The sequence below is a fragment of the Silurus meridionalis genome, chromosome 2, assembly GCF_014805685.1.
Source record: "Silurus meridionalis isolate SWU-2019-XX chromosome 2, ASM1480568v1, whole genome shotgun sequence".
Classification (NCBI taxonomy): Eukaryota; Metazoa; Chordata; class Actinopteri; order Siluriformes; family Siluridae; genus Silurus; species Silurus meridionalis.
The window spans coordinates 31564728-31636647 of record NC_060885.1 but is presented as its reverse complement, the minus strand read 5'-3'; the positions used below and the strand labels follow the sequence as shown (position 1 = coordinate 31636647).

Here is a 71920-nt window from a genome sequence, read left to right as displayed (position 1 = left end):
TTTATTAGAGGGACAGCGCATGTAGGACCTTTTTGGGGACAAAGTGAGAGAAGCCAGATTGAGAGTTTGGACATGTGCAAAGGAGGGACATGGGGTAAGTTGGTTTGAAAGAGGCAGCGGTAGAGGACAGTAGTTTGGATACGGATGATCTGCTGTGGCGCCCCCTAATGGAAGCAGCAGAAAGAAGTAGAAGACTAATGTGTGAGCTTAACTAATAAAAGTTATATAGAATTAAATGAAAATTAATCAGAGTGCATACATAACATATTTAAACAGAAAATAATATGACCAGGTTAAAACTTTAGAGAAAAGTGTTCAAAACTTTGGAGCTGTTGCTTTCAGGTCCCGCGTTGATGTAATTACTGTGGTTTCCTTATGAGGGCCAGATAGAAGCGAATAATTATAATCTGGGCCTTGGACTGTGCTTAAATGTTTGCCTTCCAGAAAATATTACATTCAAACTGTGTGCCTTTCATTCGGAAGCTTTGCTCAAAGGATGGGAGCACCGGTGATTAGATTAGGACAGAGCTGAGCAAATCTAGTCCCTCAGGGCCAATTTAGCACATTGCCAATTCTACTGCGTCTGATTCAATTCAGTTTTTTTATGAAAGCCTGTAATTTTTTTCACAGGGGTAGAAAAGGGCTGGCCTTATAGGACTAGACCTTTTTTACATCCTCATTTAAATACGCTGAAGAAATCAAAGAATTATAGGAACACCATGAGAAGAAGCTGATATGATGATAGAACCTGAATAGGAAATCTGACAAGGTTGTTCTATAAACTTTACCAGTGGTGGACGAAGCACACAAAGCATGTAGTTGAGTACAATGTAGAGATACTGTAGGTATTTATGTGAAAAGACTCTTAACACACCAATCTATCAATAGAATGATACGAGTCAAACACTGAATTAATATCTAATACAAGGATCATGACTTCAAAAGAATTGCACAAATGAGGCCACGTGGTGTTCGATTCTGGAGTTTCTTCATTTATTCCTCTCAAAATGTTCTGCTTGCTGTTAAACCGACGCTGAACGGTATGTTCTTGCTATATAGATACCACCAACCAGCACTGGGGGTTCTATCTTGAATGACGCCCTGGGGGAACCACGCAATGAACCAACGCCACCCCTATTGATTAGTTTCAATCCGTGCTTGACCGGTTATGTTTTTATCCATTTATTAGTAAAAAGGGACGACTGATTTTTCTTCTACCATTCAATATTTATAGAAATGGCATTTCAATCTTTAGGTGCATTTATAGTTTGGATTATGGCTGGTGTAGAATTTTGATGAAACAAGCTACTTGTTGTTAACACTCAGGATATATCAGTTTCCTCACAGTCCTCTCGATTTTTATTGCCAAAAAATAGAGCCCTCAACCCTGAAGTTTTAAAACATGTCTTTACTGATGACTGTATAAGTGACACTTTAAAATAACTTACATAATCCGCACTCTTTTATTTAGTTACACAAAATGAACCACAATTCAGTCCTTTTTTTTTATAGGCAAGTGAACACACACTACTCTGAAGCTGGGCCCTAAAGCTTTAACATGATAACAGAAAACAAGAAAAGAAAAATTTGGGAATATCAACATTTAGATCTTTTTCTTAGCTGTTGTTGCTAGCTACTGAAAATATAGCACCACATCCAACATTTATCTTGTTATAGACATTTAAGTTGCATGTATTGTGAAGTCAAGTTGCCAATATACAGTAAATAATTTGAGTTCAATTGCTGGGAAAAAATCCAGCGTAGTCTACTTGATTTATTTCAAAGCTGACTGCCTGTTACTTTCTCAAAAATAATGGAAAAGACGAGCATTTTGGTAGCTGGGCTTTTATCTAATTTGTCACAAACATTTAAGGGCCTTGCTGAAGTGTCCAGCAGCGCATTTGGTGGTTGCGGTATTTCAACTCGCAACCTTCTGATCAGACTTTCATGTCTTAAAACCTTAAACGCATTTTTGTAGGTACAAAAATTTTTAGACATTTAATCAAAAACTAGACATACTTAATTTTCACACACTACCAAATAGGAACCAAATTCCTGAAAGGTCCTAAGAAATGCTCCCTTAACTTCCACCTAAAGTCCCTGTTAGAAAAACACACAAATTGTCAGCACTTCCAGCAGTGAGCGGGTGAAATTTTACCTTGATGTGTATATTCCTTTCATATCTAAAAGTTCAAATAAAGTGACCTGTATATCAAAAGCCAAACATATCCTGATGTTGAAACTTCTGAAGACCTGGTGAACAGTTTCTAAGATGTCTAAGATGTGTTAAGGCGATGTCCAAAGGCAGATTCAAGAAGTATATCATCTCTAAGAAATATTTTATATTACTACCCAAGTCTCTTCCATGTACCACCACACCAATCCCATTCACACCATGCTAGGCCCCTGAGCAAAGCTGTTAACCCCTATAGATGCTCCGTTGTGCCAAATGCCATCAATATATAATACAGTAGCTCACTGGATAAGACATTGGACTTTGGATCGGAATGTCACTAGTTCAATTCCCACCACCGGCCCTTGAGGAAGACCTTCAACCCTCACCTGTTCAGTTGTAAGTCGCTCTGGATAAAAGTGTGTCAAATCCTATAAATAATATTGATACCTTACAATAGCATTGATGCCTTTGATGCCTTTCCTTCACAGAAGAAGCTATAGCTAATAGGGGTCTAAGAATCAAACGATTGGGCTTGACACATCAATTTAACGTCAACTAGTAAAATAAATCCAAGCCATTAGAAATCTCAGCTTCTTAACACTTAATTGCCTTATTTTCATTATACATAGTAAATGATGTGCTTTTTAATGAATAACTATATAAATCCAGGATTAAGTGATGAAGTTGAATTGTTCCAATGTTGCTGTTCTTCTGTTGTATTCTTCTATTTATTGTGCTAATTCAATCATCCCTTCCAGTGCACTGCTCGTTTCCACTGACCCGTTTTCTGCTTTTCATTGCGTTCTGTTATTTCAGATGGATCCTCCAGTGATAAGGGTGAGCCGAGTAAGGAGTGAGAAGACAATCAGCCTCGTAGTTACACGCACCGGCAAACTGTGCGAAGGTGAACATAGACGAAAAAAAAAACGAAAAAAAAAAAAAACCCAGGGAGAGGATCTGTCCACCACCATCCTCCTTCTTCTTCCCTATCCTTTTTCTTCCTTTCCTTTCTTTTCCTTCTTCAGTTTGGGAATTTACTGCGACAAGAAATTTCGAGAGAGGCACACGTGAACATATCAGAATTTAAAAGGGTCATGGGGTGATGCTTTACCTATCGCATTGCTGCTTGATCATTTCCAGTCTCCAGATTCCTGGTGTTGGATCTGAACAGGTTAATAAATTATAAAAAAAAAAGAAATAAAGAAAAGTTAGTGCTCTGGGTTAGACTTGTTTTACATTTTTGCTTCTAAAAGACTATATTCTCATTGACTAATGCTTTGCACAAGGTCTGCTGTAACCCGGCGCCTTCACATCGATTTCGAGTCCGTTCGGATTTTTTCTAAAAGTGACGTGTCTGTACGAATGTCCGTGTCCGCATATGGCCATATGTATGAATATGCAAGCCGGTGTTGAACTGAAACACTTGGCACTAATGCAGAAGGTTCTTAGAGAAACAGGAAAATATCTGATGTATTTTAGTGCTTGGATTCCACATGCAATTCACATCAAAGAAATATATGAACTATAAATCAATTAAAAAAAAATAAATACAATGAATACATTTAGAAAGTACACAAAACGATATAGATTTTAAAAAGATATATTCTATATGTGGATAGTTTAGTTTGGATGTGGAAAGGAGGATTACAGGTTTTCCTGTTATATATATAAATATATAGATAAATACACACTTGCACAGTCCAACCAAGGTAGTTTAATCGAAAATAAACATACGGAGCATATTTTTGCGTTTCTTCTTTACTGTGTCATTAACGTTTTGGGATCATAGAGTAATGCAGCACTACACATCGTCTTTTAGAGAGGTCCACGTTTTCTGTTTTTTACTGCTTTGTGTTAAAAAAACAACACTAGAAAAACCTCTCTGACGTTCACGTTTCTTAAGAGTTCTTTCTTGCTCACTGATGCCTCACATCGATTTTTGTTAACATTTTCGCCGTTTTGACCCTAATGCATGCATTGTGGCTTTTTTCTTTCTTTCCATTTTCAATGATATTTTTTTTTATTTTGCAAATTTCTATTAAATATAAATCAAAATTAGCCTTATTTGGTAGAACAGATATTACATGATCACAAAAATGGTGGCAACATGTCAATCGGATGCTTGGAATAGCTATGAAATATATATATATTTTACGGATAGAAGCTGAGTGATTTAGTGATACTGAGTTTGCCGTTTTGTTTTTTTCTTCGGGTTTAAAGGTCAAAATTCAATCTATATTTCATTTGTTTTGTTGACTGGTTTGATCAGTTACTTAAAGTGGTGCCATAATTATATCAAAATGACTTAATGCCTTCATAAATCGATGTTTGCTTTGCTTTACACCTATGAAATAAAGCTTAAAAAGGTTCTTTCCATGACTGAGTAGTGTTTTTGTCTTGAATTTGGTGCATGCAGTCTTTTCCTATTGCCTGCTACTTCCGTTAAAAAAAAAAAAGACAATTTAAAAATTAAAAAAAAAACCACTTCTACTAACATTCACTTTGCAGAATAAATTTTGTCCGGTTCATTTTTAATTGTGATGCATTTTCCTCAGCCGAAGCCATTTTCACTGAGGGGAGAAAAAAAAAAAGGTTTCTAATGAGCAAGCTGACAACACGAGGACAAACGACGACAGACGGCACAAAAAAACAAAACCTTGAGAGTCAGGAAACCTTGTTAGCAGCCAAGATGTCATGTAACCTTAGCGAATATTTGTGTGTGAATTCTTTTTTTTGTGACATTTCCAAGTCAAAGAATAAGTGCAAAACCAAGTTCAGGTCAGAGGTTGTATAAGCTGGTGTACTGAATGTAATATTAGGAAAAGCATTTCCATTTTTTAAATGAGAAATGGCAAAACGTCTCACTGGGGATAAACAAAATGTGAATCCAGGAGACTAATTGGACGTTCCAGTGATTTGCATCTTCGTATTCATGAACAGACATGCTACAGATGTGAGACTGTGTGCTGCACGAATTGTTTTCAGCTTGCTGGTCAAACGCATTTTTCAATGCAGCAAAACACACACCTACGGTAATCAACCCCGTCATTAACATTCTGGCCAAATGTTATTTAAACTCATGTTTTATTGAGTTTAGACTTAATTTTGTTTAAAAAAATTGAAGTGGAATACACTATACACACAAGTCCTGGAACTTTTGACTTTTCCAGCCATATGTGGTGGTTCTCCAAACTGTTGTTTTACAGCTAGGTCATCAGAAGTGTCCTACCTGAATCAATCCTCCTCTTCATACCATTTGTATAATGACACAGCTATAGAAACCGTCAATATTATACAGAAACGGAGCACTGCATCACAGACAGGTCTCATACAGTACAAATTAATGCTTCTCCTTTGCATAAAACTCAACCCCCAAGCAGTTAAAGATTTTATCTTAATTCCTCAGAAAGACATCAAAAGCAAAAGTTTTAAGCTTTATACATTTACAGTGGGAATGGAATTCCCATTTTAATCTTATCAGCAAAAGATTTTACTAGATTTACACATTTACTGAGGTAAAAGTCTGGTGGTCTAGTGGTTAGGATGCGGCGCTCTCACCGCTGCGGCCCGGGTTCGATCCCCGGTCAGGTAACCAACCCCAGCCACTCTTAGTGCCGGTCCCAAGCCCGGATAAATGGGGAGGAATGCGTTAGGAAGGGCATCCAGCGTAAAAACATGTGCCAAATTAAACATGCGGATGGTCCGCTGTGGCGACCCCTAACGGAAGAAGCCAAAAGAGTTTTTTACTGAGGTAAAAGTCACTTTTAATTCGAAGATTTCTCATGGCAAACATGGGTCCAACAATCAAAACAGTGAAAAAACATAGGAACAAATTCTTTATGGTCCAACTACTGGAATATTTTCAAGCAAAATAGCTTATTTGCTTAGTTGCATGATTGTAAACTGAATGTTATAAACTCCCATAACAGAACTATGATGTAAAAAATGAAAAACCTTTGGCCTAGAACTTTATGGAGTTTTATAGAATTTTATATTATAGGGATATAATTTGGCCCAGTATATGGTTTTAAATCAATGGCCACATTTCTGTAGAGTAGCCTGTTGTGTGGGCCGTGTCGGGGGTTTGAAGCAGTTGATTAAAATTGTGCCGTAGTGACTCTTACTAAGGTCAAATAATTAGTATTCAGATATTCTCCTATTACAGATGAATTGCACAAAAACAGCACATTAAACTAATGATTTAAACAAATGGAGAACCAATCAAACCACTTCAATCAATTCAGGAAAATCCTGATTAGGCTTGAATAGCATATTTCAAGCACACAGTTTCAGGTCCTACAGCATGGAAGATATGAAGTGCAAGCCCCTGTCACCAACAGCTTCCTAAAACATCGAGATGATTTTCTTGCAGTAGAAAACGATCCAATTACATTAAAAAAAAGTAGCTTCAAATATACTTTGATAATAAACAGTGTAAAAACAGTCGCTGGCTGATGAGGTTTAAACTCATCCTTGTGATAAACAATTGATTTTTAAAAAAAATATGATGTAATTCATGATATAGCAGCTCACATATGTTAAGTTTTTCTAATCAATTTCTTTGACTACATCATTATTTTCTGCCATTTTGACAAGAAACGTACCAAATTGGTTGACTATATTGCCCCAAAACATGCTGTGTGACACCGAGCCACTTTCTGCGGCCTACAAGTTAATTTGGACAATTTCACGCTTTCTGAATCTCCTTTGTGCCGTGGTTACGTTGTTTAAATTGCTTCATTCGTAAACCCTGTCCCCTCTTTTTTTTTTTCCTTCTTCATAGTAATCTCTTTTCTTTTCCTTCCTAATGCACGCACAGTCTTAATAATAACTTGCTCACCTTCTCTTTCTTGTCTCATGACTATTAATTATACCTTTTAACTTTTCCATTGCACGTCTCTCTCTTTCTGTTTCAAATCTGTGGCCACCATTTATACACACCTTCACTTGCTTATTCACACTCAGGGTTAAGTTGAGTTGTTAAAGCACCTAGCATGCTTTTTTGGGGTTTTTTGGGAAGTGGGAGGAAAGCAGTGAATCTAGAGGGAACCCACACAGATTCAGGGAGAACGTGTGAAAATCCACACAGCCAGTAACTCGAACTCAGTGCTGAGGACAATGGAGCTGTGAGGCGGAAACCGTACGTGCCGTCTGGTTTATTGGAAACGATGTGTGTTATGTATAAAAATTAATTTTAAAAACCACTCCAGAGTGATTGGAAAAAATGATTAAACAAAATCTGTGATGAGCAATATTTTGGACTTGAGCAAATATCTTCTGTCTATTTGAAAGTCATACTGTTAAATTGTTGCGAAATTGAGCTAATCTTAGCTGCCTTGGTTTGTGTCATCATTTTATTCACTTAATGATTGCTAGATATAATATTATAAGCTAGCTTAGATATCAATATGAGCAACACACCGAATACTGTGAAGGACAGTGGTGGACCATGTACACAAAGTAGAGTGGTGGAATTTTACTCAAGTTAATATAAAAGTGCTCCCTTTTAACTTTAGTGAAAAAGTTACTGTTGCTAAAATCCAAAATACTATGAATTATTATGGCTATAATGTTCCTGTTATCATTTTTTATTTAAATACACTGAAGAACACCGAGATGATGATTATGATGGAACCTGAATTGGAAATCTGACAAGGTTGTTCTGTAATCTTTACACTTTACCAGTGGTGGATGAAGTACACAAAGCATGTAGTTGAGTAAAAAGTAGGTCCCTTAAACTTCACTTGATTTAAAGTTAAAAAATATTCGCCTTCAAATCTACTTAAGTATCCAAAGCACTATGAATTATTATGGCTATAATGTTCCTATTATCATTTTCATCACACACTCTTTAATCAACTCAAAAGTGAAACTCTAATGTGACTCAGCTCCACATGATATGAAATGAGTCAAACACTGATATCACTCAAATAAGGCCACGGGTGTTGTGGCGAATTTGAGTCGAGATTTTTTCATTTATTCCTCTCAAAATGTTCTGATTGCTGTTGAACAGACACTGAGCTGCATGTCGGTGATAAGTAGATACACCAAGCCGTGGAAAAAAAAACGGTCAAAACAGAGTGTGCCCTCGACCCCGATTGGTGACTCGCTGCGTGTTTGCCCAGTTACGCTTTTATCCAGTTAAATAAAAAAGGAACGACTGATTTTTACAAAAAAAGTTGAGTAAAAAGTAAAATTTGATTTATACAATGTAGTGAAGTAAAAAGTCTCCCCAAAGGGGAACAAATCCAAACAAGACCCGACTTCGCTTGGGTTTTTCGACGATCTGACTTGCATCAAACCAGAGTTTCAGCTCTGAGATACAAGCCCACGACGCTCTGAAGGAAATACAGGTGGTCACTACACTGCAGGTCTGGTGTGAAAATGTGAAGAAGCAGATACCAGCTGACCTTTTCTGTAGTATATTTCACACGTTTGCACGGGCCAAAACAAAAACGAAGGCGACAGGTCTAAAGATTGACACCTGCACGTTTTGATCATCTCAGTCCAAAAACAAAGACTCCAATGCATCAATGAATCCGTATCCTTCTGGATAAATAGCACAAGCTAAATCTTTTCAATTGAAATTGATTACACACGAGTTTTGTTATGGAGGTGGTTTAGAAAATTGGGCAACCACCAGAATTAAATCATTTGAAGTTTGGTTACTTAAAGTTGAACACAAAGTCGATAAGAATTAAAAAAGATAAGCTGTAAGATTTAAATGTACAGAAGCTGTTGCTGTAATTTTGTATTTTTTTGTTCATAACCATTTCCAGGAGTTCCAGAGCATGAGTGAATTTTAAAGCGATTAAACAGAATTTCTCATGCCATTTTTCTGTCACTTTTAGCAAGAGCTCGTGTGCAAGAGTGTGTGTGTGTGTGTGTGTGTGTGTGTAAGGGGGGGTGTTGGGGGCACTAGGAGAGGAATCGATTGCCTTCACACTCGAGTGCTCTCTCGCTCTCTTCATTTTTACTCGTTCGCTCAATCTCAAACCACTTCTTCCCTCTTTTCCAATCATCCCCGCTCCCCTCTTCAGCCTGTTCTGCTTCTCCATTTCCTCAGCTGGGCCTCTCTGCTCATCTGTATAGAATGAAAATGCTTTTGATGAAAAATGAAACAACGCTTTAGTGGATTAATGCAGGAAAAGGCCATAAATGCTTGGAGAAAAAAAAAAAAAGGCAAAATATCCTGAGCGTAAATTCGGTTACGTGCTGTTTTGCTAGCGTTTGTTTTTTATTTATACTGTCTTTTCAAGCAGGCAGATGTCTACAGGGCATGAGCACAATCCCATTTATATGAGCAAGGATGAGAGAAAGAGAGGGGGGTGAGGAGAGTTGGAGAAGGGGAAGAGAGAGAGTGCACTACTGCCCCCTTCTGAAATGACTTTGGTTCTGTATATAGTCAGAGACAAGTTTAAAATTTTTGATTTAAATTGGATTAAAGAAATGTGATTAAAAAATAATTACAAATTTAGATTTTTGTATAATAAAATGTACTCTTCATTTTTATCATGTTTATTCCTGAGCATAATTTAAGTTTTATCCTTAAAAATAAACTTATTTTCCCATTTTTTCATGCATTTGGATTTCTTTTAAAACCTGTTTAGTTTTTCTTTTTTTTTTTTTTCTTTTTTTATTTAATATTTAAGCTCCCTTTCAAATACAAAATGAAAACCAATTTTTTCCCTTTTTTCTACCCATCTATCCTGCACAGGTTATAACAGTACAACACTGCACTACTAAATAATACAAATTTCCATTCAGTGCATAGTACAGGTACACTGCAACAAAATGCAATTTAGCATCTACCTATTTATCCAAGTGCATATAGTATCAATTGTGCAAACGGACAAATGCAGATAATATGCAATGTACAGCATGTAACTTATCCATAACTGGATAAATATACAGCAAACAAAAATAAAGGCTGGTGCAGTGAAACTGTGCCAAAGCTGGTAAGCAAGTATGCTAAAAATAAATAAACATAAATAAACAAATGTTTGAGGTTATATTTAGTGCAGGATGTGTGTAAGACACTACGCAGAGAATGTGGGATATCAAATTTACAGTATGTACAATGTGTAAAACGAAACATTAAAATGTAATTCACTACTCGCTTTCATTTTTTGGCCACAGTTTCGAGCCTGTATGCAAAATGCAAAGCTACAGGAAAGCCTTTCCTCGTATGGAATGCTAATCAGTCATTGCTAATGAACACATCAGGCTGTAGTTGCTTGTTGCGTTACAGCATCTCACTTGATATCATAGAAGTGGTTTCCTCACTAGTCTTCCTTTTTTTCAATCACTAATGAGGTTAAAATGACGATGAAAATGCAGAAGGAATCAAGAACTGCTACACTGGAGACTCCTTTCATAATGATGGGAAGTGGTAGCACCGTGATTGTGAAGGTCATTAGTTTAAATCCCAGCCCCACCGTGCTGGGTCCTTGAGCAAGGCTCTTAACCCTCACATGCTCAGTTATATGAATGAGAAATCTAAGCTGCTTGGTATAGGAGCATCTGCCAAATGCCTTAAATGTTTAGATTTTGTGTTGCATAAACAGGTTTTTTTAAATCCATTTATTATCCATAAGTATTCTCAGCTGCTGTTTTGTAGAAAGGCAACATCAATGCTGAAAAATGTATCCAGGTTTTAGAGCAGCATATCCTCCCATCCAGACATTTTTTTTCCCCCAGACCTTTTAACAATTGAAAATATTTGGCGCATCTTGAAACGAGAAATACGCCAAAGACGACCCAGGACTGTTACTTCAGTTCCCAGATGTTTACAGGCTTTTGTTAAAAGAACACCTGATGCTACAGTGGTAAACATAGGCCCCATCCCAATTTCTTTTGAAGCAATTAAAAAAAATAATAAAATGAATAAAAAAAATTACCCATTTCTTTTTTTTTTTTTTTAAATGGTACATTTTCTCAGTTCAAACATTTGATATGTTTTTCATGTTCTACTGTAATATGCAAATCTCATAAACCCACATTTGTTTATCATTGCATTCTGTTTTTATTTACATTTTACCCAGCGTTCAACCTTTTTTGGAATTGGGGTTGTAATGACTGATCACCTTCTGACTAATTATACCCAAGGATTCAACAGTGCTGTCAAAAGCATAAATAATATGAGAAATTTAGATTTTATCACCCATCTCTAATAACATTCCTAATTGCTTTTCTACAGCATTTTTTCACCCTACTGATTTCTAAATAAAGGTGTTTTCTCTCTGTGCCATTATCTGCATCGACTGGTGTCTATTCATTAAACCGGTTACTGTATTCACCTGGCTAAGTTTGTGGTGGTACCAAAGGTTCGAAAAGAAGACCTCCAGGTTACATTCCAAAAACAGCAGGAACACTGGGGGCACCGTGCAAGGGGAATATTTTGGAGGTGATGGTGTGTAAACGCAGATAAATAAAAGTACTTTCATTCAAACAGAGCCAGTCTTGAAACTTTTTGATACCACCTCATACTAGTGACCATGTGCATGTAGATCACTTCAGTAAAGCAGTCATCACAGAAGACTTGCTCCATCATGTGGTCACTAATAAAATTTCAGAAAGGATGCTTCAAATTTCAGTGATGTGAGGTTAATGTTTTAGGCACCAGTCAAAAAATGCTGTATAAATGAGAACGCTTTTAAAAATAGAATGTTTATAATTTATTTTTAGTATTTACAAAATAAAAAGTGAAAAATCCCATTTAAAATCAATATTTGGTGTGACCACCATTTGCCTGCAAAACTTGCATCTGTTCTTCTAGGAACACCTGCACACCGTTTTTGAAAAATTTTGGCAAGTAAGAGGTTCCAAAACATCTTGCAAGGATTTGGTCAGCACTCCGTCTCTTCATGTAATCCCAGACAGGCTTAATTTAACTGGTTCCTCTGGGTTTCCACTAGTTCTGATGGCACTGCTGGACATCTTCCACTGTTGAAGAGAAGTTAGCATGCATTAAGTTTCCTTGGCAGACTGCTGCAGCTACGCTTCTCAGTGCTTCTTCAAAAGAGCTTTTTGCATCTTGAAACCCCAGTCTTTTTTGAGATCTTTGCCAGGGAGAGAGCTAATGCAGTAGAGCTCATTTGCATCTCGTTTCTGGACAAGACAAAACAGAGAAAAATATGCGTTTTCAAATGGGGGTATTAGACATTAAAAATAAACAAAAATAATAATATTAGTGTGGACATGGACTTTGACTGTTCACCATTTAGTTTGAAGCCTCCTGCACAGCTGTTTCTGTTTCAGTTAATGACTGGCATATAATTAACCAGGTGCTAATAATTAGCAATTTCATATGCAGGTTGAAACCCAGACACTGATTTTACAAAATCTGTGACTTTGCACAAGGGTATAAAATGTGCAAGAGTAAGAAGTAAAAGCCAAAGTGTGGTCACACCAAATATTGATTTGGATTTCTCTTTTGTTCATTAACTTTCCATTTGATTAATTGATCAATTATGAACATTTTCAAAAGCATTTTCACTACTGCCTAAAACTTTTGCACAGTACCACATATGTTGTATATCATTTTATCAGGACAGGATGCTCAACTTTTTTCCCCCATGTACCGTTTTATTTTATTTATTAAAAAAAAAAAAAAAAAAAAAAAAACTCTAAAGGCAACTGATGAACTGACATTTCAAGCATTCCTCCCCCACAAGCACCTCAATGTTAGCTGTGCCAGAGGTCCGAGATCTAGAACATGCCTGACATGAACAACATCTTGGACGTCATCGACGAGCCAAATCCGCACATACTCCGATCGCCTGAGCAGGTATGCTGTCCGACACAGCGCCCTTTGGTGTATGAACTCCATGTCCCTGTCGGTTCCGTCACCTCCCCAGTCATCATAGGTACGCAGACTTTTTTTCTCGGAGCTCATTGTTCGGTGCTATAAATATCATTGTGTATTTGGGAGAAAGTCATAGGATCAGATTGTTATAGATGTGATGGCCTAAAGTCATCATGTGTTTCCAAAAATCTAAATACAGCATACAGCTAAAGGTGAGCGAAATGCTTGTTCAATAATAGTTCATGATCTAAAGGAGTCCTGAGTACAATGTAAATGAATCAAGACAAACTTACAGCACTTAGACTAGGTTTGTTGCATTTGTTTATTCACATCTTATTTAATGCATTTTCTTAATGCAGTACTAAGTCTCCAACACAAAAGGAGCAGGAGCCTTACAGTCATACCGCTCTTTCATAGCCTCTTGGGAAGAATGCAGAGCAATACCTGCCTTTTCCCCTCGTTAACTTTAAACGTTCACAAACAAATCAAACATCCTTCAATAGTTTTTCCCAGAGGTGGGGACACTTTGCAAACCACTGTTCTTGCAGGGCTTTTAAGAGACCGCTCACAGTGTGACCGTCAAAAGATTGACTAAATCATCCAATTTTTTTTTATAGAGCATGTGTCAAACAGGGAACACCAGGCTGAGAAGTAATGCACAGGTTCTAGAACAACTTCAAGGAAGGAGAAGATTCTAGTTCTGGCCATGTCTTTCCTTAGAATGACATACCTGCAACCGGTAGCTCTGAGCACACAGCTACCTTCACTAGAGCTGAGAAATCCTCCATTTCCAAATTTACATTGAGTAATTGTACACAAACTAACCCATACAAATGCCTTGAATTTATACGTCTCTCCATGCATAAGAGGCTTTAGAGAACGGTACCGTACTTTAACACTGATGTCTGTGCTGAGCCAGTATCTGTCTCTTTATCCTGGTCAACACTTAAAGATGCAGAACCTGAAGACACAAACGATTTAAACACTGGCTCTATTAGACGCTGTGGGAGCTTTGCAAAACCACCGCTGCATTCACCTTTTTAATCGCAGCCTGCTATTTCATTTGCTTCCGCTTTAATACTAGGGCATTTTATTGCAAACTGCCTGTACCAAAATACCAATTTTAGTCACGGGCTAAGACCTTACCAGAAAATATAGCAGCTTTGGCCAGGGTGTCAATCTTCTGCTCATTTAAATGTACCACCAGCTGCTCAGGCAGATGACTTCAATTCTTCTAGCAATAACTTCTTTAAGCTGTTCAAAATCTCACGCCACTGGCGGAGCACCATTTATCATACAGGGTGGCTTTCTCAGGCGCAAACTCAACATGGGTCTGGTAAGCAGACTTCAGTGGTTCTATAGTTTTGCCGGGATGCTTCATGGCACGCACTCGTATGCACGGAGCGCCCGAGCCTTTACAGTCTCATCATTCAAACTCTGCTCAAGAGTGAGTGCTATAAACACTTCCCTTGCCTTACCAGACAGTTTACACTAATAATGTCCATACACTTTCTGCCAGGTTAACGTTGTCGTGATACCTTCAAAGTAAGCATCTTCATCTTTCCGGGATACTGGCACTAACCCAATGTGACGGCTATCAAAGGCAAGCAGACTTACTGTTGAGGACTCTGCTGGGACGGGAGGTGACCTGGAGATCTCAGCGGCAACGGGGACGTTGATGTTCCAGGACCTAAATATTAGTGGCAGTGGCACCGGCTTCCACCGCTGATCTACCAGGTCAAGTTTTTTCCTCTGAAATTTGAAAAAGACAGCAATAAGGAGCAGATCACCCTTCCTGCACCCATCAAATTCATCCAACAAAGAACACAGTGTAAATGTGACTAGATCAAATGCCATAATACCACCAAGACAGTATACCAAAACTCCAAACACGCCAAATATAAAGATATCCCAAACGAGCCCCCAAACCTGTTATGACCCAGTCTAGGTGTAGGCCACTCAGATTAACTAGAGAATGGGTATCTTTATAAAAACACAAACCAGACACACAAAGGTTTTCTACACAAGGTGTTAGTATATTGTTTACACAGGTGTATTCATTTACATATACACACAATGTACAATGGCTTGTCTCCAGGGGGACAAGGCCAAAATAAATAACAAAGAATGTCATCGTTAGAAAGCTTTCTCACCTGAAAGAAAAGAAACAAAAATAGCTTTCCAAATTCCCTTCCTCAAAAACAGAGGAAAAACAATCCCCACCCCCAAAGGAAATGGCAGCCCACCCATATACCATCCAAGTGAAGCCCACCCACCACCACCAACATCACAAGAAACAACCTTCCCAGGTTGTTTTCCCTTCATCTTCCTTAAATAGAAGTGTCAGTCATGATGTCATTAATTGGAGGCGGGATCAAGGCAGGCTAGGGCAGGCTGGAAACTCCGGTTGGGAATGAGACCTGCACACAACACAACAAAAAACAGACACGGAAAAGTACGAGTTGTAACAATATTAATACTATTCTACTACCCTCTGTACGTCTGCACGGTAGTTAGAACCAACAATCTCAAATATGAACTCGTCAGACTAAAAGACAATTTTCTACTGATCCAATTACCCTTGTGTTTCTTGGCCTCAGCAAGTCTCCTTTACTTGTTGCTCCTTTGCTCTACCAAAGTAATAGTTTCTTTGTCGTAATTTGACGGCCTTACTCAAGGAATTTCGTCTGAACAGTGAATGTTGAAATATTTCTGTCACTTTTTCACATAAATGCATATGAGGTTTCTAATGCTGGTAATTCTAATAAACTTATCCTCTGCAGCAGAGGTAGCTCTTCATTTTCTGAGATGGAACTCATTAGAGCCTGTTTCATCGTAGGTATTTGATAGTTTTGTAGACTGCACTAAGGGATACATGTAAAGTTCTTGAGCTTTTTTTTGGATTGACTGTTCTTTAATTCTTAATTTAATGAATGACTGTCTTTACCTAAATGAGTGTTTCTTGCTATAATATAGATTTATGACATCAGCATCCAAACAACGAACCCCAAAACCCAATAGTAAAATAAGTGCAGCAGAAATGCACAGCAAGATAAAAAGAAATTCATTGAGGGGTGGAATCTGCTTTTTGATTTCCTAAATTGATTTTGACTCATAAAAAAAAAAAATGAAATAAAAAAAACATACGGCAAGTCAGATCATTTAAATTTGGAAAAACACAAAAGTTTGTTTGAATCCTTTTTATTTGCTGTTGTGTTTTTGCTCTTTTGTTCCATTCACCGATTTGTGGTCAGCTAATGTGCTGTTGTGTTTGTGTGTTAATAGACTTTGTGGACGCTGTATGTTTTACTGTAGATCTTCATGGAACTTGTTTTGTGTAAAGGGGCATGGTTATACTGGAACAGGTTTGGGGTTTTTAGTTCAGGTGAAGAGAAATTGTAATGATCCAGTATGCAATGACTTCAGCACAGTTGTGTACTTCCACCTTTTGTGGCAACAGTTTGGGGAAGAACCACATATGGGTATTAAGGTCAGGTTTCCTCAAACACTTGAAAATTAGAAAGTGTATTACAGGAGTATTTAAAAATGATCGATAATAATAATGATTATTATTGTTTTTTTTTGTTTAATATATAACAGTTATAACAGATATATAAAAAATATATATAAATTTTATAAATAATTTCAACGTGCTCTTTGTATGACATTTTTTTGAACAAAATTATAGAGAAGCTCAGTGGTTAAGTTTCTGTGCTACTGATCGGAAGGTCGGGGGTTCAAGCAACGGTATCAGCTAGCTGCCACTCTTACGGGGCCCTTGAGTAAGGCCCCTAACCCTCAGTGCTAGATGGGCGCTGTATCATGGCTGACCCACCCTAACCTGCTCCTAACCCCGCTGGAATATGCAAAGAAAAGTTTTTACTGTGTTGTTAAGTACATGTGACAAGTATAAAGGTTTTTTCTTTTTATTTGTATTATATACAGTGCTGTGCAGGTTTTAGTAAAAAGAAAATGCAGTAAAGTAATAATTATTAAAAAAAAAAATTGGTTACTAATTTTATTTATAATAATTATACTAATACTAAATACTAATGTTACTAACACTCAAGTTTTTATAGTTTAATTAATAATAATAATAATAAAAATAATAATATGAATATGAATATGGATATGAATAATGCTACTAATAATTCTATTATAAATATTAATATTAGTGCATTAGTAGTCATAGTTGTAATAATAATATTAATATAAATTTCTATAATAGAATAAAAAGAAATATAATATATTTTAACTAATAATAAATTATGATTGGAGATGTATAATATTAATAATCATTATTATTATTATTGTTAGTAGTAATATTATTATTTTTATAATTATAATAATTGTAATAATAGTTATTGTTATTATAGATCTCATCGATTATAATTTGTGTTAATTGTAATTCTTATATAATAATTTCAGAAACTATGTATTCGCAGTTCAAATATCTGTAGTGGGCGGGGCGTGTTATCTGATTGGTTGGTATATGATTGACAGCGCGTCTGTTCCCGCCCTCTGCCCTACACGCTTTGGCCCAGCCTTGCTCTCCTCCCTGCCGAGCTTTCAGCCTGTTCTCCGGCTTTCTCGTCTTTCTCCGGACTTTAGACCCGACAGGACAGGAACCATGGCGGATCATGGACTGACAGACGAAGCCGCTGCAGCTGCCTGCAAAGATGGAAACCCGATCACTAAGGTAGAGGCTGTGAGCAGTGAGGAACATTACGATGGTGGTGGTGGTGGTGAAGGTGAATGTGAATGTAAATGTGCTTTGGGCCTTGTGTTGCTGGCAGGTGTGTGTTTGCTTCCTGGTGAGGAACCTTTAAAGAACAGGATTCCATTGAAACGGTATTGTTCAAGGCAGAAGATGGCGAGTTGCTTGAACTGTGGATTAGATTAGAACCAGGTCACAGCTCTGAAAGCAGGTCAGCTGAGTCATGGATCAGACCTTGGCTCCTGTTTGGTGTGAAACAGCTGGAGGACAGGATCCTATTTTCGTTTATGCACATCTAAGGCAACATTGTTCCACCATGCAGGATTTCACACCCTCTGAGCTTTTTGGTCACCATACAGTCATGAAATAATATAGGAATTTATCAATGAACCTATTTCATGATCATCAGGTTGTTTTTTTCCATCCAGTAACCTGTCTTTCATTCATGTCTGAAGTTCTTCCTCAAAGTATTAGATTTAGGTCTTTAACTTTAAGGAAGAGCTCTTCCTGTACTTATCTTCTCCTTGACCAAATACATGCTCTCACAGGGGTGTGCCTTGGATTACAACATTGCTTGCTTACCTGAAACACTGCTCAAAAATGCATTACAGGTACCCTGTTTACTAAACACGTGACACATCAACGGCTATTCACGTGACGTCACGTGCGATCTGCAGAAATGCCTACGTTTCATTGATGTGTGACCTGTCAAAACAATCAGAACAGCGAGCAGAGTTGCATGCTGGGTGATAAAGTGACTTCACGCCACGTGATCGACTGATAACAAATGGAAGGGAGAGCACCGCAACGTAGACGTGTAATTATGGGTAGCAAGATTCCCCTGTTTACTAAACATGTAACATGTCAACAGCTATTCACGTGACGTCACGTGCGATCTGCAGAAATGCCTACGTTTCATTGATGTGTGACCTGTCAAAACAATCAGAACAGCAAGCAGAGTTGCATTCTGGCTGACGAATTGACGTCACGCCACGTGATCGACTGATAACAAGTGGAATCGGGAGAGCACCGCAACGTAGACGTGTCGCGTGTCAAAACGCTCACCTTAACGAAGAGGAACGTATCATACAATCTCTGTCTTTATTGGTTTTTAAATAAATGAATTGTTGGTCAGAAAACATGCAGTAGTTCATTAAACCTCTTGCGAAATGATTTGTGTACTTTTGATCCAGGTCTTTTGGGGGAAAACTAGAAACCAGAAAATTCCTTTGTAGTGAATAATGTTATTATGGTAAGTAAGATTAATTTAGTCTCGTATTCGAAGATAAACGTCTGGTCATCTTCTTAGAAGCTCGTCAACCTTAAACATGATTGACTCTAAAATCCACAAGTGTGTACACACGTCTTATACATTTGAAGGAATTGAGTGGAAAAGCAGTCACTATCTTTTTTTTCTTTTATTCTTGTACATTTCCTGAGGCAATAATACATTTCTTTTGGCTTATGGTTAATTTTTTTCCTCAGCAGTGAACCTAATAACCCAATACATGCAACTGAACTACACACAATACACCAAAGATGCTACTGATTGGCATCATTTATCTGCATCAAGCTTTGTATTGTCACGTTTTCATCAAACCAGTTCTGATTATACGTGTTCGGTTATTTGACCCGTTTTTATCACACGTTAAAATGCTGCAAAGTCTTGATTTCTTACTCTGGATCATTTGTTTGTTTTCGGCATAGGATTTCATGATGCAGCAGACGATGCTGAGAGTCAGAGACCCGGTTAAATCGCTGGATTTCTACACCCGCATCCTAGGAATGACGTAAGTGTCGCGAGCGTTTCGCGTTCCGCCACGTCGGAATGTCGCCGATCCCGATTTACTTCATACGTACATCGGTAATATGTAATGGAGATTTGCATTACGGATTCTGGTTATTACCGTTAGTCAGGATTTAGCTGTTACTGATGAGCGAATGAATATTTATGGTTCCTAAAGTGCTTTTTAGAGGTGATACGAGTGGGATATGAGCGCGCTAGGTGACGCAGGAGCGACAACATGGACACTGAAACACATTCCAGACTTTTCATAATAATAATTACAATGTATGTTAATACAATGTGCAATATTACACCATGTTATGTGCAATATGCTTTTAATTCTAGCACTTTTCATATTTTTTTAAATACATTTGTATACATTTAGAATATTTCCTTTACTTTTCAATAAGTTTTCATTTATAGAATTTTGATCGTATCTGATCTTAGAGATTTTTAGTCAGAAAGGGGACGGTTTCTCAGATTTCCAAAAAATGTTCTCCACCCTTCCTGGTCTGATTTGCAGCTTGTAAAACTAAAATAACCGCCATGTTTAAAGATGGCCGAACAGACAATTATGCGTATTTATTTGCATTAAGAACAGATGTCTCAAAAGTCACTCTGAAACAAGACACAGTGGAGACCAGATCATTCCTAGAGACAAGAATTTTCCGTATGGTAATCAGGCTCTCTCACAGTCGCTGTGGAATGCGGCCAGTCTTGATCTTCGGTCTGGCTGCTTCACACGACGAGTGCTTTTCTTTTCTATAGTTCCGTACATTGTGTATAGTGTTCCACAATTCATGTCCGGACACGTTGGAATTCATCATAATCCTGTCTATGCTTGAGTTAATTTCTTTACACATGAGGGAAGTTCTGTAACGTCAACGCTAAGAGTAGAGCGGCATTAATGTTGCATCAAACGGTGTGTAAAGTGTTTTAGATTTATTCATTCATTCTTCTCCTTTTTATTTCGAAGGCCTCTAATGAGTAAATAGCTCTGACCAGGATATAAAGTGGCCCTTAGTGTCTATGGGTGCAGCTCAGACAGCTCTTTAGGCCGTAAGTCAGTATCAGTAGACTGTGTTCACGAATTCCAGTCTACACCCCGGAACGTCAATAACACAATTTTTTTTTTTTACCGAACAGACAAACAACCTTCCAATTATGTCATCAGTCGCTGTTAAAAAAAAAACAAATTATTTTCCCGAGCTGAGATTCTTGATCAAAATATGATCCCATTCCCATTAAGTGATAATAGATAGTGAAAAATAAATATGTCTGTCTGTCTGTCTATCGCTCTGTCTATAGTACTGTCTTTCAATCTATCTAAGACCTGTTTGTCCATCATCTATCTATCTGTCTGTCTGTCTACCGGTATGTCTGTCTAGCTATTAGTCTGTCTAGCAATATATCTAATACCTGTGTGTCTGTCCATCTTTCTATTTATTTATTGTCTGTCTGTCTGTCTGTCTGTCTGTCTATTAGTTTATCTATCTGTCTGGCTCGGTCTGTCTGTCCATCTCTCAGTCTGTCTATCAATCTATCTAATACCCGTTTGTCTGTCCATCTATCTATTTAATATCTGTCTGTCTCTATCTATCAGTCTTCCTTCCTTCCTTATTAATGTAGTCAAAACAAATTAGCTAATGAGTAGGTACTTACAGTGAAGGCAAGACATTAGAGCAGGATTTGGTCATTAAAACTCTATAATAAAATATCCATCTATTGCAAACAAGCACTTTCCTGCAATCCAGACTCTAAAATCACGCAAAACAATCATGTCTTTTCCTGCCATTCTAATGAAACTGCTTGATGCAGATTCATACCCAGTTTATGGTACCTGATGTGTTTAAGTACGCACCTGGAGACCTGTTCTGTTCAACCCCCTCAGGCTTTAGGGAAACATTAGACCTGGGTATAAGGTTTGTCACAAGATTTCATATATATATCTACATAAATGTTTTTTACGCCACATTTGTTTCACAGCCTGCTGCAGAAATTCGATTTCCCCTCCATGCGCTTTTCTCTCTACTTCCTGGGTTACGAGGACAAAAAAGAAATCCCGGCTGACGTCAAAGAGAGGACGGCGTGGACTTTCTCACGCCGAGCCACTATCGAGCTCACGCAGTAAGTGCGTCAGTTATATTGAAAAGATTTCGGTCGTTCATTACACTTTTCTTACTGATACTTTTTTTTTTTTTTTTGTAGCAACTGGGGTTCGGAGACAGACGAAAGCCTGTCTTACCATAACGGAAACTCAGACCCTCGAGGTTTTGGTGAGTCCCGATGTCTCATCAAATTGTACTTGGTTAGACAGTGTAGTTTTTAAAATGGATAGTGTGGGGGGAAACTCCATGTAAAATAGTACTGAACTTTATTATTATTATTAATAATAATAATAATAATAATAATAATAATAATAATAAAACTTCTGAAATTAAATAAATACGATTATATTAATTTAAAAAATATAATTATATAAATAATAAATGTAATATTGCACTCTCCAAGCAGCGCACAGTCTCGCATGTAAAAACAAACAGCACGTGGCATCAGTGATTTGCCTCTAGAGGCCGCTCTTGTAATGACAGGGGACTGAAACCCGGAAAAACTATCAGTATTACATTTTGCCGATAGTTACAGAAATCAAATATCGGTGCCGATTAATCGACAAAACCAATGAATTGGCGCCTTTAATATCAACCACATGCGCTATCGCAAGATATGAATGCTACGTACTGGGGCTGCTGCTGTGGATTATTTTAGTAATCAAGTATTCTAACGATTATTCCATCGAGTATTCGGATAAGAATTTACTTTTTCTTTATTTAAGAGCAACACTTTTGCTAAAATTGCATACAAGAATATCGGCGAAAACTAAACCCATTTAGTGAATTTAATCGCCATATTATATCAAAATACAAACATTGGAAACTTTCTGGCAGTTTCTTTGGCCTAAATCTTCTCCTCATCCCTCGCTGTTTTTGCTCCGTTCCTCCATTTTTCATTCTGCAGCATCTTCTGTGTTACCTGTCCAAAGAGTTTCAGAGTTTGCGGATGGTGCGTCAGTAATAATGGTCCGTGGGAAACTCAGTGCTCCGTGTGTAGTTAAATCGACCAATCGGATTTTTGTAATCGAGTAACTTGAGGAATCGTTCCAGCCCTACGTACACTACTCAAGCTTACAATTACATTTTATTTTAAGTTCAGTGAATTCAGAGCTCGCGGCAACGTGGGCATGTGACGTATCAAAACGATCACCTGACCGAAATCAACTGCTTCTTATGCACTGCTGAGAAGAACGAATGTCCAGCGATGACTTTTGCACCATTTACCACACATTTGACCACAAACAGGAAATTAAAATTCTAGTTTTAATAAGAAATTTAAAGTTCATCGCACTCTATTTTCCGTTATTGTCTTATACAGAAAATCTTGCAGAAGTGACACAGACAGACATTTTGTGTGAGCAGGTCTTCAGAGTTTTTTCTACTCCATATAAGAAGGTCAAGAGGAGAGGGAATGACTCTGCGTTGAGGATCAGTGTATAAATTGTGTGTGTTTTTTACCTTGTTCCAGGCCACATAGGAATCGCCGTGCCAGATGTCCACGCCGCTTGCAAGCTGTTCGAGGAGCAGGGAGTGACCTTTGTTAAAAAGCCTGATGATGGTGATTTTCTCTTCTTCCCCTCTGTTTGGTTTTATTAGTCTATCTAGCTGCCTTTCTTTATCTCCCTTTGTGTCTTTTCTTTCATTCTCTCTGTTTTATTTTTTAACACTTCCTTTATTTCTCTTTTAAATTGTCACTGAGATTTTCTTTCTTCATCACGGTGTATTTTTCCGTCTATCCTTTTGCCTTTTGCTTTTCTTTCTACTTTCTCTCTTTCCATTTTTTTTTCTTCCACCTTCTTTTCTCTCCTTCTTTTTCTTGGTACTTCTTTTTCTTGTTTGTTTGTTCGTTCTCTTCCTTTTCTTTCTGTTCATTTTCTTTCTACTTTAGTTGCTTTTTTTTTCAGTTGCTTTATGTCGCTCTTTATTTATTTATTTTTTTTTCCACCACATGTATTTGCTTTGATTTAGTTTTATCTGTTCTTCTTCCACTGTGTTTTTTTTTTTTGTGATTCTCTCGCTCTTTTTCTATTTCAGTCATATTCTATATTTCTTTATTTCACTGGCTCCCTTGTCTCTTGTTTCAGGTAAAATGAAAGGTCTGGCTTTTATTCAGGATCCAGACGGCTACTGGATTGAGATTCTGAGCCCCAACAGCATGGTGTCCATCACCTCGTAAGGACGCCGCCGCGACCCCGCGATCAGAAGCGCAGACGTTTACAGAGAAAGCTGACAAAAAGAGAACGAATGGAAAAAAATTGAGCCGTCCTTTTATGACCTCACACACGGTCCTCTTTTGGCGGAGAGGGTCAATCAGGAGCAGCTTGCGAGGTGCAGCCGGTGCTGAATGACCGAAAGAGCCGGGATGAGCCGACGAGCTTCATCATGAAACTCATCACTGACACGATTAGACACTAATAATGAAACCCGTATCACAAACTAACCTTACAAACAGCATGAACAGCTTGTATAGTCATTCCTGTCCATTAATTGGCAATTGAATTCATTAACACGGCACACTACATTTGTTTAAGAAATTTTATTTTATTATAAAGCTCTCTTCTACTTATCTCTATTACATTAATAGTAGATACAAACAATAAAACTAAATACTGCTTGTCAAATGCCTGTTTTTTTTTTCTTATTTATATTACCGATGTGACCCAATTCTCCACTATTACGTTGCAGTGCGATTCGATTTTGCTTTGATTCAACACAATGTGATTCAATGCAAAACGGAAAAAAATTACGCAATTCAATACAGCACATATAGTTTGTTTTTATTTTTTTGGTTCAGACAGACAGACTTTAGCCCTTTCACAAGCAGCCCTTTGTATTGCAAAAAGAAAAAAAAATAATTACTTGTCATTTGTACAGCACAGTGAAATTCTTTCTTGGCATTGAGCGCAGGGTCAACCATGATACAGTACCCTGGAGGTAGCCACAAAGGGTTAAGGGCATTGATCAAAAGCAGCTTGGCAATACCAGGGCTTGAACCCCTGAGCTCCTGATTAGTAATCAACCACTGAACTACCTACTTCCCCATCTCTACCTGTCCAGTGAACTCTGGCCATACATCTGAGCAGCTATGGGGTTAAGGGCTTTGCTCAAAGAGTGGCTGTTTGGTGTGATTGGGATTTGAACTCAGGACCTTTGGATCTTAAGCACTAAACTACCACCAAGGTGGGGGTGAGGCATTGGTCTGAGGCATCACAGCTACCATTACGTACTGATATGCTGCTGGTAAGAATACTCTCTAAAACATGATTTGTGAATGTCCTTTTTGAATAAATAATCAGTCTATGTTCATGACATCACGTTTTTGTGGTTCAAAGTGAATGGTTGACCCAAAGTCCTGTCTCTAGATGAATGTATGTCTTTGATACGATTGGCTGACTGGATCAATGTATGAACTTTCCAGTAGTAAGGTGTTTCCAAATAAAGTGTCCAGGGAAAACCTATTGAGGCACAATAATATCAGCAGTGAATAAAACCAGATTTGTGAAAGTCAATGGGGAATAAAAAATATGGGACCTTTCCAACATGGCGGCCTCGGTGATGTATGGTATTGACAGCTGAATACTGGTCTGCGCTCCTCGCCACCAGGGGGCGATATGATCGATCTGTCAAGCGGCGCCTTTTCTCTGAAAACATCCCGTTCGGCGCTCGGGGCTGCGAAATCTATATAAAGGACCTTTCCTTTCTAAAGCCTTCCATTTAATTGGCTTTATCGCAAAATTATCGATTTTCACACAAAGAATAGACGGATCTTGCTTTTCCTGATTGGTAAGTAAAACGATTTATTCAAATATGTACGTATACAGAGCTGGACAAACCCCATTACTGAATTCATATTCATTAAACACGTATTTTAATTGCATTTCAACCGTTTAAGACTTTATTTTCCCTTCATTTATTCTCTTTAAATACACAACAAATACTGAAACACGAATTATAACCCTTGCTATTAGCTCCGAGGTGAATTTGCGTTGTTTTTCCCTAACAGCTTTTTTGATTTTGACGTGCCCACCCCCTGCATTTTGATTGGCTGCAACTAGTCCTTTTTGCTGTCTGTCAACTTATATCAAGAACGATATTGGCTACTCCTGATCGCCTGAAATTAAAATGGCGGCGGGTTCAGGAATATTCGTTTATATCTCTGCTTTTTAGGGTTTCATTTGGGTAGTTACATATGCCTATGTGAATCATCATCTAATTGGAGATGTCTGTTTAAAAATGTTATGATTACATCCACGCAAATACACATGTATGCTGGAATTTGAGGACTGTACAATAAGGAAGTGCTTGTGTCTGTTTTCAAGGTTGCCAGGTCACGCGTTAAAATCCCTCCCAATTGTAGCCCAGTTGAAACCTGTCTACTAGATGGGTTGAGCTGGAAAGAGCTCAGCCATAGAATAAGTCTTCGTATTTATGTGGGTCTTTAGGCATTTTACAGAAAGGAATATACGGTTGTAGATTACTGATATCGGTAGGTTCGGAGATTTAAGTCCTAGTATTGCCAAGCTGCCACCCTGGGCCCTTGAGTAAGGCCCTTAACCCTGTGTGCTCAAGGGGCGCTGTATCATGGCTGAACTCAGAATCCTAACATCTGGGATATGGCGAGCAAGAATTTTACTGTGCTCTAATGTCACAAGTGAAAAGCCTCTCAAGCTTTGACAGCTTTTTACAATTGGGGTTGCCAAGTTATACCCCATGGTGATGCTGGGGTGGCAATCTAGGGTGGCTGCAATACTATTTCATAGCAATTCCACCCCTTTGCTTCTCCAGCAAATATGTGTGTCCTGAGAGGTCCTAAAAGGCACACAGCTATGCAATAATTAAGCTTTATCTTTTGAAGTAACACATTTACCATCATTATTCAATGATATGCGTTATCAGAATCACTCTTACCTAAATCACGTTATCATTTTTAGTTAGGAATTCAGACCGTGGACGCAGTCCGTCACACACTCTCTCACACCTATGTGCAGTTTAGCATAGCTAACCCATTTACAGAGAGAGTGGGAGTAAAACAGGAAAGCCGTGGGAACTTGTGAAACACTGCTCAGACGGTAACCCGAGCTCAGTATCTCCACCATGCTGCCCTTATGATGATGATGCTCATATTACCAAAAAAAGCACAATAGATGAAAAGAACTTGTGTATCAGGTCAGCTGTTACTGCTATAAGCATTTTTTGATGATAACCCAATGATTAGCTTCTAAAGCATATCCCTATTGTTTAATAGGGTGAATGCTGCTTGATTATTCTACATCCCAGTAATCAAAAAGGTCATCATCTTTTTTTTCAATAGATGTAAGTGGCAGCCATGAGCGACAGCCACCCTCTACGCCCGCTGGGCTCGGCGGCTGAGGTCGACCACATGCACCTCCTGTCCGAGCAGCTGGCAGCGTTGGTGCCCGCCGAGGAATACAGCGACGTCACGTTTCTCGTGGAGGAAAAGCGGTTTCCTGCTCACAGGGTCATTCTGGCTGCTCGTTGTCAGTACTTCAGGTAACACTTCACTTTTGTGAAATCTTGTGCATCAGTAGTTCGCCTCTAGAGGCCGCTCTCGTACTATATAATTATTTTCTCGGCCGCTCCAGCAACTGATTTAACCCGGAAAAACTACTCGTATGGATTTTGCCGATTTTTTTTTTCCAGCATTTAATTGTTGTGTTGATAAATCAACAAAACCGACGAATCGGTCGACCTCTACTGCTCCATGAAACAACACTAGATATAATACTACTATTTACCAGCCGGTTAAGCTTGCAGCCAACACACTTCTTTCCCTGCTCCTCATTGATCAGAGCCCTGCTGTATGGCGGGATGAGAGAGTCTCAGCCGCAAGCCGAGGTCCGCCTGGAGGACACCCGGGAGGAAGCGTTCTCCATGCTCCTGCGCTATCTGTACACAGGCCGAGCCATCCTGAGCGAGGCAAAAGAGGAAACGCTGCTGGACTTCCTAGGCTTGGCGCACCGCTACGGCCTGCAGCCACTGGAGGCCTCCACCTGTGACTACCTGCGCACGCTGCTCAACGCGCAGAACGTGAGTCTGATCTTTGACGTGGCCAGTCTGTACCACCTGAGCAGCCTGGCTGAGGCATGTTGCTCCTACATGGACCGGCACGCCGTGGAGGTGCTCAAGTCCGACGGCTTTCTCGCACTTTCCAAGGTTAGCGACAAGGAGACGCACTGATATACTGATATATATAATTACTACTACTACTGATAATAATTGTAGTAGAAAATTTATTTGACTACCCATTTAAGGGGATTAATACATTTATCTTATATTTTTAGTAGTATCAGTACTAGTATCAAATATTTTTTGAAGGGGATTTATTGTTTTTTAATAAGCATAAAGTCGAATAAATAAAAGCGTGTAATTTGTACTGAGCAGGCAACAGGCTGATGTTATTGCATCATATGCAGTATAGGAAAACGAAAGTTGGTGATAATTGATACTAAGGTTAATAGGTAGCAGGAATGACAGAAATGTGATCATGTGAACTTTACATTTGACCCTCTGACTTTTTGTGTCGTTCGCTCTCTGTTTCTCAGTCTGCCCTGCTGACGGTGGTGCGGCGAGATTCGTTCGCGGCCAGCGAGAGGGAGATCTTCCAGGCGCTATGCCGCTGGTGCAAACAGAACAGCGAGGACCCCGGAGCACGCGATGTGATGTCAGCGGTACGGCTGCCCTTAATGAGCCTGACCGAAATGCTGAACGTGGTCCGGCCCTCTGGCCTCCTGAGCGCCGACGAGCTGCTCGACGCCATCCAGACTCGCTCGGAGAGGAGGGACATGGAGCTCAACTACCGCGGCATGCTCGGTATTTACTCTATATTCCAAACAAATGATGGAATATTAGCCACCAAGCTAACAACTTGGATCTATGACGGAGTATTTCTGTGCCAAATACACTTCTTGTGGGAGTTTCAGAGTTTTTTTTCTTCCAAGCATTCTTTGTATGGACACGCAGCAACCAGAGCACCAGAGCAGGAGCTCGAGCACGAGCAGGAGCACACCCACCACCGTGCTTCATTCGGTTACAGAAGTCGTCGGCAGAAGAACGTCTTCAAAGAAGTGTGTTTTTGGATGTGAGGAAAGGAGAACCTTATTTAGCACTTCCCATATAGACACCATATAGACGCATCCTGCTGAAATCGGCGTTGCTGCTGCTGTTCTTGATGTTCAGACTCGGGATCCGATTCCGGATCAAAAATGCGCACACTCGCAACTCTTTTAGCTCCGCCCACAGCCACGCCTCCAGGGGTTTGCAGAGAAGCGTAAAGCTGTATCTCGTTTTATAAATCTGATCGAGCTAAGACTAAAGATATAAAGGATGCATTACTACTCTATAGGTACTCGAGATTAACATGAGATTGGTCAAAACAGTGTGTGTGTGTGTGTGTGTGTGTGTGTGTGTGTGTGTGTGTGTGTGTGTTCTGTCACGTTTAAATTCCTGTTATCAGGGAAGATCAGGATATGACCTTTTGAGAGGTTAAAGGATTAAATCAACATCACCGTAGAGTTTCGTCTTGTAGAATACGCATGAAATAAAAAGCAAACAGCACTCGAGTACCCACACGTACAGTCTGTGTAATTGGCGGTTCTTGTTTGTTCTTGACCACCTTCTTGACCACAAGTTTGTGCTTATTGAAAAATCCACACACCTTTAGACTTCTTTAAAAGCCCACTTTTATAAATACTTAAACATTCACCTGCTTTTGAATTTTTTTATGCTTTTGCTGTGATTCTAAGTCTATTCTCGTGTGTGTGTGTGCAGTGCCAGAAGAGAACATAGCCACAATGAAGCACGGCGCCGTGGTAGTTAAAGGGGAGTTGAAGTCGGCTCTGCTGGACGGAGACACTCAGAACTACGACCTGGACCATGGCTTTACCAGGCATCCGATAGAAGAGGACGGACGCAGTGCAGGGATCCAAATCCGTCTGGGCCAGCCGTCTATCATCAACCACGTCCGCCTGCTGCTCTGGGATAAAGACAGCAGGTAAAAGAAATCGCTTTAAAGGAGCTTCACAGGACCAGGGTTTTTTTTTATAGTCACTGGTTTGATAGTTGTGCTTGTGCCAGCTTTCCTTCAGATTTTCCGATTTGCTGTACTTTCGTTTAATACAAAATGACCAACTGGTAAAGAAATACAGAATACAAACTTGTACATTTTTATTGAATTTTCAGTGGAATTTTATTTTTTTTAAATCTGTGGTTCAATATAAAAGTAAAATAGTAATAGAAATTATTTTCAATATTCAATCGAAAAAGGATCGAAAGCGTTTGGTTAAATTGCAAAACGAATAAACACAATGTACACACCCCTGATGCTTTTTAACACTGTTGTTGATTTTGTTAATTAATATTTGGCTTAAAAAATAAAAAAGATGCCTAAGAAATCATATCTAAATCTGTTCTATCCTTCTTAGATCTTACTCGTACTACATCGAGGTGTCTATGGACGAGCTGGATTGGGTGCGTGTGGTGGATCACTCCAAGTTCCTGTGTCGCTCCTGGCAGAACCTCTATTTCCAACCCCGTGTTTGCAGGTTAATGTTATTTTGCACGGATGAAACACTGCCACCTAGTGGCGCAAGTAGTGCAGCAGCGTGACGCGAAACAAACAGGATTAAAGGATAAGACATGAAATCCGTTTAGTGCGTGTATCTCAACTTATCATTGAGATGATGAATAATTATTACTTTATAATTAACATTTATTGACATTTGGCTGAATAGTAATACATTTCACACTTTGTATTATTAGTGCAGTCAATAACGCGTTGCCTCGTGTCAATGGCGTTTTTGTACAGGTTTATCCGTGTTGTTGGGACACACAACACCGTGAACAAGGTCTTCCATCTGGTGGCTCTGGAGTGTATGTACACACAGCATCCTTTCATCCTGGAGAGCGGCCTTCTGGGTAACCTGGTTGATATTTATGTGTTATTTGATAGACTGTAAATGCGTGATTATAGGTTTCTTTTTCTCTGTTTGTTTATTTATTTAATGTTTATTTACGTCTAAAAAGAAATGGCAAGACACGAGTACAAATTTTATGACGGTTCCAGGGAAAGGTGGAAGCAAACCGTCTGAGAACCTTTGAAAAATATTAATTGTCCGTATCACTTTAATAGCAGTAAATGGTAAACTTCATGGTCCATATTCTCCTGCAGACAGTAGGTTCCTGTTGTTTCTTAGTTAAATGCAGAAACACACTAATTGGACAGTTAATGATTGCAAGAAAGTTCTGTAAAGCTGAAATGTTAAGGAAAGTTTTTTTTTCAATGAAATTAAAGTGGAACATCGGGATATTTTATAGATTTGTTCGGTCAACTTTTGACAGGTTTATATAGCGTTATAAACTCCCGCAGTTACTCCGAATGACTTTTTCTAGTCCCCAGTGAGAACATAGCGACGGTTCAGACGTGTGCGAGTGTGGTGGAAGGCGTGAGCCGCTGTCGAAATGCCCTGTTAAACGGAGACACAAGCCACTACGACTGGGACTCGGGATACACCTGCCACCAGCTGGGCTCCGGAGCCATCGTCATCCAGCTCGCCCAGCCTTACCTAATCAGCTCCATAAGGTACAGTCGTGGCCATCATCTCCTCTTTCTGCAACAAAAACAATCAATAAAAAAGCCAATTCAGACTTGAGAATCTAGGAATGTTCAAGTTAAGCTTTTCTGAAAATGATTTGCATGTCATTTTGGTTTCTGATAGTGATAGGTCATCTGGCACATTTCAGTTGGAAATAATAGGAAAAATTGGAGTAGGATCATATGACTTGGTAATATTTATACAGTATATTAAAAATATATATATAATATGTTGTATGTGTTTGTAGGTTGTTGTTGTGGGACTGCGATGAGCGAAGTTACAGTTACTATGTGGAGCTCTCTGCTAATCAGCAGCACTGGGTCAGAGTGGTGGATCGCACTCGAGTGGCATGCAGGTGAGATTTTTCAGGAGGTATCATATATAAATGGGTTTTACTGAAACCTTTATTCTCAATCTCTGATTGCACATGACACATGACCTTTTGCTCAGAAGTTCGAGGCACGCATTTGTATAGTTTGTCTTTTGGATGTGGTAGCATTCGATTTTTCCTGCTGTAGAGCTCTGACTCTATTGAACATGTTTGGGATGAATGTGAACACTGACACCCCTCACATACATCAGTACCTGACTTCACTAACACCCTTCTGCCTAAAGGAGCTCAAATCTACACAAGTACATCTTCCCAGTCAGGTGTCCACAATCTATTGTCCCTTTGTACATTTAAGTAACTGACTCAAACTCTTTGTCTTTTCTACATAGGTCATGGCAGACTCTGCGTTTTGAGAGACAGCCGGCTTCCTTCATTCGCATTGTGGGGACACACAACACTGCTAATGAGGTGAGAGTAAGGTCACCATTTGAGTTTTTTAGCATTTTCTTGTGGATTTTATCGATATCTAGGTTTGATCGTACTTCCCGATAATCACTTAATCGACCGCTAGTTTTTGAAAAAACTAATAACAATCCGTGTATAATAGTGCTGAACTTTATTACAAACATAACAGTATTGAATCGTTTGCTAAATAAAATAAATATGAATTTATTAATTAATAGATAAATCTTCTTCATAAATAGTAAATATTGCGCTCGCCGTGCAGCACGCATACTCGGTTGTAAAAACAAGCAGCATGTGTTGTCAGTGACACGCCTCTAGAGGGCGCTTTCGTAATGACAGTAGACAGAAAGTCGGAAAAATGGTATGGAAAAATGGATTCAACTATTTGTGCCGATTAATCGGTCGATTTTTGATAGTTAATGTTATAACATTTGTAGTAACAGGAGCTGCACAATATTACCCGAAATTATAAACAGAAAAAAGTGGTGTTTTTTAATTTATGGAAATTTCTGTGGTAAAAGAGGAATATTCTTGTTGTTTCTCACTCCAGGTGTTTCACTGTGTGCACTTTGAATGCCCGGCTCAACTGGACACTGAGGTCAAAGAGGGCACACCGGGCTTGGATCACCCAAACGCAAACCACAGTACCCGCATGCTCAGCACTCCCAGCCACAGGGCCTCTCCTCCCAGAGATCCTCCACTTCGTCTTTGCACACATTAGGAATGTGAATCTTGCAGTTGTTTTTTTTTTTTTTTTTGCTCAAACACACCAGGCGCTTATGTCGTAGGATTGTGTTCCAGCGTCACGTGCTGCTAATAGTATCTAAAAAATATATTTATTATGAAGGTGTTTAGTTCTAGTAAAGGGGAAGATGATGATGGTGGTATTTATGAAGGCATTGCTGTATATAGGCATTTCGTTTATTCTGTTCCATCTACTCCACAGTCTTTTGTTTTGTTTTATTGTGGGTATCACTTTTAATGAATGTCATCTTTTTTTTTTTTCCTTTTTTCTGGAAGAATGCATGATATTAGAAGTGAAAATATCAAAATATGAGTATTGCTTTCTTTTTTTTTAATATATATTACAAATAGTAGACAGTAAGACACAACAGACACAAAAACTGGAGTTCCATAGAATGTAGACATGAAAGAGCAGGGTTAAAAAGGTGTGTGTGTGTGTGTGTGTGTGTGTGTGTGTGTGTGTGTGTGTGTGTGTGTGTGAGAGAGTGTAAATGCAGAACACCCAGAATTGTTTTACATTGTTCTTATTGCTTATAGACAGGGTAATAAGATACAAAAAAATGCCAGGGTGGTAATTTCATACAACGTAATGAAACTGTAAAACACTTTGTCCCTGTTATCACTTACGGTATAGCAGGTATCACCAGCCTCTTCCTTTTTTTGACACTGTTTTTGAATAAGGCAAAGCACAAGCTGCCCCTTGAGATGTGCATGAGTCTAAAAAAATTTTGAATACAACTAAAAGAACTCATTTGCTGGATCGGGATCTGATCAAACAGTGTTAGATACGAATCAGAGTGTGTACCTGTTTTACTCTGGCCTTTTGTACTGGATTGTATAACTGCATATTGAGATGTTTTATCATATAAAGACTGCGATCCTGTGGAAAAGCATTACTTACGATCTAAAGGCTACAATTTCCTATAGTCTGTGTATAACCACAATTTCTATTCAGTCCATGGATTGTTGATTAAACGATGTGGAATATGGTTTTCTCGTCGCACTCAACGATGTCTGCAGGTCATATTCGAGGTAAACTCTGACTTAAAGTTGTCAATTAGCAAATGGGTGATAAAACTAATTCTCCTTTTCTTTTTCTTTTTCATATGGCACTGTGAGATCTTGAACCAGTCATTTCTATTCGGGTTAGACAATGAGGGTGGTTTTTGGGTCGAATCCCTTGGTTGAACAGATCATGTAGGGAGATTGAAATGATCAGAAGGGTGTGTAGGATTAGAATTTATTACTGTGATGAAAAATAATGTATGGTTTAGAGACAGTGGTATTGAGTAAAAGATAGGAGGTGGAGCTGGAGGTAGCAGAGCTGAAGATGTTGAACTTTTCGTTGGGAGTGACGACGATGGACAGGATTAGAAATGAGTTTATTAGAGAGACAGCACATGACAAGGTGAGGGAGGTAAGATTGAGATGGTTTGGACATGTGCAGAGGAGGGACATGGGGTATATCAGTAGAAGAATGCTGAGGAGGGAGGAAAAAAAGGAAGGCCAAAGAGGAGGTTATGGATGTTTATGGTGAGGGAAGACATGCAGGTGGTTGGGGTGAAGGATGATCCGCTGTGGCGCCCCCTAGTGGGAGAAGCCGAAAGAAGAAGTCTGATAAAGAAAATGACTGAGTATTTAAGGGACGTGGTTTTAATCGTTTATTCGATTCATTTATTCGTATTTCTTGGGAATAACGGAAACGGTTATACAAATGAAAATATAAAAAATGTTTGAACTTTATAGATTGGTAGAATTTTCTTTTTAGTTGTTGTATTATCATTCATATTTGGAGGGTCTCCGCTATGCGTTTCCGTAGTGTAGTGGTTATCACGTTCGCCTAACACGCGAAAGGTCCCCGGTTCGAAACCGGGCGGAAACATGTTTTTAATTTGTTTTGTTTTTTCTTTTCTTTTAAAATACATATCATAATTAAATACATGTATTAAAAATATATAAACTAAAATACTAAATATATAACAATTACTCGAAGAGTAAATCAATGTAATATTCTGTATAATGTAGCATTTAGGATAATCAAGGTTGTAGCACCATGCTTAGTGTATAAAAGTACACATAATATAAATAGATGAGCAAATTTATCGCTACTGAACAAGACCGTATAAGGACAATGTTGTGTTATTCTTATTTACTATAAAACTGTTGTTTTGCAGTCAAACCACTAGATGGCGCACCAAAGTGAAGTTTGGGTTTTCTCCAGAGGTTCCTAAATTTTGATCCACCTCCCCTGATCTTCATTTTCTTTTTATACCACAGCAGCCCTCAAATCTCTGTCTGAATTCTCCTGACATCACTTCAGTAATGTCGGTAAATCAAACCACAGGTCTGTATGATGTTTATAAGACTGTGTCTGTTTTTTTTTAATCAGCAGCTTATTTACAGGTTGCAGACGTATCAACGTCTTCTCAACTTCTCCGAGCATCAAACACGTCAAGTCAAGTAGGCTTTTATTGTCATTTCAACCACATAAATTGCAGTGCACGTTGAAACAAAACAACGTTCCCCCAGGATCAAGGTGGTGCATCAGACAACATAAATTAACTACACAAACTACACAAAACTCCAAACTAACAAATAACAAAAAAAAAATTTAACCTAATGAGCACATCTTAATGTTTCAGCTCCACTGATCTTATTATCTTAACTAATATAAATGGACATTCGTGTCACCCAGTTGAGGATGGTTTCCCTTTTGAGTCTGGTTCCTCTCAAGGTTCTTTCTCATACCATCTCAGGGAGATTTTTCATGCCATAATCTTCCATAGCGATAAACTTATAGGCACTAAATGTATAAATTCCATCTTGATAACTTCTTTCTCTTTGAAAAGTAGGAATAAAACTGAATTGGATTGACGTACCGCCTCATTAGCTTGTTAAAGCTTTGACACGGATTCTGCAGATCGATGTTCTGAGGAGGAAAACATCTACCACTGGTTACAATAAATCACCTGATCTAATTGCTAATCTAATAATAAAAGATGAATATTGGGGCGTCCATGTTGTTGTTTTTTCCAACTTTGTCCACAGAGGTCAAAATTAACGACAGGCTCCAAGGTTCCACTTCTGAGACTCGTTACATGTTGATGGAGCAGCATTAATAACTTCATTTTCCTCAAAAAAAAATGTTTTTCCATCCATCAACATCAACCTTTTGTTAGAAGTTTGAATTTACTACTCTCTCTCATACACTGACCTGAGAGGATTTATTAGATTATGTGAATTGAATGCAAATGAACTGTGGCTTAAAACACACTACAGTATGTGTTTGGCGTTCACCTCCCACACACACACACACACACACACACACACACACACACACACACACATTTGTTATGCAAACTTGTAAAGGCTTTCAAATGAATATATTTTGCTAATGCTGTAGAGCCTTTTTTTTACCAGACACATCTCAATAGCGCTGACCCAAAACTTACTTTCTTTTGTTAAAGTAATTACTGTGAATACGAATTCACAATTGTTCAACATGTTCCTTTCCTTGCTCTTTAGAATCTGACTTGAAAAGCTAGCTTGAGTGTTACGTAGCATGTAGTTAGCTTGGTTTCTGTGAAAGAATTAAAGGAGCTCTTTAATCAGCTGAGCGCCATGTTCGTAGCATAACCTGCCACTTAGCTATATACTATTTTAAAAGTTTTTCATGACTAAAATTCATATTTAAAAGCTGTATATTAGCGTTTTCCACATAGTCTGTGTACTTATTTAGGGTTGTTATCATACTAGCCAACATGTGAAAGACTGCAAACAAACCTAAAGCTTGTTAGCATTCGCTTATATTTTCCTTGAATCCTCGGTGGAAAAGAAGCTCCATATTTGATTGTAAAGACTTTTTCTACTTTTACATTTGTACTCAAAAGTAAACATTGAAAACCTCGATTTACCATGTTCTTCTTTAACTCGAATACATTTGTGCTGACGATTCAACTTTCACCAGAGGATTCAGCTGTTTTTGATTGTTTTGAAATTTCACTTTCATGCGAGTCTCTTTTAAAGTTTTGCTTTATACAATCATACGTTTTCATTCCTGTGACATCTGCAATATCTCTGATTATCTGGTTATGAATGTTGCCTCACTTGGAAACCTTAAGCACAGTGGAACCTCAATACTCGTGACCTTGACACTCGCTACCTCGATAGTTCGCGACTTTTCGTTTGGATCCGGACTGAGATTAATTCGCGAAAAATCATTCGCGAGAAGCCGCGAGTGGCTCGAAAGTTAGGAGTAACATTTTAATTTGTACTAATAAATTACATAAAAAGGTTTGAAAAACGATTTTCTTATTGTATTATTCATTTAAAGTGCTAAATAAAACATTTCTGACAAGTAATTTACAATTTTTGTTGCATTTACACTACAGTACATGTACAATTCCCCTCTCAAACCTCGCGATTTTTTGTTACTCGTAGAACGAAACCCCCACGCGAGTATCAAAGTTGCACAGTACTGTGAATACTAATTGTTCGACTGTTCAACATCGTCCTGCTCGTTTTTTATCATCTTTTTAAAAAGCTAGCTTGAGGGTCACGTAGCATGTAGTTCGCTTGGTTTCTGTGAAAAAAGAACGGTGAGAGACTGCAAACGAATGCTTGTTAGCATTAGCTAATGCTTTCATTCATTCCCTGGTGAATATTCCATTGTGAATCCTTGTTCTGCTTTCACTTCAGTACTTTAATTCAGTACGTCGTTAATCAAAAGTCAAGTTACAAACTTTTTATCATGTTCTACTTATAATTGAAGGAAGTTGTGCTAACACTTCAACTCTCACCAAAGGATTTCGTTGGTTTTTTTTTACGTATAATTTTACTTTCCTGTGAGAACTTTTTAAGTTCTGCTACATACAATCATACCATTTTTTTTTTAATTATTCCTGTGACCTCTGCTTTATCACTGGTTATCCGGTTATGCGAACGCTACTTCGCTCGCTAACCTTTAAGAATATGATTTGACGAATATTGATTTTCGGTACAGTATGAAATTAGATTTTTAGACTAACTGACCCGTGTCCTTGAATGTGTTCACCAGGACCTAAGAGAGGTTTTTCTTTGTGCTGAGCTTGAATGAGGAGCTTAGCTAAGTAAAAACTTTTTGTTGAGGAACATAAAAGAAAATCTTCTTGTTCGGGTTTATGCTTGTTTGAATTTTTTTATTCAACTGATAAATAAAAATCCATGATTAGCTAGCAACTATTTCTTATTCCAACTCTGGAGTACATACTCCCATTTCTTTAGTCTCACATTCTTGGCATTCATGAAGGAGAAGAATTCCCTTCTTTATCCCAGTTATTGTCTCTTACTTCTTTTGCAGTTAATTCAGGTATGTGGGAACAAAGATGGTCAGCTGTCTCACTTCTTCACACAAGCTTGCTTTTTTTATCCTCAGTGGAATGTTTGTGAATCAAAGCGGTAAAAAGAAGATTCCAACTGAGATGAGTGCACCAACCTTCTGTAGTCTGTGCCACTTTAGTGATGCTTTAATCAGCAGATTAATGGATAACAAGCTCACAAGGCTACAGGACAGGGTTTCGGTCGCTTTGTTATAAATGTAATAAGTAAAATCAGATTTATGAGTTAGATAAGACAGAATGTCTATTGATTCTTTGTTTTTGCTGATCATTTATTTTTATTTTTTTAAAGATTTGTAGAGGAAAAAAAGCTGCTGTTTCTCTCATGCATTTTTTCTGTGAGGATTTCTGAGGAGAAAATGCGAGAAAATGATACAAATGCAAAAATGCTCATTTATTTTTTAATTTTAGAATGGTTTGGTTCAGTTGTCATGTGCAGAGAAGAAACATGGGGTATATCAGTAGAAGAATGCTGAGGATGAAGGTGCCAGGCAGAAGGAGATGAGGAAGGCCAAGAAGGAGGTTTATGGATGTGGTGAGGGAAGACATACAGGTGGTTAATTTGAAAGCGGCAGATGAAGAGGACAGGGTGGTATGAAGACGGATGATCCGGGAAGTAAAGAAGTAAAAATACTTCGTTATTGTACTTAAGTAGATCTTTCTGGTGTCAGTATTTTACTTCACTTTTTCTTTCATTCATTGCATATTTAATTACAAATATTTGTACTTTCTACTTCTGACTTTTTTTTTAAACCTTGTTACTTTAGTTTCAATCTATTTAGTGACATGATCAATTTTTTTTTCCCAGCATTGTGCACCTCTTTCAGCCAGGCACTCATTTTATTAACGTGCGATTAATGCATCGTGCCTTTGTGTTTGACAATTTTAATAAAAAATGTAAATAAATAAAACCTAATTTGCAAATAAATAAGATTGATTTAATATTTCTGAATTTTCTCTTGTGTCTTTTTTTATTGTACTGCTTCAGAGAGGCCTTTGTGCACTCCACTGCCTGGTATCTTCCTTTTAAATGAATCAAATCTCCTTTGAGAATGCGCTCAATATACATACTCTCCTTTTTTCTTGACACCCATTGTGTAGGCAGAAGGAAAGGAGAAAACTCAAACTTTAAAAGTTCCAGGATGCTCTTACGTGTAAACTTGGTCTTTGAATCAAGTCCTTTATTTATTAGCTGGGCATGTATACGTGTGTTGAAAGGGGGAAAGGGGAGATACGTCTTTGAATATTTTTGGTGCATCTCAGGAGGCTTCCAGTTCTGAACCCAAACTAGGCAACAAGTGCAAAGGAAAGTGACACACTGGAAATAAATTGATTGTTTTTGCATGCGTTCACCCCGTGGCCACTTTACCAGATACATTCAGCTTCAATGTGCATTCATTAACCACTGTGTAAACCTAACTACTGCTAGCCCAAATGTTTCTGTTCACACTATGGATGCCAAGTCCATCCACCACTGGCTTCTTCTGACCAGGTAAGGATTATATCATTGGTATAACACATATGAGCATTTGCTAAGAAATTCATAAAACATTTGGCGGTGCAGTGGATTACAATATATCGACTCTAAACAGTCACTTCCTCATCGGCTTCTCAATTTTCTTTCTCTTGTAGACCAAAAAGAATTTCCTGTAACCAAGAAAAAGTGCAAAGTCCCCCATCCTAAAGGTCTCAGCTTCTGGTACTGAGGACTCCTTTCAAGATGTTAAATAAGCTTCTCCTTGCCAACAATCTCTTTACATCAACATTCTGACATTTTTCTTTCTTACACAACAGCACATTAGTATTTTATATTATATTAATAACCTTAAATTATGTAGAAACCCTATAATACAAATTCATTCAGTGATTCACAGTTACATGGAATACACAGGAAATTACTAATAACTGTGGCTAATAAATAGCTGGAATGAATAAAGTGTTTAGAACTATGCCAGTGTGTTAATACTGATGTAATATACAAATAATATTTTCTGATGTGGTGTTTTATCATTAACTGATCAACAACAGGGTGTAAGAGTAAATGTATAATGATTAAATACATATTCATAAACTGTTTATTGTTTCCCCATTTTGTTGTGTTACAATCTGGAACTGAAATGATTTCATTGGGACTTGGAAAAACACATTATATTTCTATAATGTAAAAATAAATGTTAGCTAGTTGTGATTGCACAATCTAATCAAAATAAAAAGAGTGAAGCACGGTGGTGGTAGTGTCATGCTGAGCATTACTTACGGTTTCACCTTACTAACTTTTTATATAACATTGAATTGAATCTTCACATAAGCAAAGCTTTAATTTTTTAATTATGACCTTTCCCCAATTTCCATTACATTTCAGCAATGCAATTTGATCAAAAGGCCATTTCGAGACAAAGTGTACACATAAAGGAGAAATAATATATTACAGAGGTGCCCAAACCTTTTCCTAAGAAGGACCAGAAATTAAAATTAATCAAAGGAAATAAATCATACCAAGCATTATCGTAAAACTAAAGTTGATGTTTTTCCTTTTATTTATGATTTCATAATAAATACATACAACACATTACTCTGTAATCTACTTAAACTAAATTACATTTATAGTACAATGAAAAACAATCCAATTTATTGTAGAGTTCAATGCCTAATACAGCTATTCACTATTAAAATGAACAAAGTGAAACATGGTGATGGTAGCATCATGCTGAGTATTGTATAGCTAATAATTGCCCCCGTACAGCAGCTATGAATAATAAACTGTTTTAACTAACAAACATATTTATGTTGAATGAGCGAAATTCAATATCGGCATGATGTTTCTCAGACACAGTCTGGTTGAAAACACATCAAGCCTTTCGTTAGTAGGTTTTTTCTCAGCTAAAAGAGCAGATCTGTAGGGATCATAGATATAAAGGGTGTTTGGTGAACTGGGATTTCTGGATGCTGTCGTCCCACAACTCTAACAATGAGAAACAGTCCAATTTATTGTAGCGTTCAATGCCGATTACAGCTATTCAGCGACCTATAATGAGAGACATGGTCCTTATTTTTCACACGCTTTTCCAAATAAGATTTTTCCCCTTTTCTCATATATGCCATGGCGACCCGAATCATAGGGCACCAAAGGGCAGCTTCGGCCCCCAGGCCCTAATTTGGGCATCTCTGCTATAATAATAAATAATGCATCAAATGGTGATCCTTGATGTTTATTGATTTGACTTTTTTTTGTATTTATACCATGGCACTGATGTATTTAGGGTAAAATGTATGAATTCACACGAGGATGAGGAGCCATGAACAGAGCTGTTCCAGAAGAGCTTCTCAATCACAAATCGCTTTACAAACAAGGAATACAGCTCGGGCTGTTCCAATTTATTCCGGGGGGTGCACAATAAGTGCGTCCACTAAATACTCGAGACAAATTTAATCGCCTTTAATAGACACCCGCATATTTTTAGAATGTGTCCTAAATCAAAACTAGAGCTGTGTTCAATCTGGAAATAGGTCTAATCAAACATTTGCGTAACTGTCCCCAGATCCATCGAAAACCCCCGGGGACGTGTTGGTAGCGCTCACACTCCAGCTGATCGGCCTCGGCTCCCGGTGCGGTCCGGCGGACTGTACGCGGCTATACATCATTTCTCGACGGCTTTTTCCCCCTGTTTTAATCGGAAAACATAATTATTACTACGTGTTCTTGACGACCTGGGTGTCGTGTGTTGTCTTATTTTTGTTTTTGGAACCCAGGATTATATTACAAAGCCATTTCGGGAAACGGCTGGCTGAGGAATTTCCCAACAACAAACAGGCCGCTAGCGCATCCCCGGTCTTTCTTAAGAGGAGATCGCCGATTTTCACGCTTCACCATGGGGGACACTGGGAGCGAACGCAGCAAGCCGACGAGTAACGTTATACCTCCGCGGTGTCCTTGCGGATTTTGGGGGTAGGTCCAGAGTTTGAGAAAAAAAAACCCTGTTTTTATGGAGCTTAATAAAGAACTCGGTTAAAAAAAAACAGTCAAAATGGGAGAAGGAAATCCATCCTGTTAGCATTACTAGCTAAGCGTTAGCTCCAGGGGCTACTGTCAGTTGGTTCCCATTGTTTGAGTAGGCCAGGATGGGGGTGGGGAAGAAGCTGCTCTGTTTTTTCAGCTGTTCTCTCTCTCCTTTTTCCACTTTTTACCTTCATAAAATGTTTTACACGAACACGGTTTTGTTAAAGCAGCCTATTCATAGTGAATCGATTGATTGATTGATTAGCTTGAGCTAGCAGAGAAGTTGACAGGTTATATAGCCGACCCAATACAGGGCTCAGCGTCTGTTCAATAGAATCCAGTGAAAAACCAGCGAGTCTTAGACATTTATTAGGTACATATAATAATAAAAAAACACGACGTCCTGGTTTATTTGTCCACTCTGGCCATCATTGATCACAAGCTGTCAGTTGCACAGGTGGAGTCCTTTTGCGCAACGCTGTAAAAGCCCATCAGATAGAGATGGGGGAGGGTAAAGCACTGAGAGTCTTTCTCCTTTTTGACACAAGGAAAAGACTTCACACTGCAAAAGATCTGATTGGTTTATTATCTTTTGAACCTTGAGCACACACTGATCTAAGGGAATCCTTCATTTGCAGAGTTCATTATCACTCTAATCCTACCAAAGGGTCTCCAGGAACGAAGGAATCATTGAGGGACACCTCCAGTAGGAAGGACATGTCAGGAACACGGCTCACGATATCGGATCACATCAGCGCCTTCGTAATAAATACACGTCTAGGTTTAACGTTCGAGATGATCCATCGCGGTTGTTGTTGTTGTTGTCTCTCTCTGGAAAGCAAAACTCCTCACGTTAAAAAGAAACCACATACTCAATGCCCTGACAATGGAGACTCCTTCCTTAGGTCTGTGCTAATGGAAACCCTTTTAATCATCACCTCGTGTATTACTGTCACCATAGAAAAGATAACGTGCGATAATATTAACTTGTTCAAGCTGCTGTCATTGGAAATGAGTCACCACATTCTGAGTGTGAGGTATAAGTGAATCTAAGTGTCATTTCCTTATAAAGAATTTGCTCTGAGTAGAGAGGCTCTAATTAGCTCTAATTGTTGAGTTTATGTGAGAGAAATGATCACGATATATTATATATATCACGTGATATTCAGTATAGGTTATATGGAGGAAAAAGGTTGTGGCCACCTGAACATAAGAGCCAACATTTAGTTCTGTTTCCCTTGTAGCCCCCATTTACTGTCATAATAACCCCCATTCTACATTTAGATGTTCCACTAGATTTCGGAGGGTGCTTGTAGAGATTTGTGTTTATTCAGATACAGTTAGTAAAGTCAGTTACTGATGTAGGTGAGGTGAGGAGGCCTGGGGTGCAGTCTACGTTCCAATTCATCCCAAAGGTGTTCAGTAGATTTCAGATCAGGGCTCAGAAGATTTCATACTCCAACCAACTTCCTGCACAGGGGCACTGCCATGCTGGAACAGGTTTGGGTCTTCTAGTTCGAGTAAAGGGAAAATTTAATGCTACCACATCCAAAGGCATTCTAGACAATTGTGTGGCTTTTAATTTGTGGCATCAGTTTGGAGAAGACCCTCTGGGAATGTCTGGGAAAGTCTGGTGTCCCAATACTTTTGTCAATATAGTGTGAAGGAGATTTATTTATATCTATATATATCTATATCTATATCTATCTATATATATATATATATGTGTGTGTGTGTGTGTGTGTGTTTGTTTATAGTTTATGTAGAATGTAGGGGTAGCATCTGTTCTACAATCAGTACTTCAGTACAGTGACCGTTCATGTGAACTTTAACTTGGAGATCATTGAGCTGTTGTTTTGTTAGTTTTATTTGCCTCGATGCTTCATGTAGTCCATTTAACTACACATGGAGCACTGTGTTTCCCCACGGCTCATTATTACTGACGCACTACATTCTAAACTCTGGAGCTCTCTGGGAATGTAAACACTATGGAAGCCCGTTTCTGCCACATACCAAAAAAAAAGTTTTTTGTATCCAATCTATATTTCTCGCAATTTAGACACTTTTTTTGCAATTCTGAGTTTTTTTTTTTTTTTTTTGCAATTTGAAATTTTTATTCTTCGCAATTCCGACTTTGTTTCTCGAAATCCAAACTATATTTCTCGCAATTCTGACTCTTTTTTTTTGCAATTCTGTCTTTTTTCCTCGCAATTCTTACTTTTTTCCCGGCAATTCCGACTTTTTTCCCCTGCCAATTCTGACTTTTTGTCCTTGGAATTCCGACTGTGTTTCTCAAAATCTAATCTATATTTCCGGCAATTCCGACTTTTTTTTCCAATTCTGACTTTTTATCCTCGAAATTCCGACTGTGTTTCTCAAAATCTAATCTATATTTCCGGCAATTCTGACTTTTTTCTCGGAATTCCGACATTTCTTCCTGCCATTCTGCATTTTTTTCTCTCGCAATTTTGTCTTTTTTTTCTTGCAATTCCCGACTTTTTTTTCACGCAATTCCAGTTGCCAGAAAGCTTTACACATTGAAAATACAATGGGCTACAATCAATAGAATCGCATGGTATTAAACTAATCCTCAGATCCCTGGAGAAAACTCTGTGTAACAATCGGCTCTGGAGGAGACGGAACAAGACGGATGAAGCAGAATGCACCAGAATCGTTGGATATTTACGAGAAACAAGTTGCAATTGCGAGAAAAGTTAGGTAAACTTTTTGAATGTGGCAGAAACGGGCTTTCATTTTCAACATGGAAGATGCTGCAGAATGAAAGAATGGTGGAACGGGGGGTAAAAAACAGCGAGGGGCGAGGAGAAGATTCCGGCCAAAGAAAACCGCCCGAAAGTTTCCAAAGTTTGCGATCATTTCAGCATAACACTTTCAAACGTAAAGAAAACACCATACAGTGTGTTTACCGATTTTAAAGTCGTTTGAAGTTGATTTTCATATTTTTATTTTTATGTCTGCATTTTGATGTAATATGGCAATTAAATGCATGAAATGCCTTTAGTTTTCACAGATATTCTTGTATATGCAATTTCAGCAATAAAAATGTAAATTTTTCTGAAAAGGTAGCAAATTACTTGTTTATTTAAAGAGACCGGTCTTATTTTCTCCTGTATATTTAGTATTGCTTTTTACTAAAGAGAAAAAAAACCTTCTTATCTGTTTACTTGAATAATCGATAGAATACTTAATTACTAAATAATCGATAGCTGCAGCCCTGTGTTATGTTATTTAAAAATTAAATATAATCTTTTTCCAATGAAAGGAGAAGTGCAACAGAGAAATCTTTACAGTTTTTGGTTCATTGGCTTGCAAATATTTACCGCTTCGTCAGTTTGGCTGCGAGCATAAAACAAATAACTCTTTTGCGTAAACGCCTCGACATGGCACATCAGCTTGTGATTATGATAATATACGCCATCGTAATCATAAAGACAACGATTTGAATCTGATTTCCACTCTTGTAAACAGTCGTGCATTTTCCTCAAATAATTGGCAGTCTGTAGTGTTCGAGTGATCGTATAGAATGCTAATGAGTAAAGCAGCGTTATTAATGTTGTATAATGCTACCAGGCTATAAGACTTAATTTAGCCGGAAACCTGTTCCAGCCTGTTCGCCGTAAGAAATCCGTACATTTTAGTGCTCACAGTTTATAGGAAAATGTCCTTTTTCTTTGCGTATTCATTAATGTCTGTTTAGTTCTACCAGTTTGTAGACGTTTAACCGCGACGATTTGTGCATTTAGGACATAAAAGTCTCTTCTCACGCGATAAGCTGAAGACTTTGTGTTTCTCTGATAGCTCTTAATACCACAGAAAGGTTGCCTATAATTACTTTTCTACTTTGGCAGAGTTTAAAACAGAAAGCATTAATTATACAGCGCCGGTTATCTGCTTTCTACATTACGGCTTGTAAAGAAAACCCTCTCCAAGCCCCGGGCAGCGGTGGTCATGATCACTTTCCTAGGTTTTTTTTTTATTATTGTAATTTTTTGGCCTAAAAATAGACAAGGTTGTTTTTTCGAGTTATCGTTTGCGAAGTTGGTGAGAAATCTTGGCTAGTCGGAACATCGGTAATTTCTTTTTCGATTTTGAGACAGGTTTGTGATAAGTGAAAAACAAAGTGGAAAAAATTACTGAACGTGAACGTTTTGAAGCTCGCTTGATCAGATACTAAATGCGATGTTGCTACCGCAACAATTAAACTGTAAAAGAAACCTTTCGAGCGCAAATTTGTGCTGGTCAGACGCAAATAATGGCTTTTGCGTAGAAACCCGAACACGACTGGTCATGGATTTAACAGTCTTGCTGACAATTGATCAATTATGTAACGTTTTTGTTAAAAGAGAACGATAATCAGAAACTTTTTCATTTCTTTATTGACGTACTTAATTAGCGAGCAATCTCAGCCCGCGTGTGAGTTTTCAGCAAAATGAATTCGAAACTTGGCATTACGCTGCAGCTTCTACTTCTACTTGACTGCTGTAATAAATGTAATACCCGATCCAAGAACACAGAAATGTAAAGAATCGGATCATACTGTGAAATCTGTACTGTGAGATGCTGAAGCTTGTGGCCAGAAAAGTGTACAATAGGACCATAATGTGTCCAGCTTGCTAACTTTATCTGCATACGAATGATCCCTGATTACAATTCCTGCCGTAAAGAAAAGGCATGTTGGTACAAGGTGGATCAGGTGTAGGCGTATCAAGGGGAGCAGAGGTTGTTTGTAAAGCACATTTCACAGGGGAGGTTTAATAAGACATTAGACGATTAGGATAATTTTTTTATTTAGTTTCTCTTAGCTGGTTTCAATGGCAAGGGATCAGCACTCAATGTATTATGAATTATAGTAAAAATAAGATGCTAGATGATTTCATTACTTAAATAATTTTTTAATAGCGTTATATATTTTCCCCTGAATTGGTGAAAGAAAAAAAAAAAAACCTTTCCACTGTCTATTTGCAATTTACCCTTTGAAAATGGACAGTCTGATAAATTTTTCATTCCCAAGCGACCGTACACTCGTCCCAAGTAAAAGCCGCTGTCCCCGCACCTGAACGTTAAAGCCATCGTTTCATTCATGAGCCCGAGTTCATTATACCAGGCCATTTAAAAAGATTCAGAAGTTTCCAAATTGCCATCCTATCATCAATATCTGCTTCATGAATGCGATGAGATGAGGGTTTGGCATGGAAATTGGCTTTTCTCATCATATTTATTATGCAAATATGAAACTTTTTAAGGTTCCCACCTTCTTGGTTCTGAGGAGAAAAATCGCCAGCGTTTGTGAGTTCTGCTTTCTGGATTTAGAAATCGGGGCACACCCTCAGGCACATCCGCATCTTAGTACAAAATGCTAAGCTTTGTAGAGCAGCGGTCCCCAAACTTTTGTTTTGCATTAAGCATTTATTTTGAAGTAGCGCCAATAAATAAATCTCTATTCTTTCTATCTATCTATCTATCTATCTATCTATCTATCTATCTATCTATCTATCTATCTATCTATCTATCTATCTATCTATCTATCTATCTATCTATCTATCTATCGGGGCAAAGAAAAACTCTGAGATGGTATGAGGAAGAAACCTCGAGAGGAACCAGACTCTTGTCAGACCGTTTAAACTTGACCCTTGAACTTTCAACTGCTCAGGTTTCTTTATAATTTTTTTTTCTTCTTTACATCTACAAAATACAATTAGTAAACGATACAATGTTCCATTTAACATATGGATTAGGACAAACTGTACACCCTGACCAGGAGTTCAGTTAATGGGCTGCAGGTGTAAAGTAATAAACATCTGCTCTAAACATCTGTTCGGTTCTAATGTAAAGCTGATTATCTAGTGATGCTGTAACGCCCGCTATTAGTAGGTGTGTATCAAATAAGGATTTCCTGCTTAATATTAAAATGTTTTTTTGGGAAAATGTTTGGTATGCGGCTGGAGTTACACTAGCTGGGCAAAAGTTTGTGGACACCGGACCATACGATTGTGTTTTTGACTTCCACATGTAGTCTCCATCTCTAGGTAGATGTTCTACTAGATTTTGTGGAGGCTTTTTCTCATTCAGGCACAAGGGTGATAGGAACTGATGTTGGTGAGGTGCGGAGGTGCCGTTAGCAGTCGCATTTACAGCTCTATAGTAGGAGATCTTCCATTCCAAACCATGTAAAGCACATCTTCATGGAGTTTGTGCACAGCAGCATGGTCATGCCGGAACAGACATACTACACCAGAAGTTCTCAAAGTTTTTCTGCGATTCCTCACTTCAGAGGGGGTGAAATGTGAGGCCCCACCTGTCCTTCATCACCCCAAAAAATAGTAACGAAATCCTTCGTTTTGAAAATGTCTAATTTATGTTAGGTATCCTAACTGAATTCGTCTACATCGTTTTCATTTACTTGCTTTAATGACCTAATTGTTTGTTTGTGGTTGTTTCGAGTGTATGAACTTTATTATTAGAATGAAGATCACACACAAAAAAATCGACATAAATCGTGCCATTCATTGCACCCCACCTGTCATGTCGTTTTTTCACCACTAGAGGGGCGTGCCCTTTAATTTGAGAACTACTGTACTATGCAATTGTGTGCCTCCAACTTTGTGGGTAGGGGTTTGGAGAAGAAACCACATATGCCTGGAAAACTCAGGTGTCCCCAAACCTTTGTTCATATAGTATAAGTACTACGTCATGCTAGCTTTTTAGCTTTTTATATATAAAGTCAGACTTCCTGCTAGTTTTTCTAACGTGATAAACCTGGTAATCCAGCAGTCTTACCTAGTATAGTTGAACCAGTTATATACATAGCATTGAACATCCTAAGTGCATTGCAAGTGTTGTGTAGAATGGAATAAACAACATTGTTAAACCGAATTAATAGAACAAGGTCAAAAGAAAAGCTTGTTGTGTTTTACACTTTATCATTCAGTTCATGTCCACAAATTAGTAGTTAACCAGATGTAGTGCTGATCATTCTAGAGATAGATGCTGCATTCAGATGAGCTTTATTTTTTTTTTGCCTCTGCAGTAATATAGATCTGAGCCTAATCACACGGTGTAAAAAATGATCAGCCCTTATATAAACTCTGCGGCTTGTAATTTACTGAACTCCCCTCCGCATGTCAAATGAATTGCTATTGTGATGAAAATATCGAAAAACTCCCACTCACTCCACTCCGGGATATACCTAACGTACAGAGGGAAGAACAACGCACAGACCTGAGCTTCTCTGGTCCTGCTGAGGGACAGAGCTGATGTACCAATTACATAGATAATTTTTATATACAGAAATGGAGTAAAGAAACGAGCCAAACTCTTTTAACAGAGGCGTTTGTGACGTTTCATTCATTTCCATGACTAAAAATTCTACAGGTTTTTCTTGCTAATTTCCAGTGTCTATTGGAAGAAAAATGGAAGAAATAAAATGTTTGACAGCCGTCATGTTGTTCATTTGACATGCTGGTTTTCTAGTTCCTTATCAGTGGAAAACTTTGACATGGAACATGCTGAATATACAAAGTTCAGAGATAATGTTCCTCACACGGAAAGGCCCCGAAATACCAATACTGAAATGTTTCCACGTGCAATGATAAGTCGACACGATCAATCACGTCAGCCATTAGAGCGACGAACGTGGACTTTCGGGGAGCTCAACGACGAGATGTTTTCAGGTTCATTTGGATAAACCAAACTGTTAGACTGAACGGGGTGGTGATGGAGTGTAAGGGTTTGGGCAGTATAATGCCAACGTTGCCTGCCAAGGGCGAGTCATGATCTCTTCATTCCATATACATCTGCAAAACTACTGAAAACGAAATCCCATGTTACAGACGGAAGTGTTGATTTCAATTAAAAAAAGGTTAGAGGTCGACTAATCAGTAAAACCGATTAATCGACACAGATTGCTGGAACTATCTTCAATAATCCACACCGATAGTTTTTCCGGCTTCCGATTCAGTGTTATTACGAGAGCGGCCTCTAGAGGCGAATCACTGACTTTGTTTTTACATGCGAGACTGCACGGTGCATAGAGATCGCTATATTATATTTACTATTTATAATTTATTAATCATATAATTATATCTTTCAATGTTTCATATGTTTGTTTTTTGTTTTGTTAGACATATCTAAGGAGAAAGTCAGTAAAGTATCAGGAGTTTGATAAATGTTAAGTAACGTGGTTCAGTACTTTTACTCAAACCGTTTTTTTTGTCAGGTTTAAAATGAAGTCGAACATAAGTGTCACAAGTCCTGATGGTTCTTGGTATATCGTTCTGTAATTTTAGAAACTCCTGGGATTTTCCCCAAGCGCCGACTCAAAACGGTGCAGAAAACATTTTAAAATATGATGAAATCGGCGAATGGCCTCAGCTCACATGAAGGTGGCGGTAAAATCTAGCCACTCTTTACAGCCATGCTAAGCAGAAAAGTATCTCAGAATGAATAAAATGCAGTATCTCACAGTAATTCAGCGAAGAATTCAGCCGGGAACCTGCAGATACAGTCGTATGGACTCGTCAGCTCGGAATAACGCCGTGTTCTTTTTCATTAGTATTTCTGTGGGATTCGCGGAGAGGTTGCATTTCAGTGATCCAGACTGTCTGGGATGGGATTGTGTGTACGAGAGCTGTGTGTGTAGACAGCACTCCTTTACTCTTCCCACCGATCGTCTGCCACATTGTTTTGTCCTTATTGCTCGTCTCCAGGGTGATATTTGCGTTCCCCTCCGCCTCGTATTCAGTTCTCGCCCGCTCTCCTTGATTTCGCCCCGCAGAAGCTAAAGGTTTGTGTCTTGATTGGTGCTCTCGCGTTCCTTCATAAGTTAATTGCAGCTGACATTTAACAGGAGATGTCAAATTAATCCTCTTCCTGCCTGCGCCTGCACCCCCGAGACCTTGATTGCCTCAGAGTGATGTGAGCGAGAAAAATGGAGAGAAACGAAGACACACACACACACACACACACACACACACACACACACACACACACACCTAGCAACCTGTTTACTATTTCTCTCTCAGTCTGTCTGTCAGGGTGGAAATAAAACTTTCTCCAGAATAGCAGTAGATAATTTCTTCTGAATAAACGGCACAAAATTCACGGTTCTTTTAAATTTCAGTACAATTACGGGGGAAGAAACGCAAAACATAAAATTACTTGTAGTTTTTTTTTATCATTAATATTTGTGAACAAACAATTTGAAATAAAACGCCTGCTTGCTTAAATAAATTTTAAAATAATATAAAAAATAAATAAACTAGAATAATAAAATCACACAATACACTTTTTTATTACATCGATTAAATTGAATAATCAATTAAATTGGTGCACATTAAATGAAATAAAGTAAATGGAAAAAAATGTAGACCCCGTAATACAGGTGTGTGTGTGTGTGTGTGTGTGTGTGTGTGTGTGTGTGTGTGTGTGTGTGTGTGTGTGTGTGTGTGTGTGTGTGTGTGTGTGTGTGTGTTTTACATTTAATATAGAATTTCCTAGCAATATGTTCTACTTATTTCAGCAAACGTCTTCATTCCTTCTGTCGTTCGTTCATGCACTCCCTCGATATGTGGAAGTGTCAGGATTTTCTCATTTTAAGAGAAATCCTTGAAGCTGTACCTAAAACGCCAAAGGATCCATATTGCAAGACCATATTGCATTTGGCACATGTGCACCGAACCGAAAGCCTGGTACCGAAATGGTTCGGTTAGAATACGCGCACCGTAAAACTCTTGTTGTTCCGGCATGTTTTTTCCCCAAAGAACACAACCAGACAGTGGATCATTCCAGTCACATGCTCTCCAGTCACATGACCTACAGAGCCGTTTTTAGCTAAATCATGAGGCACGTTTTTGCACGGCTGCATGTTGCCCACAAAATAAATTGGTGCTTAATCGTGCTGTGTCCCGGTTAAAGGTTGGCCTGGATCGCCGGAACGCATGAACAAGGATGTGTTAACATGCAGAGGTGATGAAAAGGCCATTTTATATATATTTGTGTGTGTGTGTGTGTGTGTGTGTGTGTGTGTGTGTGTGTGTGTGTGTGGTGTTTGCTTGTATCTTATCTATCTGCATGTACACCTACTTCTAATCAAGCTATGTTAACACATATTCCCCCACCCCCAGTCATTGTAATTACCCTAAAAAAAAAAAAACACACACACAAAGAAAACAACCCCCCTAAGTGGTTTGATCTTGCTGGTGTATCAGGCTCGGATTGCAATTAGGAGTAACGACAATGTGAAATCAAAACTGACCTTTATTCCCCATGAGCTCTTCATCGAGCGCATGATTCATTCGTACTAATCACATAAAAAGACAAACTTTATTCATTTTTTTTCTGTTTGTCTGAAACGTTTCGCTAAAGTGCAGCGACATTTTCTCCTTACCGAAACCCGTCCCCGAATCAACAGGTAGAATTTCCCCAGGTTTTACAAAAACAATCAAATTGTTCATACTGTTAAATAAAGGTCGACCGATTTCACCCATAGCTAGGTTGGATCAAACTTGCTGATAACAGATTAATTATCCAATAGTTTTTTAAATGGATATTGTATTAAAAAGAAGCATTCAATGTAAAAATAGTACTGAACTTTATATTAAAAAAAAACAACTGAACCATGAAAATGTGCATAAAAAATATACATTTATTAATAAATTGAATTAAATAATTAATCAATTATAAATAATTAATATAACAGCGCTCTCCGGGCACCGTGCGCTCAGGTAGCGCAGCGTCAATGATTCGCCTCTAGAGGCCTCTTTTGTAATTACAGCGGAAAAACTCTCGCTATGGACTTTAGGCAGATGGGCAACAGCAGTCAACTATCGGTACCGATTAATCAGCAAAACCGACGAATCAGTCGACCTCTTCTGTTGATTCTTTCGATCGCAGGATAAAAGTTTACTTGATGTAATAAACGGAAAAAGGACATCTTGAAGGATCAGACATGGCTTAGTTCTCTTTTTGGCGCTCTTCGAAACGAAACCACATTCCTAATGAACATGGAAACATTAAGCCGGTATCGGGACCCATCACCTGACTATAGGCAGAGGCCAAGTTTCTCCCCCCAATCAGAATGCAGATGCAAGCAAGCGCACACACACACACACACACACACACACACCATCTTACTTCATAGTTACCCACTTAATATGGATTATTCGTCCCCAGAAAGCCGTTATCTCTCTCCGCACCATCATCCGCTTTCTTGATTGGGTGGTGATTATGATTGCGGTTGATTATGATGAGGGCCGATCGTCTGTGTTGTTGTTAGCCCCCCATTTGTGTCTCACTCTCTGAGAAACTTAAATAGCACCAGGAAAGAGAGAATCTGTGAGACGGAAATGTGCTTACGCTTATACAATGTTCTGATCCATTCGATTTAACAGGTTGTGAGTTTTTCCCGTTCTTGTCAAAAGTATTGTTGAGAGACATCAAGGCGTGTTCTTGACCTGCCTTGTGTTTTGTCTGTTGTAGGTCAAGCAAAACCATGAACCTCTGCTCCAAATGTTTTGCAGGTAAGTGACTTGAATGCGAATTGAGAGTTCTCGCTTCATTTCTTCAAATGCAACCAGAAGATGCATTTTATCGAGTTTTCCCAGAATGCACATCCTGCTAATGTGTTGTTTTGCTAGTTATATAAAAAAATCAAATTCAAATTTTTTATATTTTTTATTTTAATTTATTATTATTTTAATTTAGAATTAGTTTTTTATTATTATATTTTATATATATATATATATATATATATATATATATATATATATATATATATATATATATATATATATATATATATATATACACACACATACATACACACTGTTCGGCCAAAAGTTTTTGGACACCCAGGCATAAGATTGGAATGTGCATTTTGAATATCCCGTTCCACAGTTAGTCCTTTCTTGCTGTTGTAATAACCTCCACTCTTCTTGGAAGATGTTCAACTAGATTTTTTTGACTCAATAACATAATGCACACAAAATAATGTAAAAAAAAAAAAGTCTTTGCGAGTATTCACATAATTACATACATTTGTGTTTAAAACCTCCTTGTGCTGTGTGTAAGCTATTGTGCAACAAAATTATACAAACAATTAAATAAGCAAAATGTCATATTTAAAAGAATCTGTATTAGTCTGCATGCATGTCAGCCTTCTGGCCAAACAAAATGTTAATATTTATGTTTATATAATAGAATTTTTTGTTAATTCCCATAAATTCCTGGTATGTTTCCAACTTGGAATATTTCCCAAATTCCCCAGATGAAGTTCCTGTGGAAATTTACTTCAAATGTTTCTATCCTTTTGCAACCTTAGTTTTTAATATTTCAACAGAATTGACAGACTTTAGGATTAACAGCCTTCAGCCTGTTTTTTAGTTGAACAACCCGAATTTGTCCAGAATACACGCCATGATTGATTCACTCTTTTGAGTCGAGTCCGATTCGAATCGCTTACTCGCAGCGCCAAAGGAAATGCACGAAGGGTAAATCCCACCAGGGTTCAATTCAGTCTAAATGGCACGTCTGTGGAAGCTTGAATACGTGACTCCACATGTAAAAGGACTTTGGTGTTGGCGCAAATCTCTTGGATTGTACCACAGGCGTAAAAACAATTCCGCTATGGGAAAGTGCGAGTTTATCGATATATGGCTTGAAAAAATTAATATTTATGGCTCGGTTAAGGCCAGTCGCAAACAACGTATATGTGTGTTTTTGATGTCGTGATGCAGGTCTTATATTTTGTTCCTAATTGTCTTATAAATGCAGAAATCCTGTCTAAAGCTTCTTCAGTCTTCTTTTTGAATCCTTCTCACATGCTCACTCTTTCCTCTCTCTCGCTCTCTTTCTCTATCAGACATCCAAAAGAAGCAACCAGACGAGGACTGCTCTTCAGAGCCCGCCCCTAGCTCCAGCAATAGCCAATCAGCCGTCTTCTGTAACGAGACAAGCAGCAGTAGCCAAACCCTGTCCTCGGGCTCTGAGGGGTCGTCCACAGATGCCACACCTCTCTCCAAACAGGAAGGTGAGCTCTGGGAATATTATGGTATAATAGCACACCCTGATGTTTTTCCTACTTTAGTGTTTTTTTTTTTCTTCAAGAGATATGCCACGTGTGCTCTTTGGAAATGTGACCTTTTCCCGTATGCGTGAAATATCACACCATACCGGCGTCAATGATTCGATTTTGAGCTGCAGTCTTGTGCTGTGATCAGGTCGGGGGTCATGTGTTTTATTTTTTATTTAATTTAAAGCTTTAATTAAGCAGTGAACACATCAAACTGTTTGTTAAGAGCTTCTTATTAGGTAACCGGGACTCGTTATGCACACGTATAGTCACGTATTTATCAGCCAGTAAATGATTCATTCTGCACGCAGGTCATTTTGGAGCACACTGAGCTAAATTTACTCCCAAGCTGCATTTTATGTGCTACAGTTACAGTCACTTGTAACTCTGAGTGCCTGGACATATAAAGCCACTGAATGTTCTCTCTCTCTCTCTCGCTCTCTCTTTCTCACTCTCTCTCTCTCTCTCTCTCCTTTATTTCTCTATCTCTCTCACCCCATCTCTTTGTATTTTTCACCTGTCTCTGTTTTTCTCTTGCTCAGTTTTTTTCTATTTAAAAGATTTTTCCATTTCAGCCATGAGCGTTCAGGGCCCTGCTCAAGGGCCCAACGGTGCCCCGACCTTTCAATCACTAACCTTCCTGCATTCTCCATCACTCCTCTCTTGCCTTATCTCACTTTTCCATTTTAAAGTACTTTTTTTGGCCTGGAAAGAAGAAAAGAAATGAAATGTTTACAATAATTGTGTAATATAAAATGAGTGTATATTGTTCTCTCTCTCTCTCTCTCTCTCTCTCTCTCTCTCTCTCTCTCTCTCTCAGGACAGGCTCTCACTTTTGCACTTTTGCCTGTCGTTCTCTCTCTCTCTCTCTCTCTCTCTCTCTCTCTCTCTCTCTCTCTCTGAGGCAGTACATTTTCCTTAGGCCCTACACACTTCCAGACACACTTGTGGACTTGTAAAAAAATATATATTTCTTTAGTTTTATGAGGATTTGGTCTCGATGGCTAAACTTTTTTTTTTTTCTTTTCTGTTTTGCCTCCCTCTCCTCCAGAAGTCTCGAGTACAGACACAGCCCGAGGCACGCTATCCACTCCCACGAAACGGCCCTGCGATTCAGGTACACGTCGTGCACGTCCTCCACTTCTCAAGGGTGTTTGCACGCGTTTATACGCATTAATGCGCGCCTTCGTTCATTTGAACGGACTAGAATGCTTAATAAGGATTTTCAGAATGGAGTCAACAGCGCTATCGATTAAGCGTTTTCGGTTTACTGCTCCGACTTGACAGGAGCCACAGAATACGTACGAAAATGTGAAATACGCTCCGTACACACCTTTCCTGATCCTCGCACAGTCAGAAGCTGACTGATCTTGTCCGAACATTTCAACATGAACGATTGAAGGTGATGCGACAGGATAAAAGTTGGTCCTTCACACCGAGCATGACGAGGGAAATAAATATTTCAGAGTTCAGGACGGGTTCAATTGGAAATTAAAGTTTTTTATTAATAGGAGCCTTCTGTGGTTAATTATTTGGACAGGCAAAGTTTAATTAGGTTTTTATTTACAAACCAAAGCATGTTTATTCACTAAATGTGAAGACCAATGCAAACACACTACGACTTATCCGAAATATTGAACGTTTGGACAAATGAGCAAATTGGAACCTTTTACGATTTGATTTATTTTTTTTTTATCTTTTTTTTAATCTTTTTTTTTTTTTTTTTTATCCTTCTCAGCCTCAGGTTCGGAGAGCGATGCCTCCCCAGAGAAGCGAGTGCGTGCCGGCGAGTCCTCCGAAGAATCTCAGCGAGGGCTTAAGCAGAAGAACCGCAGGCGCTGCCATCGCTGCCAAACCAAACTCGAGCTTGTACAGCAGGAGCTCGGCTCATGCCGCTGTGGTCAGTGTTCGCTTTCTGTTATTAGAAAAAGCATTGTCCTCTTCCACCCTCTAGCAACCAAACCAGGCTCTGGACGTAAACACACGCCAGCACGAAATATATACGCGAATATGCCAAAAGAACAGCTTTTTTAAATCAACATTGCAGACGTTTTGTTTTTTTGTTAGTTTTTTTCCTTTTAGGACGTTCATATGAATGAGATTAGCAGTTAAATAAATATGCAATCATTTTACCATCATTATATTTGAGTTTTAGGCTATTAGACAATGTTTCCCAGGCGCTCGTGAGCAGCGGCAGCCTTCCCTTTAATGGCAGATCCTGCTGTTTTTTTTTGCTAATGCTCTTACGCTGATCCCTCATCAGTTCAGGTCTGAGTTGAGATTATCTCTCTATGCTCTTCCTATGAAATGACTCCTATTGTTTGTCAGCGCTCTTCAAGCGGCCCCTTTTTTATCTCCGTAATAGCTCTTTTATCTCCTTAAGAGCGCCCGCTCGCGTGCCCGCGCGCCCGCTCGCTCTGCGTGCGCGCACTAGCGGCGTTCGAGTCGCGTTGCGGCGCAGAGCGTAATCGTGAAGCTTTAATCGAGGCACGCTGAGCTTTTAATCGTCGCTCAGTCTCATTAGGAACGGTGCACCTAATAAGCACGCTAAGCTTTTTAACAAGCCGTGCGCTTGTAACGAGTCTCGGTTTGAAAACCGTGCAAATAAGTGTTTGTGTTTTGTTTTAGGATACGTATTCTGCATGCTGCACCGGCTGCCCGAGCAGCACGACTGCCTGTTTGACCACCTGGGTCGTGGAAGAGAGGAAGCCGTGCTTAAGATGGTCAAGCTGGACCGCAAGGTGGGCCGATCCTGCCAGCGCATTGGAGAGGAGTGTTCCTGAACACACACACACACACATAAGCACACACGCAAAACACACTATATACTCCCCTTGCAGTCTTTATTCCCCCAAGTCAACTGAGGCCAGTGGTGCTTAGATCCTCAGTGCTGAACAATGCAACACACACACACACACACACACACACACACCACTCACTTAGCACTGTTCTCCCGACACACACACACACGCAATCTACTGGCCCGTGACACTCCTCACAATTGTCTTAATCTCTTTTTCCTGTGGAGCTTGTTGGATGACACCATCTCAGAAAAACAAAAAACAAAAAAAAAACCAGGAGTATCGTCTACCGGCATTTTTGGCATGCTGCCATCATCGGATTTTTTTTTTTTTTCTTTTTTCTCCTTTGCCAGTTCGTGATAAAAATAAAAACATCTCGCTGTTGATCTCAATTAAGGCTTTCAAGTATAGGTCACAAGGTCAGCCTTCCCAAATTCACACACAAAAAAAAAACCTCCCATCAGGCCACAAAGCACCAGAGGAAAACGTGGTCTCTGATCAGGAATTCCGACCTTCGACCTCATGAGAGGAATTGGGGTTGTCTCGACACCCTGACCACCTTTCACATTTTTTTTTTCTTTTTCTTTTCTGATCTCAAAACAGACTTCACAACTTTTTTTTTTTTTTTTTTATATCGGAGTCGCACACCCTCATTTGGAGATGCCCTCTGCTGTCACTTTTCTCACACTCATCTCACCCCCCCTTCACATACACACATGTGCACCAATACATACACATGAGTTATTTAGATTTTGTTCATCCACACACACACACACACACACACACACACACACACACACACACACACACAAAACCACGTGTGCCCAGCACATGGACAGAAGCTAAATCGGTACCCTTCGGACCGGGTTCATTCGGGATATCGCCCCCCAGGGCTTCATGGGAACTGTAGATCAAACACTTCTGTATACTTACAGCTTCAGTCAGACCCACATATGATGTATTTAGTGATGCTCTGCCTCCAGAAAGCTACAGTTCTCAAAATCACTTCCCTTCACCCCCAATCCTGTTCTGGTCCTCATTTATTTTTCATGTTTCTTCTCACTTCCAGTTTTGCACTTTCCCTAATGTCTCCCCCTCTCTTTCCAACACACGATTATCTTGTTTGTCACGTTTCCTAAGTGGCTTTAGGAAGGACTGGGTTTCGAAGGTTGGAGGCAGAGTGCTGATTATACCGATATTTTTTATTGTTTCTTTTTTTTGTTTGTTTCTTACTTTAAGCCGTTATTCTTATTCTGTTGAAAGGACAGCGCCGAAAACAATAAGTAAATATCCTGTATCTTAAAGAAATCCTTATTTAACCATCTTTGTGTTTCTGATTAACTCGCACTAGCATAGAGCTGCGTTTCTTTTCCCTCTTTAGGTTAACATTGTTAAAGAGAATTAAAAAAAAAAAAAAAAAAAAAAAAAGCAGTATGGATAAGATAAGCCTTTCTGTAGCCTTTCTTTGGGTTTATTTGTTTTATTTTTCGTTTCTTTTTTTTCTCCTCCTTTCCTTCTTTTTGCTGAAAAAGAATAAACTGGATTAGTGAAGTGTGTTGTGGTTTTCTGGTGCTTTTAAATCTTTCATTAGAAAGTGTATATCTGTGTGTGTGGGTGGGGTGAATGAGTGTATAGCTGTGTGTGTGGGTGGGGGGTGAATGAGTGTATATCTGTGTGTGGGGGGTGAATGAGTAGATCTGTGTGTGTGTGGGCGGGGTGAATGAGTGTATATCTGTGTGTGGGGGGTGAATGAGTGTATATCTGTGTGTGTGGGGTGAGTGTATATCTGTGTGTGTGCATGGGGGTGAATGAGTATATCTGTGTGCATGGGGGTGAATTAGTGTATATCTGTGTGTGTGTGGGGGGTGAATGAGTGTATATCTGTGTGTGTGTGGGGGGTGAATAAGTGTATATCTGTGTGGGGGGTGAATGAGTTTATATCTGTGTGTGTGTGTGGGGGGTGAATGAGTTTATATCTGTGTGTGTGTGGGGGGTGAATGAGTGTATATCTGTGGGGGGTGAATGAGTGTATATCTGTGTGTGTTTGGGGAGGGGATGAATGAGTGTATAGATGTGTGGGGGAGTAGATGTGTGTGTGTGGGGTTGTAAATGAGTGTATATCTGTGTGTGTGTGGGGAGGAGGGTGATTGAGTGTATATCTGTGTGTGTGGGGGTTGAATTAGTGTATATATGTGTGGGGGTGAATGAGTGTATATCTGTGTGTGTGGGGGTGAATGAGTGTATATCTGTTTGTGTGGGTGGGTGAATGAGTGTATATCTGTGTGTGTGGGGGTGAATGAGTGTATAGCTGTGTGTGTGTGGGGGTGAATGAGTGTATATCTGTGTGTGTGTGGGGGTAAATGAGTGTATATCTGTGTGTGTGTGTGGGGGTGAATGAGTGTATATCTGTGTGTGTGGGGGTAAATGAGTGTATATCTGTGTGTGGGGGTAAATGAGTGTTTAGCTGTGTGTGTGTGGGGGGTGAATGTATATCTGTGTGTGGGGGAGGGTGGATGAGTATATATCTGTGTGTGGGGGGTGAATGAGTGTATATCTGTGTGCGTGGGTGAATGTGTATCTGTGTGCGTGGGGGGTGAATGAGTAGATCTGTGAGTGTGTGGGGGATGAGTGTATATCTGTGTGTGTGCATGGGGGTGAATGAGTATATCTGTGTGCATGGGGGTGAATTAGTGTATATCTGTGTGTGTGTGTGTGGGGGGTGAATGAGTATATCTGTGTGTGGGGGTGAATGAGTTTATATCTTTGTGGGGGGTGAATGAGTGTATATCTGTGTGTGTGTGGGGGGTGAATGAGTATATCTGTGTGGGGGGTGAATGAGTGTATATCTGTGTGTGTGTGTGGGGGTGAATGAGTGTATATCTGTGTGTGTGGGGGATGAATGAGTGTATAGATGTGTGTGTGGGGGTGAATGAGTGTATATCTGTGTGTGTGTGGGGGAGAGTAGATTTGTGTGTGGGGTTGTAAATTAGTGTATATCTGTGTGTGTGTGTGGGGTGGTTGAATTAGTGTGTATATATGTGTGGGGGTTTAATGAGTGTATATCTGTGTGTGGGGGTGAATGAGTGTATATCTGTGTGTGTGTGTGTGTGTGTGTGTGTGTGTGTGTGTGTGTGTGTGAGAGAATGTGTGAGAATGTGTGTATATCTGTTGGGGGTTTGAGTGTATATCTGTGTGTGTGTGTGTGTGTGTGTGTGTGTGTGTGTGTGTGTGTGTGTGAGAATGAGTGTATATCTGTGTGTGGGGGATGACTATATCTGTGTGTGTGGGGAGAATGAGTGTATTTCTGTGTGTGTGTGTGGGGGTGAATGAGTGTATATCTGTGTGTGGGGGAATGACTATATCTGTGTGTGTGTGTGTGGGGGGTGAATGAGTGTATCTGTGTGTGTGTGTGTGTGTGTGTGTGTGAGAGAATGAGTGTATATCTGTGTGTGGGGGAATGACTGTATATCTGTGTGTGTGTGTGTGGGGGTGAATGAGTGTGTATCTGTGTGTGTGGGGTGGGTGAATGAGTGTATATTTGTGTGTGGGGGTGTGAATGAGTATATCTGTGTGTGTGTGGGGGGTGAATGAGTATATCTGTGTGTGTGTGGGGGTGAATGAGTGTATATCTGTGTGGGGAGAGTAGATTTGTGTGTGGGGTTGTAAATGAGTGTATAACTGTGTGTGTGGGGGGTGAATGAGTGTATATCTGTGTGTTGGGGAGAGTAGATTTGTGTGGGGTGGGTGAATGAGTGTATATCTGTGTGTGTGTGGGGGAGAGGGTGATTGAGTGTATATCTGTGTGGGGAGAGTAGATTTGTGTGGGGTTGTAATTGAGTATATCTGTGTGTGGGGAGGAGGGTGATTGAGTGTATATCTGTGTGTGGGGGTTGAATTAGTGTGTATATATGTGTGTGTGTGTGTGGGGGGTTAATGAGTGTATATCTGTGTGTGTGTGTATATCTGTGTGTGTGTGTGTGTGTGTGTGTGTGTGTGAGAATGAGTGTATATCTGTTGGGGGTTTGAATGAGTGTATATCTGTGTGTGTGTGTGTGTGTGTGTGTGTATGTGAGAATGAGTGTATATGTGTGTGTGTGGGGGGTGAATGAGTGTATATCTGTGTGTGTGGGGGAATGACTGTATATCTGTGTGTGTGTGTGGGGGTGAATGAGTGTATATCTGTGTGTGGGGGATGACTGTATATCTGTGTGTGTGTGTGGGGGGTGAATGAGTGTATATCTGTGTGTGTGTGGGGGTGAATGAGTGTATATCTGTGTGTGGGGGGTAGATTTGTGTGTGGGGTTGTAAATGAGTGTATAACTGTGTGTGTGGGGGGTGAATGAGTATATCTGTGTGTTGGGGAGAGTAGATTTGTGTGTGGGGTGGGTGAATGAGTGTATATCTGTGTGTGTGGGGAGAGTAGATTTGTGTGGGGTTGTAAATGAGTGTATATCTGTGTGTGTGTGTGGGGAGGAGGGTGATTGAGTGTATATCTGTGTGTGGGGGTTGAATTAGTGTATATATGTGTGTGTGTGGGGGTTTAATGAGTGTATATCTGTGTGGGGGTGAATGAGTGTATATCTCTGTGTGTGTGTGTGTGTGTGTGTGTGTGTGTGTGTGTGTGTGTGTGTGTGTGAGAATGTGTATATCTGTTGGGGGTTTGAATGAGTGTATATCTGTGTGTGTGTGTGTGTGTATGTGAGAATGAGTGTATATGTGTGTGTGTGTGGGGGGTGAATGAGTGTATATCTGTGTGTGTGGGGGATGACTGTATATCTGTGTGTGTGTGTGGGGGTGAATGAGTGTATATCTGTGTGTGGGGGAATGAGTGTATATCTGTGTGTGTGGGGGAATGACTGTATATCTGTGTGTGTGTGGGGGGTGAATGAGTGTATATCTGTGTGTGGGGGATGACTGTATATCTGTGTGTGTGTGTGGGGGGTGAATGAGTGTATATCTGTGTGTGTGTGGGGGTGAATGAGTGTATATCTGTGTGGGGGGTAGATTTGTGTGGGGTTGTAAATGAGTGTATAACTGTGTGTGTGTGGGGGAGAGGGTGATTGAGTGTATATCTGTGTGTTGGGGAGAGTAGATTTGTGTGTGGGGTGGGTGAATGAGTGTATATCTGTGTGTGTGGGGAGAGTAGATTTGTGTGGGGTTGTAAATGAGTGTATATCTGTGTGTGTGTGGGGAGGAGGGTGATTGAGTGTATATCTGTGTGTGTGGGGGTGAATAGTGTATATCTGTGTGTGTGTGTGTGTGTGGGGGGTTTAATGAGTGTATATCTGTGTGTGGGGGTGAATGAGTGTATATCTCTGTGTGTGTGTGTGTGTGTGTGTGTGTGTGTGTGTGTGTGTGTGTGTGTGTGAGAATGTGTGTATATCTGTTGGGGGTTTGAATGAGTGTATATCTGTGTGTGTGTGTGTGTGTGTGTGTATGTGAGAATGAGTGTATATATGTGTGTGTGTGGGGGTGAATGAGTGTATATCTGTGTGTGTGGGGGATGACTGTATATCTGTGTGTGTGTGTGTGGGGGTGAATGAGTGTATATCTGTGTGTGGGGGAATGAGTGTATATCTCTGTGTGTGTGTGTGTGTGTGTGTGCGTGTGTGTGTGTGAGAATGTGTATATCTGTTGGGGGTTTGAATGAGTGTATATCTGTGTGTGTGTGTGTGTGTATGTGAGAATGAGTGTATATGTGTGTGTGTGTGGGGGGTGAATGAGTGTATATCTGTGTGTGTGGGGGGGTGACTGTATATCTGTGTGTGTGTGTGTGGGGGTGAATGAGTGTATATCTGTGTGTGGGGGAATGACTGTATATCTGTGTGTGTGTGGGGGTGAATGAGTGTATATCTGTGTGTGGGGGTGAATGAGTGTATATCTGTGGGGGTGAACAGTGTATCTGAGTGTGTGTGTGTGTGGGGGTGTGAGTGAATGTATGTATATATGAGTATGTGTGCATTATTAAGAGTGTGTGTGTGTGTAATATATGAAGGTGTGTGGTATACAAATATTAAGTCATGTGGTGTTTGTGCTTCATGCTTCACATCCACCGCTCTTGAAAGTAGAACAAGTTACAGACAATGAAATCTTGTGTTTATGCTGAAACCCTTATCTGAAAAAGAACATCACCAAGAGTGTCTCCAGAGATCTTTCTGAACGTCAGAGCAGAACCAGCGAGTAGCAACTACACACAGGCACAGGAACGAAAATATTCTCTAATGAGTTGCACTGGTGGTACAACCCAAGCAGTATCTGCTCATTTTGAATTGGTCTTTTATACACAGTGTAGATTTTAATTATTTATGCTTCTTATAACTGATTTTGTAGCGTCACAATCTGGACAGTCCTAAAACGGGCTCTAATTTAGGTTGGTGTGGTCTATACCAGTCTGGTGTAACGAGGACGAGCTTTGTCCTGTAAGCTCATGTTTGAGCATGCTCGTATTCGCCACACATCAAACCGCAAACCCGCTGCTCCTTTCATCTGACTTCCTTCTTGCTTCCCTGTAGGATTTAGTCTCAAATTGATGCAGTTTCTCGATCTTTAAAAAGAAGAAAAGAAGAAAATGTAATCATCCGCCTACTCTTTTTTTGTAATTCTTTTTGCAGTGTATTATTTGTTCAATCTAAATAACGTTTCTAGTTCAAAGTTTGTTTTTTCCCCGTATTTTTTATTTATTTACTTTTTCATAGCCAAACCCTAATTCGGACATTTCCAGAACATTGGCGAGGGACGTTAACTTGATTCGACAGCTGCCTAGTTTTGGATGTTTAAGTTACACTTTCTAACAAACTCTGGGTTTCCCAGGAACAGCTGTATAAACTCTGAGATCATCTGACACCTATTTCATGTTTGTCTACTCTTTTGGGAGAATTATGTGCTGTTTGTCATTAATTAGTTGTAATAAAGGTGTTAGGAAAGTCAGGTACTGATGTAGGTGAGGTGAGGAGGCCTGGAGTGCAGTCAAATTAAATGCTTGCGCATCCGAAGGCGTCCAACTTTGTGGTAACAGTTTGTGGAAAGTCAGAAGTCCCAAAAAGTTTGCCCATATTGTGCAGTCCTTTCGGGACAGTTAGAGGGACAAAATGCAAAATATAAAATTGCTTGTCTTGTCTTTTTTTAAATTTTCTTTTATTAACACATTATTATTAACATTTGTGAACGTCAACAGTTTGCATTTCTAAAACAATTTCAATGTATATATATATATATATATATATATATATATATATATATATATATATATATATATATATATATATATACAGTACAGACCAAAAGTTTGGACACATCTTCTCATTCAAAGAGTTTTCTTTATTTTCATGACTATGAAAATTGTAGATTCACACTGAAGGCATCAAAACTATGAATTAACACGTGGAATTATATATGGAATTATATACATAACAAAAAAGTGTGAAACAACTGAAAAATGTCATATTCTAGGTTCTTCAAAGTAGTCACCTTTTGCTTTGATTACTGCTTTGCACACTCTTGGCATTCTCTTGATGAGCTTCAAGAGGTAGTCACCTGAAATGGTCTTCCAACAGTCTTGAAGGAGTTCCCCGAGAGATGCTTGGCACTTGTTGGCCCTTTTGCCTTCACTCTGCGGTCCAGCTCACCCCTAAACCATCTCGATTGGGTTCAGGTCCGGTGACTGTGGAGGCCAGGTCATCTGGCGCAGCACCCCATCACTCTCCTTCTTGGTCAAATAGCCCTTGATGCCTTCAGTGTGACTCTACAATTTTCATAGTCATGAAAATAAAGAAAACTCTTTGAATGAGAAGGTGTGTCCAAACTTTTGGTCTGTTCTGTATGCGTGTGTGTGTGTATATATATATATATAAAATACTAGTCTATATGGTGGTTCTCGTGTTTGTCCTCCTGGGTTCCCTCCAGGTTCTCTGGTTTCTTCCCACCTTCCATCCAAAGTGACTATGACCTGAATAAATCACTTAATAAAGATATGTGATGTGTTTTAAGGTCAAAAACAGAAACGTTAGTGGTAAGTAGAGAAGTTCCTTATTTGATCCATGTTTAAAACTGAAGTTATGAGTTCTGGAAATTATTCGAAAATGGGTGGAGCTCTGTATGGAAGGGCGGGGCTTATTTCACACCTGGGAAGCGGAAGCTTGAACCGAATAAACTAGCTAAGAGCATGATGATGCGAAATACAGTCTGTAGACATTTAGCATGGCGCCAAACGACAAATGATTTCTATTGAACAGACCTGCAGATGGAAGAGTTGGGAGTGTGTGTATTTAAGCTTGCGATGCTAATAAAGGTCAAAAGTCCACCCCATCTCACTCTGGATACCGCTAGATTTTTTTTTATTGCTTTAATATTCATGCATTAAACACATCCAACTAGTGCCAATGTATTGCATGACTGTACATTAGATCGTTCTAGAATTACCAACATTGCAGCATATGCGTCAGATATCCTGTAACTGAATAAAAATGTAACACGTATCAACATTGCGACTAATTCTATTACAGTCCAGCCTCAATTTCTACTAGAAAACAAGCACCTAGTTCGATTATCCATGCAAATATAATGTGGACGGATACCGGATCTCCTTTTAGTGTTCAACATCACTCTCCTAATCTGTCTCTTATCGACCAATTAGGCTAATATTTCTCCACTCTTTCTCCAAGTCTGTTACTGCAAACAGAACAATTTGCACCAGATGACGGTAACTGAGTGCTGAATTAATGGTTCGAGAGCTGGCGTGTGTGTGTGTGTGCGTTTGTAACAGCGTTTGCATTGCTTCACTGGATGTGTTTAATAGCGATTGTGATTGCCAGAAGATGACATTCTGGCGGTGCACTGATTCATTTGCTAATGTAATGGAAGTCAGATATGTGAGTGAGAGCGAGGAGAGATCAGGAGGCGTCTGAAAAGATTGGCCGTAATTATCCCTAAGAGCCGGGCTGGAATTACAAACGCATCAATGTGTTAATACTTACAGGCTCTTAGTGTAAACTTAGTGTTTAATCAGGGCCTGATTATAGACTGCTAGTGCTCACAATCTTATTTTCCCTTTCGCCTGCTATACAAAGGGGGTTACTCGAGCCGCCTTCAAGTTTTAAGGTTGAACTTTTCCTATATCTTTCTTTGTAGAATTTCATTATCGTTTCATTTTTACTTTCTCGCACCTGTTCTGTCATTCGCATGCCTGGGCTTTGGCTCCTATGAAGCCCCTTTTTCTACCTGGAGTTCTGAATGAATTTCTGTGGTAATTTTTTTTCACGTTTAAGCGAAATAAAGCAATTTACACACTGAATAAAAAATACGAAACAAGGCGTAACCCATTGCTGCACAAAGGAAGACTTTTCTATTAAAATATATTGTACTGTCATTGATTTATTGTTGAATGCAGAAAAAAAGTGTCCAAGTTTCAGAATGAAATGTATCTTAATTCTAAGAGTTATAGAATATTTTGAGATTTTCATTGCCAATATTCTTCAAAACATAGACTGAACGTGGGAAATCTGAAGGTAAATCGTATCAAACCTGAGATTGAGGATGTAGAAGAAAAAAATTTTGAAGCTTGTGTTTCAGATCATTCGGTGGTTACGAGCGGACACAAACAGTGGATCCCACTTCATGTGGAGTTTGGACATTGGACCTCTTTGAGTGTTTAAAGGCTCTGGCATGGAGAAGCTGGTGTTGGATCTGTGATGATCGTGAATGTTGAGCTATTTTATGAGTTGCTCAGTATCTCCTAGTTTTATAACCACAATGACTGTATAAGGCTGTAGAAAGAACATTATTCATAATCTTATACTCCAGAGCTCATGTTAGTTCTCACTCTCCAGTGTTGTGTATTGTTTAAAGACTATAATCACACTCTTGATGTCACCCAAATGAGGATGGGTTCCCCTTTTGAGTCTGCTTCCTCTCAAGGTTTCTTCCTCATAACATCTAAGGGAGTTTTTCCTTGCCGCAGTCGCCACGGCTGCTCATCAGGGATAAATACACATCGTTCATCTTAAATCTTAAATTCTGTAAAGCTGCTTTGAGACAATGTTGTGAAAATCGATATAGAAATAAACTTGACTTGACAAACAGGTAAATAAATGCTCACCTGTTGCGAGTTGATATTTTGATTGCTTACGTTATAAGAAACGATCAGTTCATAGATGCAAGGTTTTAGATGAGGTTCATCCGAAAGGTCTCGATTTCAACTTGAAATAACAATAGTGTTTTTGTTAATTGAAGCGAAATACATGAAAGTGAAAGAGCTCATTTTCAATAGTTTTAAATGGATTTTTTTGGAAGGAGAACATCTACCACACCATCCGACAATGTAGTCGGGCTGTATGACAGCGGACTCGAGAGAAAGAGGCACAGGAGGCAAATCAAATGCTTCATTTGCCTATTACCAGAAGTGCTTGAATTGTAAAAACCTGTAAGTTCCCAAGAAACGCTGATCCAATACCATCATGTAATCCAGATCTTCACAGCAGAGTGAGAGTGATTATTAAGTTGATGGTTTTGACCCCCCCTGAATTTGATAAGCCCTATACTCCTTCAACATGAGGTGTATAGGGGTGAGAGCAAAAGTCTAAAAGGCAATGATCTGGCAACATCTTTTAAAGAGCAGAGATATACTACAGTCGTAACTATGCGGTCTGTGCTGATGAATACACAATTATTTTTCAGGTCCACCAGATTCTCCAAATCCTGATAAATCTTTTTTTTCATGCAGCAACTTTGATTAGTTTAACCTTTTTCTGATTCTTCAAATTGTTTAAAGTTGTACTTTAGGATCATGATGAAGATCTATGAGCTAAGATCTTGTTTATTATTCAGTTCCCATATAAATCTCAAATCATATCCTGATTTTAAATCCAAAGACAAAATAAAATGCTGTATTTTACACTTCATGCCCAACAACCTGTAGACACCTGACCATAAGATTGGTGTAAATTACATTTTTTTTTTTTTTTTTTACGTCCCATTTCATATTTAATCCACATTTGCTGTTATAATACCCTCCACTCTTCTGGGAAGATGTGCCACTAAATTGGAGATTTGTGCTTATTTATCCAGAAGGGTGTGAGGTAGTGATGTAGGTGAGGCGAGTAGGCCTGGGGTGCAGTGAGTGTTGCAGTTCAATCCCAAAGGTGTTCAGTAGGGTTTTGAGTTTTATAGCGGGAGATCCTTCACTCCAACCCATGGAAAGCATTTCTTCATGGAGCTGGATTTGTGCATGCTGTCATGCCGGAACAAGTTTGGATCCACTAGTTTAAGTGGAATGGAAGAACCTGATATGGTTGTAAATGTGAAATCTGAAAATGGCAACAGAGAAACTCATTTCCTGTAGTACAGACCTGTGTTATCATCACGACTTAATGATTCACTGCACCACCAGGAAAGTCTTGTTGAACTCCTTATGCAGTATTGTATATGTATATATCTTGACTATTTTCATCAGTTGAGGGAGGAGCAGGTGTTAATCTAAAGGATGTATTTGCAGTTCAGTTGGAGGCAAGTCTATTTCTTTACCTTTAGAATACACAAATAATAGCCCAAGCTCTGTAGGTGTTCTCCTCGCTTCGAGATTACAAGATTTCTTTCATTTTTATTCTATTGTTTGTACAGCACTATTTACTTTTAGTGTGTTTCCTCCGATCCATGACCTATTTCCCTTTCACCTTCGAAAAAGAACGTTTATTTAAAAGAGGAATTGTAAAAGTATAAATAGCCTACAGTGCCAACAAATGCATTCATCATATTCTCCATGAAGTCTCCAGCAGCGCCGTTGCAATTCGGGCCGGTGTACACCTGTTTTTCAGAGGCGAATGCTTAAATCAGCATATCAGGCAACAATTAATGATCTCTTTTGCCTCGTCGATGAGACGCGTGATGTATGCAGGGCTCCTGAACGGAGAAATGAAGCCGCATTTCCCCATTACTTCATATTAAGGTGTGAATTAGTCAAGTCTCGCTCCCTCTTTGTATCATTTGACCTTTCCAGAAAAGGTGCTGACTGTCAGGTTCTCATGATGGCTCAGAGATACACCAATGGAGAGGATGAATTTTTAATGATCGTAGGGCGATTTTGTTCGCCTGTAGCTGCTGCAGTGTGCGGCAACGAGCGATGAATAACGATGAAACGTTTGAACCAGAGCAGGAAAAGATGGCGTTTTTTTTTTGTTCAAGGTTTACAAGATGGTCTTCTGAAAAATGATTGTCATTATTACGGTGAAGAGGATCTTCTCATCAGAATTCTTCTCTAATCAAAATAATTTGGGGTGAAGAAAATGACCACATTGTTGAGTGTGTGTGTTTATATATCTCAATTTATTTGTGCACTGACTGACCATCCTGCTCCTGCCCATTACCTCCTCTCTATATTGTTCTCTGGAAGATAGAGATAGAAAGACTTCTGTCCACCAAGCCTGTAAGAATCCACATTCACACCCAATGCTATTCTGCTGCGAAAAAGAGAGACTCCTCATTAAAAAAATAACTCTTTAGCTCCGGTGTGTGTTAAGTGTCTACTGGACAGGGAAATCAATAATGGCAGTGACCCAGACAGAAGCAAGGGTGATGAGGGAGACAAAAAGAAAGGTGGCATTCCGATCCATCTCTGCTGCGCTGCATAAGTGATAGAGCTCTGGATCGAGATCTCAAAGGACTTTTAGGACACAAGGTTTAGGAAGCGAGTGGAAAAAACTGTGAAGACAGCAGCGCTTGTGATTGTCAATATATCCACCAAATATACCACATTTATACATTTTATGGAGAGTTGTTCAGGACTGGGATTGTACAGGACCCTGATGAACATGTAATGGGAGAAAGCAGGGTATTACTTCCTGTGTGCTCGCTGTGGGTGGGAGCAGGCTGTATGGTGTGAAGCCAGTAGCTGAGGAAAAGTAGTTTAGGCAATTATTTTTTGAGGTCGACCGATTAATCGGCATCGATAGCCAATAGTTCGAGCAATCAACTAGCAGCAAAAATCCATACCAATAGTTTTTCCGGCTTCTGGTCAGTTACCATTACGAGAGCGGCCTCTAGAGGTGAATCACTGATGCCACATGCTGTTTGTTTTTGCATGTTAGACTGTGTGCTGCACAGAGCGCACTATTAATTTTTTTTTTCAATTTATTAATTCATATATTCATGTTAATTTTATTTTGCACATTTTCATGATTCATTCCTTTTTTTTTTTCCTAAAGTTCAGTAATATTTTACATGGTCTGCAAAGTTTGTTTTTTACTTCTTACAATTATACCCTCTCTCATTCATCCATCTATCCATCCATCCATCCATCAACATGGCATTATTACATTATAAGCAGTGAAATGAATAACGCTGATTATCTCTTCATCATGGCACTTGTGAGTGAGTGGGATATATTAGGCAACAAGTGAACATTTTGTCCTCAAAGTTGATGTGTTAGAAGCAGAAAAAATGGGCAAGTGTAAGAATTGGAGTGAGTTTGACAAGGACCAAATAGTTATGTCCTAATCGACTGAATCAGAGCATCTCCAAAACTGCAGCTCTTGTGGGATGTTGCTGGTCTGCAGTGGACAGTATCTATCAAAAGTGCTCCAAAGAAGGAACAGTGGTAAACCATTTGCACAGGTTGTGTGTTTCTAAGAGTCACATTTAGTCACAAAGGTTTGCACAGTATTTATATAAAATATAATACACAAATAATACAAAAAATGAAAAAAATTATATATATATGTATATATATATATATATATATATATATATATATATATATATGTATATGTATATATATATATAAAATGACACATTTTGAATAGTAGTGAAAGTAAATAAAAAAATATTGCACATTGAGTAAATAAATACTATTAAACTTTGATTAGATAAGTGATACTACACTTATATATAATGATGAATAAATCCCTGAACTGCGGTGTGGAGT

At 39.0% G+C, this 71920-nt stretch overlaps 4 protein-coding genes, 1 long non-coding RNA gene and 1 other non-coding gene across 12 annotated transcripts in view; 5 read left to right on the top strand and 1 right to left on the bottom strand.

Annotated features, from left to right (window-relative positions):
* Positions 1–4555, top strand: part of macrod2 (mono-ADP ribosylhydrolase 2) — a 618133-nt gene extending 613578 nt beyond the window's left edge. For all 6 annotated transcript variants that reach the window (XM_046875066.1, XM_046875089.1, XM_046875058.1 and 3 more), the window contains exon 20: positions 2993–4555. In XM_046875066.1, coding sequence (XP_046731022.1) covers positions 2993–3033 — 41 coding nt within the window. In that variant the 3' untranslated portion in view covers positions 3034–4555. The remainder of the gene's footprint in view (positions 1–2992) is intronic.
* Positions 4556–11838: 7283 nt separating this feature from the next.
* On the bottom strand, positions 11839–15293 carry LOC124376998. Of its 2 annotated transcripts, XR_006924037.1 has the most exons (4): positions 15137–15293; positions 14601–14735; positions 12856–13082; positions 11839–12286 (listed from the first exon to the last, which is right to left on the bottom strand). It is a non-coding gene; the product is annotated as an uncharacterized LOC124376998 (long non-coding RNA). The 2 variants fall into 2 exon arrangements; XR_006924036.1 differs by lacking the exon at positions 12856–13082.
* Positions 15294–17503: 2210 nt separating this feature from the next.
* glo1 (glyoxalase 1) lies at positions 17504–24218 on the top strand. Its single transcript, XM_046836242.1, has 6 exons — positions 17504–17682; positions 19408–19490; positions 21473–21613; positions 21695–21762; positions 23066–23155; positions 23682–24218. Exons 1-6 carry the CDS (start codon positions 17614–17616, stop codon positions 23771–23773), a joined length of 543 nt encoding a protein of 180 aa, XP_046692198.1. The 5' UTR covers positions 17504–17613; the 3' UTR covers positions 23774–24218.
* Positions 24219–25210: 992 nt separating this feature from the next.
* Positions 25211–33738, top strand: btbd9 (BTB (POZ) domain containing 9). The gene is given in 12 exon segments (XM_046871554.1): positions 25211–25380; positions 26909–27108; positions 27408–27771; positions 28161–28428; positions 29386–29608; positions 30039–30158; positions 30422–30531; positions 31006–31195; positions 31456–31563; positions 31929–32007; positions 32555–32638; positions 32641–33738. Coding segments are annotated over 11 exon segments (1824 nt in total). The 5' UTR covers positions 25211–25380; positions 26909–26923; the 3' UTR covers positions 32734–33738.
* An 819-nt stretch (positions 33739–34557) lies between these two features.
* Positions 34558–34630, top strand: trnav-aac. The gene has a single exon. It is a non-coding gene; the product is annotated as a tRNA-Val (tRNA).
* Positions 34631–41690: 7060 nt separating this feature from the next.
* Positions 41691–59559, top strand: zfand3 (zinc finger, AN1-type domain 3). Its single transcript, XM_046871567.1, has 6 exons — positions 41691–42069; positions 53617–53657; positions 54998–55165; positions 56259–56324; positions 56946–57107; positions 57836–59559. Exons 1-6 carry the CDS (start codon positions 41993–41995, stop codon positions 57988–57990), a joined length of 669 nt encoding a protein of 222 aa, XP_046727523.1. The 5' UTR covers positions 41691–41992; the 3' UTR covers positions 57991–59559.
* Positions 59560–71920: the final 12361 nt, after the last annotated feature.

Excerpts from the sequence above, each read along its gene's own strand:
- glo1 (XM_046836242.1), top strand. The coding sequence starts at position 17,614 with ATGGCGGATCATGGACTGACAGACGAAGCCGCTGCAGCTGCCTGCAAA. Across the intron at positions 19,491-21,472 it reads ACCCGCATCCTAGGAATGAC|CCTGCTGCAGAAATTCGATT; the intron begins GTAAGTGTCGCG and ends TTTGTTTCACAG. Across the intron at positions 21,763-23,065 it reads CTCAGACCCTCGAGGTTTTG|GCCACATAGGAATCGCCGTG; the intron begins GTGAGTCCCGAT and ends ACCTTGTTCCAG.
- zfand3 (XM_046871567.1), top strand. The coding sequence starts at position 41,993 with ATGGGGGACACTGGGAGCGAACGCAGCAAGCCGACGAGTAACGTTATA. Across the intron at positions 53,658-54,997 it reads CTGCTCCAAATGTTTTGCAG|ACATCCAAAAGAAGCAACCA; the intron begins GTAAGTGACTTG and ends TTTCTCTATCAG. Across the intron at positions 57,108-57,835 it reads GCTCGGCTCATGCCGCTGTG|GATACGTATTCTGCATGCTG; the intron begins GTCAGTGTTCGC and ends GTTTTGTTTTAG.